The sequence below is a fragment of the Triticum urartu genome, chromosome 6A (assembly GCF_056163025.1).
Source record: "Triticum urartu cultivar PI428250 chromosome 6A, HENAU_Tu73, whole genome shotgun sequence".
Lineage (NCBI taxonomy): Eukaryota > Viridiplantae > Streptophyta > Magnoliopsida > Poales > Poaceae > Triticum > Triticum urartu.
In genome coordinates, this window is record NC_141878.1 from 428,009,253 (window position 1) to 428,081,341 (window position 72,089).

The following is a 72,089-nucleotide window of genomic DNA, read 5'->3' on the forward strand; positions in this document are numbered from 1 at the left end:
AGTGTCACAAACAGCCCTAGAGTTCGTACTAAAATATCACCATATGAAAACACATCAATCAACCCTAATGTCACCTAGATACTCCAATGTCACCACAAGTATCCGTGGGTCAATTAAACGATATTCATCAAGCAACTTCAGATTCGTAATATTCAATCCAACACAAAGAACCTCAAAGAGTGCCCCAATATTTCTACCAGAGAAACAAGGACGAAACCGTGCATCAACCACTATGCATAGATTACCCCAATGTCACCTCGGGAATCCGCGGGTTGAGTGCCAAAACATACATCAGGTGAATCGATAGAACACCCCATTGTCACCAAGGGTATCCACATGCAAGACATACATCAAGTGTTCTAAAATCCATAATAGTAATCAATCCGATAATAGTGAAACCTCAAAGGTAAAAACTCAATTCATCACAAGAAGGTAAAGAGGGAAGAACACCATAAGATCCAAATATATTAACAAAGCTCGCGTTACATCAGGGTCGTGCCAAATCAAGAACACGAGAGAGAGATCAAACACGTAGCTACTGCTACATACCCTCAGCCCCGAGGGTGAACTACTCCCTCCTCATCATGGTGACCGCCGGGAAGATGAATATGGCCTCCGGGGATGATTTCCCCATCCATCAGGGTGCCGGAACGGGGTCCCAGTTGAGTTTTCATGGATATAGAGGCTTGTGGCAGCGGAACTTCTCATCTAGGGTTCTTTTTTATGTTTGGGGCATTTATAGGAATTTTTGGCATCGATCTCATGCCAGGAGGGTGCCCGAGGGCCCACAAGCTCGGGGGGGCGCACCCTAGGGGGGTGGGCGCGCCCCCCAGGCTTGTGGCTCCCTTGGCCACTTCCTGGCCCAGCTCCGGTGCTTTGGGTGTCTCTTTTGATCCATAATAAATCACCATAAATTTTCAGCCCATTGCGAGAACTTTTATTTCTGCACAGAAAACGACACCACGGTAGTTCTGCTAAAAATAACGTCAGTCCGGGTTAGTTCTAATCAAATCATACCAAAACCATATAAAATTGTTGTAAACATGGAATGAATACTTCATAAATTATAGATACGTTGGAGACGTATCACCTCTCCATCCATAACATAACCCTCAGGTATGTCAGGCAATTCATATCTAGGGTAGCTAGGTCTAACAGGTGTTTCATATAGGTCTAACAGGTGTTTCATAATTTTTAGTTTCAATAATTTCATCAGTTTCAGGACTCTCAAATTCTTTAGCTTTAGCAAGTTGTTCATCAAAAAATTCACGCAGTGGCACATAATCATCAAGAAAAGTACTAGCATCATTCATAGCAGAAGTAGCATGATCAATTACTTGCGACATATCAAGATTAATAACAGATGGTGGTGTTGCAAGCTTACTCAAAACGGAAGGTGAATCAAGTGCAGAACTATGCTACTTCTGGAGCTTGCGTTGGTTTTTCCCTTGAAGAGGAAAGGGTGATGCAACAAAGTAGAGATAAGTATTTCTCTCAATTAAGAACCAAGGTATCAATCCACTAGGAGAAACACGCAAGTCCCCAATATATGCACCTACTCAAACTATCAAACACTTGCACCCAACACGAAAAAGGGGTTGTCAGTCCCTTCACGGTCACTTGCAAAGGTGAGATCTGATATAGATAGATATAAAAGATTACTAAAACATAAAAGTAAATAAATTGCAGAAAGGTATTTTTGGTATATAGATCTGAAAATGTGTAGTGGAAAATAGACCCGGGGGCCATAGGTTTCACTAGAGGCTTCTCTCTTGAAGGAAAATAATATGGTGGGTGAACAAATTACTGTCGAGCAATTGATAGAAAAGCACAAAGTTATGACGATATCCAAGGCAATGATTATGCATATAGGCATCACGTCTGTGTCAAGTAGACTGACTCCTGCCGGCATCTACTACTATTACTCCACACATCGACCGCTATCCAGCATGCATCTAGAGTATTAAGTTCATAAAGTACAGAGTAATGCCTTAAGTAAGATGACATGATGTAGAGGGATAAACTCAAGAAATATGATGAAAACCCCATCTTTTTACCCTTGATGGCAACAATACAATACGTGTCTCGCTACCCCTACTTTGTCACTAGGTGAAATCACGCAAGATTGAACCCAAAACTAAGCACCTCTCCCGTTGCAAGAAAAACCAATGTAGTTGGCCAAACCAAACCGATAATTCAAAGAGAAATACAAAGATATCAAATCATGTATATAATAATTCAGACAAGATTCAAATAATATTCATAGATAAGCTGATCATTGATGTCTACTACACAACCTTCTTCTTGTAGACATTGTTGGGCCTCCAAGTGCAGAGGTTTGTAGGACAGTAGCAAATTTCCCTCAAGTGGATGACCTAAGGTTTATCAATCCGTGGGAGGCATAGGTTGAAGATGGTCTCTCTCAAACAACCTTGCAACCAAATAACAAAGAGTCTCTTGTGTCCCCAACACACCCAATACAATGGTAAATTGTATAGGTGCACTAGTTCGGCAAAGAGATGGTGATACAAGTGCAATATGGATGGTAGATATAGGTTTTTGTAATCTGAAATTATAAAAACAGAAAGGTAACAAGTAATAAAAGTGAGCGTAAACGGTATTGCAATGCTAGGAAACAAGGCCTAGGGTTCATACTTTCACTAGTGCAAGTCCTCTCAACAATAATAACATAATTGGATCATGTAACTATCCCTCAACATGCAACAAAGAGTCACTCCAAAGTCACTAATAGCGGAGAACAAACGAAGTGATTATGGTAGGGTACGAAACCACCTCAAAGTTATCCTTTCTGATTGATCTATTCAAGAGTCTGTAGTAAAATAACATGAAGCTATTCTTTCCGTTCAATCGATCCTAGAGTTCGTACTAGAATAACACCTTAAGACACAAATCAACCAAAACCCCAATGTCACCTAGATACTCCAATGTCACCTCAAGTATCCGTGGGTACGATTATACGATATGCATCACACAATCTCAGATTCATCTATTCAACAAACACAAAGAACTTCAAAGAGTGCCCCAAAGTTTCTACCGAAGAGTCAAGACGAGAACGTGTGCCAACCCCTATGCATAAGTTCACGAGGTCACGAAACTCGCAAGTTGATCACCAAAACATACCTCAAGTGGATCACGTGATATCCCATTGTCACCACAGATAATCACATGCAAGAGATACATCAAGTGTTCTCAAATCCTTAAAGACTCAATCCGATAAGATAACTTCAAAGGGAAAACTCAATTCATCACAAGAGAGTAGAGGTGGATAAACATCATAAGATCCAAATATAATAGCAAAGCTCGCGATACATCAAGATTGTGTCGACTTAAGAACACGAGAGAGAGAGAGAGAGACCAAACAAATAGCTACTGGTACATACCCTCAGCCCCGAGGGTGAACTACTCCCTCCTCGTCATGCAGAGCGCCGGGATGATGAAGATGGCCACCGGTGAGGGATCCCCCCCCTCCGGCAGGGTGCTGGAACAGGGTCCCGATTGGTTTTTGGTGGCTACAGAGGCTTGCGGCGGCGGAACTCTCGATCTATTCTATTCTCCGATGTTTTTAGGGTATATTGATATATATATATAGGCGAAAGAAGTCGGTCAGGGGAGCCACGAGGGGCCCATGAGGGTGGGGGCGCGCCTCCCTAGCTCGTGGCTTCCTGGAAGCTTCCCCGACGTCTACTCCAAGTCTCCTGGATTGCTTCCGTTCCAAAAATAACTCCCTCGAAGGTTTCATTCCGTTTGGACTCTGTTTTACATTCCTTTTCTTCGAAACACTGAAATAGGCAAGAAAACAACAATTTGGGTTAGGCCTCCGGTTAATAGGTTAGTGCCAAAAATAATATAAAAGTGTATAATAAAGCCCATAAACATCCAAAACAGATAATATAATAGCATGAATACTTCATAAATTATAGATACGTTGGAGACGTATCAGCATCCCCAAGCTTAATTCCTACTCGTCCTCGAGTAGGTAAATGATAAAAGAAATAATTTATGAAGTGTGAATGCTAGCAGGTGCACAAGTTTGATTAATGATAATTTCAATCACCTTTTCTAGCATCATTATATGTCACAACAATGGCTCATATCATAAAGCTTCTCATGATCAAGTAACAAACTATTCACATGTTAAAGTATAGATCATAAACTTGCTTGAAAACTAACAAACCGTGTTATTAGTCATCAAACAATTACAATTCATCTTATTTTCAGGAAGGGTCTATGTCAGAGCTTTGATTCAGCAAACTTTACATACTCAACTATCATTTAGTATTTCACAATTGCTAACACTCACATGATATTTGTAGGTTCAAAGTTTTAATCAGACACAGAGAAAGATAGGGGCTTATAGATTCGCCTCCCAACCTTTTACCTCAAGGGTAACGTCAACAATAATAGTTCATGATGCCTTACATCCAATTGGACATATATATCAGGATCTTTTCCAACACAATGTGCTTGCCAAAGGATAAAATGTAAAAAGGAAAGGTGAAGATCACCACGACTCTTGCATAAGGTATAAGACAAGAATAAAAGATAGGCCCTTCGCAGAGGGAAGCAGAGGTTGTCATGCGCTTTTATAGTTGGATGCACAAAATCTTAATGTGAAAGAACGTCACTTTATATTGCCACTTGTGATAGGGACCTTTATTATGCAGTCCGTCGCTTTTATTACTTCCACATCACAAGATCGTATAAAGCTTATTTTCTCCACACTAATAGATCATACATATTTAGAGTGCAATTTTTATTGCATGCACCGATGACAACTTACTTGAAGGATCTTACTCAATCCATAGGTAGGTATGGTGGAATCTCATGGCAATACTGGTTTAAGGGATGTTTGGAGGCACAAGTAGTATTTCTACTTGGTGCAAAGAATTTGGCTAGCATGAGGGGGAAAGGCAAGCTCAACATGTTGAATGATAGATGACAATATACTTTATTTCAGATATAAGAAAACATAACCCATTACGTTGTCTTCCTTGTCCAACATCAACTTTTTAACATGTCATATTTTAGTGAGTGCTCACAATCACAAAAGATGTCCAAGATAGTATATTTATATGTGAAATCTCTCTTCCCTCAATATTCCTTCATGAATTGTTCAAGTGACCAATACAATGTTTGCTAACCTTCAATAAATTTACCACCTCTACTTCTTATATGTGAAGTCATTACTCCCCATGGGATAAGAATATGAAACATATATAATTTAAGATTTATTATATTCAATTCATTCAACCATTTACTCATAGGATATATGTGAAGCACGTGAATGAATAACAAACTACTCCGAAAGATATAAGTGAAGATCAATCAGTAGTTAAATAATTATTTAGCTATGTGAAGACTCTCCCATTTTAGGATTTCATATCTTGAGATATTATTCAAACAACAAGCAAAACAAAATAAAATGACATTCTAAGAATAGCAAACATCACGTGAAGAAGCAAAAACTTAGGATCAACCGATACTAACCGATAGTTGTCGAAGAAGAAATGTGGGATGCCAACCAGGGCATCCCCAAGCTTAGACGCTTGAGACTTCTTGAAATATTATCTTGGGATGCCTTGGGCATCCCCAATCTTGAGCTTTTGTGTCTCCTTAATTCCTCTCATATCACGGTCTCCCTAAATCTCAAAAGCTTCATCCACACAAAACTCAACAAGGACTCGTGATATAAGTTAGTATAAAACCAATGCAAAAACCTTATCATAATCTACTGTAGCAAATCACTAAAATTATTATTCAACATTGCATACTAAATGCCTCTGCATATTTAATAGTTCTATCCTCAAATAGAATCATTAAAGAAGCAAACATAACAGCAATCTGCCTAAACAAGACAGTCTGTAAATAATGCAACAAGATCCATACTTCCCTAGCGCCAAAAATTATGAAAGAAAATTCCCACTGTATTAAATTTATCAGAGCTTAATATGCAAAAGGTTTCAACATTTTATCACATTCTGAATTTTCTAGGGAATTTTTGCAACAACAGTAAACTTTTTGTTTTCAAACAGCAACATGAAGACTTGTAAAATAGGCATAGTAAAGACTATCAATGCCACTTTTATTGAAATAAAAGATGCAAAACATTGTTCTAAATAACATCAATAAAATCCTAACAAAATAAATTGACGCTCCAAGCAAAACACATATCATGTGGTGAATAAAAATATAGCTCCAAGTAAAGTTACCGATGAACGAAGACGAAAGAGGGGATGCCTTCCGGGGCATCCCCAAGCTTAGGCTCTTGGTTGCACTTGAATATTAACTTCGGGTGCCTTGGGCATACCCAAGCTTAGTCTCTTGCCACTCCTTATTCCATAGTCCATCGAATCTTTACCCTAAACTTGAAAACTTCACAACACAAAACTTAACAGAAAACTCGTGAGCTCTTTTAGTAAAAGAAAACAAACCACCACTTCAAGGTACTTTAATGAACTCATTCTTTATTTATATTTGTGTTAAACCTACTTTATTACAACTTTTCTATGGCTCATAAACTCTATTACTAGCCATAGATTCATCAAAATAAGCAAACAACACACGAAAAACAGAATCTGTCAAAAACAGAACAATCTGTAGTAATCTGTAGGTTTCGAATACTTCTGGAACCCCAAAAATTCTAAAATAAATTCCTGGACGTGAGGAATTTATCTATTAATCATCTGCAAAAATAATTAACTAAATATCACTCTCCATTAAAAAATGGCAGCAAATCTCGTGAGCGCTAAAGTTTCTGTTTTTCACAGCAAGATCGCAAAGACTTTCCCCAAGTCTTCCCAAAGGTTCTACTTGGAAAAAACACTAATTAAAACATAAAAACTCAATCATAACAGAGTCCAGATAAATTATTTATTACTAAACAGGAACAAAAATCAAGGAACAAAAATAAAAATTGGGTTGCCTCCCAACAAGCGCTATCGTTTAACGCCCCTAGCTTGGCATGATGATTTCAATGATGCTCACATAAAAGATAAGAATTGAAACATAAAGAGAGCATCATGAAGAATATGACTAGCACATTTAAGTCTAACCCACTTCCTATGCATAGGTATTTTGTGAGAAAACAATTTATGGGAACAATAATCAACTAGCATAGGAAGGCAAAACAAGCATAACTTTAAAACTTTAATCACATAGAGAGGAAACTTGATATTATTGCAATTCCTACAAGCATATGTTCCTCCCTCATAATAATTTTCAGTAGCATCATGAATGAATTCAACAATATAACTATCACATAAAGCATTCTTTTCATGATCTACAAGCATAGAAATTTTATTACTCTCCACATAAGCAAAATTCTTCTCGTTCGGAATAGTGGGAGTATCATAAGAGACTCGAATACTATAAATTGTTTCCACATTAAAAGAGTAATGTTCAGAAAAAGGGTAGTCATAATCATGACATGTTTTATAATTATAATCATCACTGCTTTCTATAGCATACGTATCATCACAATAATTATCATAAGTAGCAACTTTGTTCTCATCATAATCGATTGAAACCTCTTCCAAAATAGTGGAATCATTACTAAATAAAGTCATGACCTCTCAAAATCCACTTTTATAATTGTCACAATAATATTCAACACCCTCCAAAATAGTGGGATCATTACTTCCTAAAGGTAACACTCTTCCAAACCCACTTTCATCAATATAAGCATCATAAATAGGAGGCATGCTATCATCATAGTAAATTTGCATATCCAAACTTGGGAGGTTAAACATATCATCTTCATAAAACATAGCATCCCCAAGCTTGGGACAAACATTAACTGCAGCAAATACATTCTCAAACAAGTCATTCTCATCAAACATAGCATCCCCAAGCTTGGGCCTTTTCGTATCATAAGCATAATCACTCTCATCATTAATAGTATGGATAGCACCAATAGTAGTATAGCAATTATCATCATCACAATGAGTAATAGAAGCAACATCATTTGGGAGGGATGCCTTTTTACCTTTTCTTCTCCTTCTTTTCTTTTTCTTCTTCACATCATGTGTGGGTTTATTCCTCTTTTTGGAGCTCTTTATTAGTGAGATTGGTTGAATAGAAAGCTCCTCCTCGTTATCTGATTCATCATAAGAAAGAATAGGAGGATATGGGGAAATCTCTTCCCTTTCATTAGTATTCTCTACATCTTCTATTTGTTTTCTTGACTTTATGTAATTGGCAATATAAGGATTTTCAATGCAATTCACCGCACAATACATATAAATTTCCTCTAGATCAAAATCAAGAAATCTATCAAGATTAAATTTTGGAATACCCTCAGTTATACGTTTCATTTCTTCATACCCCAAAAGAATACTAAGCTCCTTATGATGCTCAAGGTTAATCAAGTTATCACAATTTTTGGACACGATTTGATCATGAAACAAATAGCACTGGAGTTTTAAATGACCATGTTCACTGCAGAGTTCACAAGGATGGCAATAAATATTGAATATTTCAGCACAATCATCGAGCCTTTCTTGCAACCATTTAGTTTCCAGATACTTATGCCTCTTGCAAAATCTATCTTCCCTATTTGGTGTGTGCTTGCAAGCTCTATGTATTCCACAAAAGTTGACATGCTTATGAGAGACATTTTCATCATGACTAGTGCAATCATCATTAGTACTATGGATATTCAAAGAGTTCATACTAATAACATTGCAATAATGCTCATCATTCAAAGATTTAGTGCCAAACATTCTAATGCATTCTTCTTCTAACACTTTGGCACAATTATCGGAATCCTTATTTTCATGAAAGATATTAAAAAGATGAAGCATATGAGGTACCCTCAATTCCATTTTTTTGTAATTTTCTTTTATAGACTAAACTAGTGATAAAACAAGAAACAAAAAGATTCGATTGCAAGATCTAAAGATATACCTTCAAGCGCTAACCTCCCCGGCAACGGCGCCAGAAAAGAGCTTGATGTCTACTACGCAACCTTCTTCTTGTAGACATTGTTGGGCCTCCAAGTGTAGAGGTTTGTAGGACAGTAGCAAATTTCCCTCAAGTGGATGACCTAAGGTTTATCAATCCGTGGGAGGCATAGGTTGAAGATGGTCTCTCTCGAACAACCCTGCAACCAAATAACAAAGAGTCTCTTGTGTCCCCAACACACCCAATACAATGGTAAATTGTATAAGTGCACTAGTTCGGCGAAGAGATGGTGATACAAGTGCAATATGGATGGTAGATATAGGTTTTTGTAATCTGAAATTATAAAAACAGCAAGGTAACAAGTAATAAAAGTGAGCGTAAACGGTATTGCAATGCTAGGAAACAAGGCCTAGGGTTCATACTTTCACTAGTGCAAGTCCTCTCAACAATAATAACATAATTGGATCATATAACTATCCCTCAACATGCAACAAAGAGTCACCCCAAAGTCACTAATAGCGGAGAAAAAACGAAGAGATTATGGTAGGGTACGAAACCACCTCAAAGTTATCCTTTCTGATTGATCTATTCAAGAGTCCGTAGTAAAATAACACGAAGCTATTCTTTCTGTTCAATCTATCCTAGAGTTCGTACTAGAATAACACCTTAAGACACAAATCAACCAAAACTCTAATGTCACCCAGATATTCCAATGTCACCTCAAGTATCCGTGGGTATGATTATACGATATGCATCACACAATCTCAGATTCATCTATTCAACCAACACAAAGAACTTCAAAGAGTGCCCCAAAGTTTCTACTGGAGAGTCAAGACGAAAACATGTGCCAACCCCTATGCATAAGTTCACGAGGTCACGGAACTCGCAAGTTGACCAGCAAAACCTACATCAAGTGGATCACGTGATATCCCATGGTCACCACAGATAAGCACATGCAAGACATACATCAAGTGTTCTCAAATACTTAAAGACTCAATCCGATAAGATAACTTCAAAGGGAAAACTCAATTCATCACAAGAGAGTAGAGGGGGAGAAACATCATAAGATCCAAATATAATAGCAAAGCTCGCGATACATCAAGATCGCGTCGACTCAAGAACACGAGAGAGAGAGAGAGGGGGAGATCAAACACATAGCTACTGGTACATACCCTCAGCCCCGAGGGTGAACTACTCCCTCCTCGTCATGGAGAGCACCGGGATGGTGAAGATGGCCACCGGTGAGGGATCCCCCCCTCCGGCAGGGTGCCGGAACTGGGTCCCGATTGGTTTTTGGTGGCTACAGAGGCTTGCGGCGGCAGAACTCCCGATCTATTATGTTCTCCGATGTTTTAGGGTATATTGATATATATATATATAGGATGGCACTATTCTAATCCTGGGATCAAAATAACTATTTGGATCAGGGCTGGCCCTATAAGGAGCCGCGGAGATGCTCCCGAACTCATAAAATTCCACCCGAACAGAAAAAGGAAAAAATTACCACCACCCCCGCTTACCTTATCCACACTCCCGCATCCCCATTCTCGCGCGGATTCTTCCCGCCGCCGACGCACTTCCATCTCCCCCAGTCGCCGCCACCGTGGTTCCTCTCCGGTCGCCGCTGCCGTGGTTCCTTTGCCACCCCTTCCCTTCGCCCACCTTCCCCGCAACCTCTCTCAACCCTCCCAACAACCCGCCAGCCCACCTCCGGCTGCCTCCCACCTGCCGGCTTGCCACCGCCCTTGCCTCCTCCCGGCGCGAGGCCGCCCCGCTTCCTCCTGGCGTGCCGCCGCCCCAACTACTTCTGGTTCGAGGCCACCGCACCACCTTCTTCCGTCACGTGGCACCCGGTCCATACACGCTCCACCCGCCCACCCGGTCCCTGCGCTCCTCCCGCCAGCTCCCTCTGGTCCAGACGCGCTTCCCACTGCCGCCCGAGGCCACCGTGCCCCACCCCATAGCCATCCTCGACCCTCGTCCCTGCCGTGCCCGTCAGCGAGGTTAACTGTGAGATCCCTCCATGTCCTCTATACTCCACCTCCTTAATTTTCCTTGGATTTGATCTTAAAGAATGGGGCAGTAGCTCCGATGGCTTCTCTTCAGTCCATGAACGAGGTTGCTCAGTGGCACGCACGAGCTGGGGAGGCTGCAGTTCGGCGGCGCGTACACACAGTTCGTTGTTGGCCTGTGGCATCATCCTGCTGGTCAGTGACCAACGGAGCTGGCCTGAGGCGTGGTCTTGCTCGCCGGTGCTAGGCGCAGCTCGGCTGGAAGTAAGGAGCCTATGAAGTTCGGCCGGTGAGCCTATGCAGTCCGACGACGCATGTGTTCTTGTGTCCTGTTCACGAGCGTAGCATGTGTGATGGTTGTGTGCACACGACAGCCACATGCGGTGTTAAGAGAAACCAAGCTAGAAGCAGAAGGCAATACCTTCATACGTGTGTGCACGCAAGAAAGACACAGAGAAGTTCAAGCAATGTGATGATGCAGGAGCGGCAGCATCCATGGCAACTCGAGTAAATTTCTTATGGTCATTCGAATAAAAAATGGTAGCGACTTCGTGGTGGCCAGCGTCTAGAATGCATGGTCAAAACTAGTCTAAGTGTTGCTAGGTACATTCAGAGTAATACATTTACACTTTTCTTCAGGAAGATATTTGTAAGTCTGAACATGGTGTTCCTTTCTCTTCAGGAAGGTATTTTCTTTAAAAAGAACTACATCTCGCCAGTCCAATTGTATTCTTCTTCAGTTAACAACTTCAACATGGCAATATCTTCTTGCAACTTTTATTGAGCTTAATACCAAGATAGTAGCCATTCTTTCGACTTTCGTACTTCATTTGTAAGAACCATTCTGGATTCCTAACAACATCTCTGCAATATTTTAGGAATTCTCGCTTCTTCCACAGCTCGCGAGATCAAAGGCCATTGTCGACAAAGCTAAGCTCAAGAGTGCAACTTTAGTCGAAGATATGCATTAGAGATTGCGAGAAGCTCTCACTAGTCTGGCTCTTCTGTTTAACTTGTGTCAACACATATGGCCTCTTCAGTTTGGGACTACAGCTTCTTTTGAAAAGTCACGACTACGATGACAAATAATGCGGCCATAGTATCTGTTCTATGTGTAGTTTGTAATTTTCTTAGATGCCCCTTGGTTGTTAACACATAAATGTTGGTACTTGTGGCATATTATTTGTTATAACTGAGTCTGATCTGCTTCTTTCTTCCTAGCATCTCCTTGGTTGCTGTAATGTTGCTTCATTTTGGTTGTAAAATATATGCGATCTAATGTTTGTTATGTGTTTGAAAGATAGTGCAAATCTGGGTGGGGGTGTTCCTCACATATGTATGTTCTCGACATAGTTGAAGCTTCATAGAAATTTTTCCTTTTCAAAATGTCAGAAGTTCACTTGTGCAAAAAAGGTTCCTTAACCTCATTTACAGGAGAAAGTACACATAAATCCTGAGGTTCAAAATTTTAAACTACAATTGTTTGTGTCTGAAAGAACAAGTGCACGCAAGTTCAGAATTGGTAAAATTAGAGCAAACATCAACACTAAGGAAACCTTCAAAAGAAGTTTGTTGAAAAAACTCCCTCCCCCCCTTATTTTGAAAGTTAGCGCTAAAAAAATCCATGAAGTTCAAATAAGTTTAAATTAAAATAATAGACAACAACTCATATTTACAAAAAGAAGGATGTTCCATTTTAAAAAAATAAAAAGGAGCCTCAAATTAAAAAAGGAGAGCAGTTCAATGTTAATATAACAATAAGATTTTTCTCGTGTCTAAAAACTGAAACCAAGAATAATTTTTATGGATTTAAAGCCTAGAGGTTCAAATTTAAAAATACGAAGAAGTTCAATGTTTATTAGAAACCGTAAGAAGATCAAATTAAAAAAAGCATCTCAACCAATTTCATATAAAAAGGGATTATCTCTGTTAAAAAAACTTAGAAGTTTATTTTTAAAATACAGAGTAGGTCGATGTTTATTAAGAAACTAGGATTTTTCTGTTACTAAAAGAAATAACACCAAGTATAAATTGAAAAAACCAAAAAGTTCAATTTTTAAAAATAGAATAGTTTAATGTATATGAAAAACCCAAATTTTCCTCACTAGTAAATAAAAAACCAATAAGTTCATTTTCAAAAAGTGGAGCGGTTTGATATTTATTACAAAAACTTGAATTTTTGCCGTTACTAACAAAAATATTCTCCTCCCCGTAGTTGTTATGCATCTACTACAAAAAAATACATCGACCATATAAGTTCACATATAGCTGGGAAGGAATAACTATAGCTCTGTTTGTGCACATGTTGTGTTTGGAGAGGCACGTTTTTTATTTTGATTTTGGGCTTGGATGTACAAGGTATATGATGAAGGTGAGACAACTAAGTGAAGTCCATTTGGACATGTTAAATTCAGTGAGCCGTATGAAAGGGAATAAGATCGTTTGTTTGTTTGGCCCCCATTTGTACATCGGGTTATCTAATTTCTTGTTTTGTATTGTTTCATGAAATTCAATAGTATGCATTGATGCAAAAAATGTGCTTTTAGTATGTTGGTTTAATGTCAAAAACTAAAAAAATGTGAAGCCCCGAACAAGTTCAAAAACTACAACACAGAGACGTCCAAAACAGCGAGAAGTTCAACTACTACACGAAATGCGTTTCAAATGAGAATAAAAAAGTTAGAGCGGTTCGATGTCTATAAAATCTCAGTTTTTTTACGTTACTAAAGAGAAGCAGAGAGAAGTTCAATTGATAAGAGCTAGAAGTTCACGTACTACACGGTGTGAATTTTTTATTAAAAAGAATGAAAAAAGAAAATGCTAAAAAATTTGTTGCTAGAAGTTCAAGTGCTCTACCCAAGAAATTTCAAAAATTCTTGTGAGAGAGGTTGAACAAAAATACGTGACAGAAGTTCAAGGTGAAAACAGCGGGAAGTTCAACTACTTCGTTTCAGAAGAGAATAAAAGAATAGAAAACTAAAAGCCTAAAAGGTTTGTTGCAAGAAGTTCACGTGCTCCACCCTGCACGGTTCAAAAATTATATTTACGAGATGTCCGTCGTTCATTTACATGTTGTTTTAAAAAGTAAAAAACAACGTTGGTTTTCCATTTTAAAAACTGCTCTCTAACGGCAACGAATTTGTAACATATGTCTACATGAAAAACTTGATGCGATTCATAAGCTTTCCACCAGGTATATTATGTGCCACATTTTGATGAACGATTTAAAATTTTTATGTATACCATTTAAAACACATTTTGATGTATTCAAAAAAATCTTACCTGTTGAAAGAAGTTCATAGTGAAAACAATGAGAAGTTCAAGTACTGCAAGTAATGCATTTCAGGTGAGAAAAAAAGTATACAAAAATAAAAACTTAAAAGGTTTGTTGAAAGAAGTTCAAGTGCTTTGTCTGGAGAAGTTCAAAAATTCTTGCGAGGGAGATTCACCTTGTATTTCCATGTTCGATTTTTTCCGTATAAAAATTGAATACAATTCTTTACTCAAGATATAAAAAGTTGAAGTTCAAATTGAAATAACAGAGAAGTTCAGAGTTTATTAAAACCTAGGGTTTACCTATTCAAAAAATAAAAAACACAACGCCATTTTTTGCACTTTTAAAAACAACTTATAAACGGAAAAATGGTTGCTAGAAGTTCAAGTGCTCAGCGAGGAAAAGTTCAAAAAATTCTTGTGAGAGAGGTTCATCATGTATTTAGATGTCCAAAATATATAAAAAAATATAGTTTTTTGTGTTTTAAAATAATTCTCTCAAACCAGAGAGAAGTTCAAAGTGATAACAACAGGAAGTTCACGTGCTACATGGTGTGTATTTCATATAAGAAAAATACAATAAAGTGAAACATAGTGAAGTTCAAACAGATATGCCCCAGAAGTTCAACTACTTCACACAGTGCATTTTCGTTCGCGATGAACGCATAAATCATGATCTCGTCATTTTCTAATTTACCTCAAAACGACAGGAATATCATTTGTGTAAGTTCAAGTCCTCGGTCGGAGAAAGTTAAAAAATTATTGTGAGAGACGTTTGTACAAAAGGAATATTATTTGTGTAACACTAACGAATGGATGAGAAAATTATAAACAAAAATACGCCACAGAAGTTCAACGTGAAAACAACAGGAAGTTCAACTACTACGCTGAATGAATTTTAGATGAAAACTTTTAAAATCATCGCGAGTATGAAAAGATGATCAACATGGGAAACTTGCGTGTTTACAACAACTTTCCATCGATATATCACCTGCTCAATTCCGGTGAATGGATGGAGCGCTACTTCCAGTGGATAGAGATCTACGAGAAAAAAACATGTGAAAAACAGAGTGAAGTTCAAGCACACATGCTGAGAAGTTCAATTTCTTCACGTGGTGCATTTTTGAAGAATCTGTTTTGCGATAAAGGCAGAATGCAAGATCTCGTCGTTTTCGAAATTACTTGAAAACGGCCAGGATTCACAGAAAACCATCAACATGAAAATGTTTCGAATTTTCCGTAGCTTTTCAGCGGTATATTATTTGCCCCATTCCGATAAAGTTTGTAGAAATTACGGCAAAAATATGTTTTTGCCATTTTCAAAACTGACATAAAACCGTAATGAATTAGGAGAAACAATATGTACAAAAAAGTTTCGCATTTCTTCAAGCTTTCCAACACCATATTATTTGCTGCATTTGGACGTACGGTTAAAACATTAGCTCAAAAATACGAACTCGGTGGAACTTGTATCATTTTCTAAATTACTATTAAACCGTTCAAAATTAGAAAAAACTTTTAACATGAAAAACTAGCGCATTTTCATAAGCTTTCCAACGCCATCTTATTTGCCTCAATTGGATTAGCCGTTTAGAAATGGCATCGAAAATACGAACTCGGGTGTTCCGTTTGCGAAATTCTACGATTTTCTGAAATACTCTTTAACCGTAGGGAATTAGAGAAAACTTTCAACATGTGGAAGGAGTGGTTTTGCAGCAGCTTTCCAACGCCATATTATTTGCCTCATTCTGATAAACGGTTTAAAAATGCGATCGAAAATACGATTCATGTTTTTTGTATGAAGAAAAAACGGTTTTCAAAACTGCTCTTAAACCGCTTATATTTTGCCAAAAATTTAACTTGGGTCATGATACTTATGTCCATAGCTTTCCAACGGTATATCGCAAGCCCCATTTGAACACCTTTTAGCTGAAGTTCAACCTAGTACTCGGGGAAGGTCAGGCGCGTTACTCGGGAAGTTCATGTTGTGATCAGAATATTATTCTGATCCCGTGATCAGAATAGTGTCTATACACACACACACACACACACACACACACACATCTGGGCTATTCTGTTACGCGTAACAGAATATTATCTTGTTACCCTTCTTGAACTGACGAATTCGAGGGGTTGAACTGATGCTCTCATTTCTGTCGAACTGATCGTCTTCTTTATGAATTGATGCTCTCAGTTTGGACCTGTGTTATTGGGCTAATGGCGTTTTCATCCCCGCAGCGTAGTCGCCACAGCCCCTGCCGCCGTCGAGGAGCTCGAGCTGCTCGCCCTGAGGGCTTTCGTGGGCGCCGAAATGAACCGCCACAACCTGGGCTCGTCCGGCGAGATCGACAAGACGTCGTGCGAGGCCGCCACGTTGGACATGGAGTCAGAGCCGGCGGCGGCGGAGCCGCCGTGGCGCGAGTAGGTGATGGTCCGCGGGATGGTGGCGGCGCTGCTCATCAGCGTGGTGTACACAGCGATCGCCATGAAGCTTAGCCTCACCACGGGCTCATCCCCATGCTCAACGTCTCCGCCGCGCTGCTCGCGCCTCGGCTCAAATCAACATGGTCGCATCAGTAGCAGGCACGGGCAAGGTAACATGCTGAATTGCGAGGCATCAAGGGCGCCATGGTCAAATTAAATCCCCGCGGATCCAGCGCGTAGCAGGAAGGAGAAGAGCTCGGAGAAACGCAAGACCAACAGCCGTCTCCAACATGATGGCACCGTCGACTTGCAAGGAAGGAGGGATGCGGGTAGGAAACCTGCCATGGAGGAGGAACTGATGGAGTGCAGTGATTGTGGCGTCTATCTCCTCATCCACCGCCATCGACTGCCCCTCCGTGACTCAGTGGCCATCCCACCAGGGATGTCGATCTTGTGGGAAGAAGGAGAGAGACTTGGAAAGGGGAGGGGCAACAGAGAGTTAGGAATAGGATAGAGATGCAGCAGACGGCGGCTTCTCGCGGCTGTCGGTCGAACCCCTTGCAAGAAAGCGGCAGCACACCGCAGTGCTGTGCGGACGAATGCGACCAAGAGACAGTGCGTGGGGATGAAATCAGAGCCGAGAGTGCATCGGCGACAGCCAGAGGCTGGTTACGACGATGACTGGTGGCTGCGGGTAGCGACTAGCGAGGGATGGATCGACGGTGGCCTGCTGCCCTTTCTCTCATTCGCTCTCTCTGTTTCTCTGGAAGAACGAAGAAAATGAAAGAGGAGAAATTGTCGGTGGACAGCGGCCCCCTGCTCAGCCAAGGCGTCTGCCAGCAGCATGACAGGCCTGTGTGGCTACAAGGTGTGTATGTGCTATTGAATTTAGCTATTCTTGTCAAGGACTAGTTCAGGCACAACAGCTTAGATTGTCCTCTCCGTTTATGTCCAGGCCTTCCTCTGCATTGCGCTGCTCATTGCTTTCACAAACAGGACTTTACTTTGTATTCCTCACTGCTATTTTGTCGATTTTGAAGTTCCAGTTTTTTCTGTCCTTGAACTTACCCAAGTTTTTTCCTAGTAAAATGTGCACTCTCTTTTGGAAACAGAGTGTATGAACGTTCACACGGAGAGTAATTGAACTTTTGAGCACTTTTTTATATAAACATCCTTTTTTTTCTAACCCTTGTTTATTAACTTCATGTGGAAGTGCCACATTTTCTTTCGCAGGTGAAACTTTTTTGCTGTGCGGGTTTTGGACTTATCTATCTTTCTAGTTTGAACTCACCCGACATTTTTTAACTGATTATAAAGCACGTAGTGAACGTCTACACTTAGTGTATGTTTACTTGTACAATCATGGGAGTATACTATGTGAACATTTATTATATAAACATTTATTCACAAAATACAAAGGAGTCAATAAAGAGTGAGTAGGGCATTTCAGTGCCCAGACTCATCTGCACCCAGTTAGAAAAAAATTCTCAAGTAATGCAATCTGTAGCAAATTTTCACGTTGAACTTTCCTAGTTTAGATCATTGAACTCTCCCAGCCAGCGATGCTTCTCTCAGGACGGAACCTAGTAGACCCTGCAAACGGGAAGCCCGGCACGGCAATGTTAGTAGTACTTCCCAAGGTGTTGCATCTGTACTCACTATGGCGATGTGTTTGTACTGCCAAAAAACATACGCAAGAGCAGAATGTAAACATTTCTTTAAACTTGTGCTCACGGGAATAGTGACAACACCTAAAGAGCATGTTATTTTCCTCGGGTCTATTGACGGACTTCCTCAAATTTCATAGACAAACTGACTCTATTTTATTTTTTTGAACTTAGATGCTAGTAATAATTAAACATTCCCGTACAATTTTTTCACTATTCGTGGCATCAACCAAAATAGGTAGGAGAGAGCACTATCGAACTTATCAATGTTTTTGATTCGTACTGGTCAATGATTTTAATTCAAACAAGTTTTCCTTTCTAGCACAAACATCTAACTATTATGTACACTTTCTTTAAGAAGTAGCAATCAAATCATCATAGACAGAAAGTTCGAATTTGCAGTTGGTGCTATGTGTACGGATTCCATGTTTTGGTCGTCCTCATTGTCTGCCTCATGTACTTCATTCTCAACCTGCTGGTGTCCTTCGTTCTAGTGATCGGCGGCGTCATAAAGAGCTAGTGATCAGCGTCCGTCCAAACCTCTCTCGTGCTGGAGTACAGAGAGAAACAAAATAGTGAGAGAAAAGAGCAGTAGAGAGAAACGAATTAGAGGTGAGCTACAAAATAGGGTGAGGGTGGTTCTTTTTCAAACTGGTCATGGTTTGTTTTTCAAACTTATCTAGTTTTAAGATATGAACTTCCTGGCGCAATTATTTTTCGTCGATACAAGTTTACTAACCAAAATGACTGCAATACAGGGAGGAATGAAATTGTATACCAGGAGAAGTACACGCTCACAGAGGTCCTTCAAATCAGTGGCACTGACGGGGTGTTGGAGGATGGTCGGGAGCCTGCAAATCCAGTGAGGGAACTGAAACCAGCAGCAGTAGAGTACTTTGTCAAACTAGGATTGCGTATACAAGTTTATTGAAATGGGGCAGTGAAGTCTCACTAGCAGTACTTCTCATGTAGTAATACATGGACTTGCTGTTAAATACACATGGACCTACTGTCTTTGCCACTTCTCTCGTGCTTCCTAACCGTCTTTCGCTTCGCCTCTCCATCGACCATCAGACTCTGAAGGGAACATGTGATCATGCTTGTCAGATATATGTGCTTCAGGTGTAGAGCCATCCATGTCTCAATACAACTGATGTCCGGAGCTACAAAAAATCAGAATGCGCAATGGACTTGACTGCCCCATCTAAGATTTTTGTTGCATTATCTCTTCTCCATCTTACTATTAGTTCTACACCAAAAGATAAGTCAGGCAACTCCAAGCTTGCTTTCGCAACATTGGATTAGACACGTATGTTTTAGTGTTGATTAATTACCTGATGATTGAGGAGCTGATGGTTGGGGCTTTGCTTTCTTTTTCTTGCACGACAGTGGGTTTGGGCCCTGCAGAAGGACTACCCAAATGTTAATGTTGCCCACTAGATCATAACAAGCAAATATAGTCATGCTCGTGCATATGACAAATATCTGAAAAAATAGTAGATGAAGATAAAACCTTTGCTTTTGTTCGTCAAGCAATTTCAGCTAGTGGTCCGCAAGCAATTTCAGAACACCATGCATTTTTTAGCTAGTGAAACATGTGACAAAGAACTGAACTCAAAAAACAAGATTTTTGGAGATGGAAGAAGGCGTCGGACGTTGGGTGAACCTGCTACCCCTACTCCTGCGGACTGGCGGCTCTGGTGAAGTGGAGCTGATGGAGGCGAGGTTCACAAGCAGCGGCTGGGCGCACCGGGATTTGGCCGCTATAGGGGATCCACTACCCCTATTCCTGTGGACTGACGACTCCAGTGAAGTGGAGCTGATGGAGGCGGGGTTCACGAGCAGCGGCTGGGCGCGCCAGGATTTGGCTCTGTAAAGATGAAGTGCAAATCACACTAAAGGTGAACTAAAAATCTTCCTAGCAACCTCGTCCAATTGCATTACTCATAACATGATCTATAGAGAGACTTACATCCGAAATAAAATACATGCAGAGATGGGCGGCCACCAGCTTGTTTATATTAGAAATTTTAAGAAGCCAATGAACTTCAGCATGACAAGTAGATCAATACAGCATGCAACTTATGTAGTTGCTTAACTCTAAACACATGGTTAAAATTTCAGTCACTTAAGAACTATAACAGTAAAGCATTTACCACACTGATTTACTTGTTTCACTATTAAAAATGGGTTTCAAACACAACTTCTAAGAAGATAGTGCTTACTTTTGCTCTCCCACTTGGACTAAACAGGCAAAAACAGAACGCATCACTTGCGCTAAAAATCCGGAAATCCAGTGAACACAAAAAACATAGAATTATTCCGATACCTCAGGAGAATGGCTCTGCATATGTCGCTTCAGATGCATCGGTTGGATTGATCTCCTTCTCCCATCTGGACAGATAAATTGTAGAACTTGCACGTCGACGTCGCAAAACTCACACTTTGGACGGATCTCCTTCTTCCATCTGGACTGACAGTTGCAGAACTTCCATCAGGCAACTCACGTAACAAACATGAATACAGCGATATCAACGAGAAATCGTGAGGGGGAGGGGTGGTCGCAGCGGTGGCGGCGTGGGGAGGGTGGAGACGTGGTCAACATTCAATTCAATTGGTAGTGTTTCGTCAGTGCTGCAAAAACATACACATTTGCATTTTCTGAAGCTAACAAAGGGCAGATGAACTGAATTTGATTTTGCTAGCGAACTGATGCAATTTTATAGAACGAACCTTCACAGTTCCGCTAGTGCTCAGTTTAATTGGCAGTGTTTCGTCAGTCTTGTGGAAACATGACCATTTGCATTTTTTGAAGCTACTACAGAATATTGCTTTAATGTTTGACATGCACTGAGCTGAACCGCTTTTTAAGTTGAGAGAGACAAAGCCGCACTGGGTTGTTGGGGCAGCATTGAACGGGCGCTGGTGGTGGTGGTGAACGGCCTGGGGTGGTGAAGGTGAACGGCCTGCGTGCTGAGGCAGCGGAGGGCGACGCCGGATCATGGGGCAGGCCCAATTCCAATAAGAGGTCTGTAAATTAATTGACTAATATCATTTTTTTGCTACTTTAGTTGCAGCCCCAATTCCAATAAGAGGTCTGTAAAATTAATTGACCAATATCATGTTAACAAAAACAACCTGTCCAGCGGGCACCCATGATAACTACATGTAGCAAGTGGCATAATGAAAATAAGCCTAGTATCAGCTCTAGCAAATAGCAAGTGAGCATTTAGATTTCTGTATGCCATTTCAGTGTGTATCATCATTCCATTGTTCAAGATCCCAGAAAGCAGAGGCGGACATGGCCTCGTCAATCCAAACATTGCATGTATATCTTTTATGTTATGAAAAGCAAGTGGTATCATCCGTCACACACACAACAATAATTTATGTAGTATATCATCCATCGTACTGCCATTAGCACTGCACACAAACCGCCATTAGTACTGACATTAGTACAACAATAATTTCTTTGGTTAGACATCCATTACCCCAACCCAAAATGTACTGCCATTAGCACTGCACACAAACGGCCATTTGTATTTCAATTGTTGTAATATATGTAGTTGAACTTATAGATTTCCATTTGTAATTTTTGCTCTTATAAATATCATGCGTGTTTGTTTACGTACTGAAAACGGAATACATACTGAACTTAACAATACGGAAACAACAATACTTCCTACTTGTTCTCTCTTTGTTGCCATATAGCTAGAGCTTACAGCCACATGAGCAAAATCTTTTGTTATATTTTGTAATAATCTGACATATAGTATAAAACCAAACTGGGTTTTAACACATACAATTGAACTTTTCTGTATGTTTCTTTTAACTGATGACATATATACATGGTGAACTACAGAGCATCAATTTTGGCAGTAAACACAATTCATATTTTCAAAATCAGGAGATGGACCGAACTGATTGTTCTAGGTACGGTGAACTGATTTTGCAAATAAAAATCTAGTTTCTAGGTACGGTGGACTACAGGAGCGAAGGAAAACGGGACACTTTGATTGAAAGTGTCTGCTTTCCTCAATTGAGCAGGTGGCCGAGCAGCGTGGTGCTAGGGGGCGGCGCGCGGCGGCGGACTGCTGCTCGTGACTAACTCGTCCATCTCGACACCATGGGGTCGAACTGAGGACGGCTATGAGAGTAGGGAGCATCGAGCGCGGAGGGTGGTGGCACATACCTAGGTTAAGTAGGATGGAGACGCGCATGCGAACAAAGGCTGGCTACTCTAGGCCCGGCGGTTGGAGTTCGTCTTCAGCCATGGCGAGCACCGGGGTGCGCCTTCCTTAGTCATGGAGCAACTTGCGCCTCCACACTTCCCCGCAGCGCCGGGCCCCTGCAACCATGGGCAAGATCCAGGAGGTTGGCCGCGGGCGCCATGTCCGGGGGGGCGGGCAGGAGGTCGGGCACATGCGGCTTCCTGAGGCCCGAAGATGGTGGAGGCGGGGGCGGCGGGAGGATTCGGGGAAGAAGGTGGGGGTGGGGTGGAGGCCGGAGATGGTGGATAAGGTGGGGGTTGGGCGGTGGCCTGAGACGGGGGAGAAGGTGGGGGTGGGGTGGCGGCCGAAGATGGTGGAGAAGGTGGGGGTTGGGCGGCGGCCGGAGACGGGTTAGAAGGTGGCATTGGGCGTCAGCTGAGACGGTGGAGAAGGTGGGAGTTGGGCACCGACGGGAGCCGGAGAGATGAGGTGGAGGTGGGGCGTCTGAACCTGGAGAGGGTCGTGGTTTTTTCTTTTCACAGACAGGGTTGGTAGGCCTTCATTTTCAGATAGTGGAAACTAGACATCGGGCCCTTATAGGGCTGAGGGGTAACGGAATAATATTCTGTTACTAGTAACAGAATAGTGCATGGGGCTGGACTAGGGTAACGCTGCATATCCTGGAGAGGTGGAAAGGGAGCTCATGTCATTACCAAATCTATTAGGGTACTAGAAATTCATGGAACATAAGTAAAACCAAACTAATTGATTACAAGCACTCCTATGAACATAACTTAAATTAGAAATTGAGGTGAACTTAAACAGTGAAAACAAGAGTGTGCTGCTGCTAGCTTTCCAATCCTAGAACAACTTCTAGGAACGCGTGGGAAACAGGCAACATACCTGAACTTGGTGTGGATTGGTAGTTGAACTTGCTACCCATTCACACTAGTACCAGCTGCACAAGACCGAAGTATTTAAGGAAATACTTGATGGCATCAAGAAAACAAGTGACTAAAACATTTAGCAATAGAAGCGATGGTACAGAAAAATTGAACTGATGTTTTTCTGCCATTCCGACAAACCTCCAGCATATTTTTTGAACTGATTTTTTTCTATCATTGTACTGTTGCTTTTTAGGCTTTTTCGAATGAGGTGAAAGCCTCTACTCTATTTGAACTTTTACTGAACATTCAAAAATGTTTGAACTGATGTGAATCCTTTCACCGAAGTACTACTACAATATTTCGTGAACCTACCCATGTATACGAACAAGTTCTTTTTCTGCTAGGCATTTGCGCAATTTTGTGCTAAGCAAAGAGAGAAAGAAAACAACCTGAAAATGTTTCCTGCCGCCGCACGTCGACGGGGGTTTGGATATGGATGAACTAACTGGCCCATTTTTCTTGTACTGAAGCTTGTTTCCAGAAATTTAAGACAACGCAAATATTATCTATAATATGGACATTTAGTATAGTCTGAACTAAACTCTTTGGCACGTTTGCACTGAGGTAATAGCGGTGAACCTGTGACGAAGGATAGAACTCAAAAAGAATTTTTTTTGGAGGTGGAATAAGAAGTTGATCGAGCGGATTGGGAGGATGCTCAGCAACATACATTGGAGATGCAAGACCATAGTACCTCAATTACAGATGTCACTAAACTCTGGGACATTTGTACTGCAAGAATTGAATCTGCAGCAATCTTGAACTTTCAGATTTCATACGCAAGATAGCTACAAATTGCTAAAATCAATCACCAGTAGAAAAACACCAAAAGGTTCTCCAAATGGTTGCTTGAGGAAGAGCCAAAGCTATTTGGGGTGGCGGACGACAGCAACATGTGGGCTGGGTTGTCGCGCACCGAGAAGGATGAGGAAAACGGCAACCCAACCACTATAGTGGAAATAGGAGCTGATGGGCGTGGACTGCTGCTCGGCATGAACTCGACCGTCCAAATGCCATGGGGCTGGACTGGGGACGATGCTAGACATACTGGAGTAGTGGCCAAGGAGCTTAGAGCAGCAGTGTACATCAACAACAGACTGCTCGCGCACAAGATGTACTGCTCTCCTGGGATGGAGGGGTGAAGTGTGTGCCTCCCGAGCTGCGACGTCGAACTACTTCGGGTTGTGTCGTTGAACGACCCGGTGTGGCGGCGGTGAACGGTATGGTGCTCATTCTCAAGCATAACCACAAGTACTTGTTTGTGCTATATGAAGAAAATGGAAACACGAAGGAAATCAGACTCACCATCGGGAAGTAGATGAACTGAAAAGCATACAAATGATGAACTTATGCATCTTGTTTTAACTGGAACCTACAAAAATAGGAACAAATATGAGAGATGAGTTTTTGTCAAGGAGAACTTACCAGGGTTTGGTGTTCGAACTTTTAAATGTTTGTGCAACTGAAAACAGAGAATAGGAGCATGCCTCGACCAGATCGGCGACTTCCTCGTGGGGTGATCTCTCGTATACCACGATGGCAACATATACACACACAAACTAACCAAATACACAAAACGGCCAGCTAGAAAAATAAACTGACAAGAATACATGTCTTCTCGACTATGAACTGATAAGAATACACACCACAGACGGCTAGACACGGACTTCTTGAACTCCCCTAAGATAAGGTTCAGGTTTTTATGGTTTTTTTATGTTCACGTTCTTTTTCCGAAGTTCCTGACTTCTCGACTATGAACTTACTACATAGAAGGATGCTCACATACATGTATTGCTTGACAGGAGCTGACAGAAAATTTTGCAGCAACATGGTATTTTTATTCAACACAATGATACAACCATATCTTGGAATACATCCATCGTGATGGAAACAAATGCACAATAAAATGGCATCATTACACATACTCGAGAACTAACAGATTATTCTTCAGTTACTCTGATCAACTTTTGTTTTCTTCAGAAATTGGATGAAAAATAGCATCGGCTATGCCATCAATTTTTTGCATCTCTAGCACACTTGTTGGGACTATTGTTCATCACATGATGAACCTCTTTTATTTCTGTTTTTCTTGAGTGTCATAGAATAAAATATTAAACTATTTTGTATAAGTATAGTTGAACTTTTGTGTTTTTCTGGTTACTGAAGTAGTATCAGAACAGCCGCTGCATACATATATGAATTGACAATTTTTTTGTCAATGAATTGTTGTAATATATTGTATTAGAACTAAGACAACAGTATCTATCTAGTACCAAGCATGCTCATCAAGAGCGGAATTCAGGAGACAGAAGGAACAAGAGCAAAAGTACAGGGGGTGTGTTCTTCACTGTTTGGTTTATAGGGTGCCAATGACGAACTGAATCATTTTAGTTCCGTCTTCTTCCCTCAGGTCTGAATCTAAGAGCAGCACCAGTTCAATTCAAAATAAATTGACAGTTCATGAATTTTGTGCTAAGCAAGCATACCCATCAGCACATGGAATGCCTTGGTAAAATGCACTCACTCAGTCCCCAAAATCAAAAAAGAAAACTACAGAGGCGGAAGGAAACGAGAGGAAAGCTTTTGAGTTCTGACCATTGCTTTTGTTGACCGACCCATCGTTGAACGGCCTTGGTTGGCAGTGGTGAACGGACTGGGGTAGCGGCCGTGAACGGCCTGGCGCAGCGTCGCATTGCGAGGCGGGCTGGGGAAGCACAGCGCGGTGGAAGGCCGGCTGGAGCAGCGTGGCACGGTGGGACGCCGGCTGGAGTAGCGCGGCGGTGACGTAGGGCCTGACAGCGCAGCCAAGGAAGGTTGGCGGCGCGGCGGAGGTGGCCTGGTAGTGCGGCGGCTGGGGCCTGGCAGCACGGCGGAGGTGGCCTGGCGGCGCGGCGGCCGTGCCCTAGGGTCGCAGCAGAGGTGGCATCGCGGCGCGGCGGCGAGGCCCTGGGGGCGCGGCGACCGGGGCCTGGGGTTGCATCACGGCGCGGCGGCGGGGGGCTGGAGGATCGGTTCGGGGGAGGTTGGGGACGGCTGGGGTCGAGTCGGGGTCTTTTTTTCATGAGTAAAATGCAAGCGTGGTCCTAATTCTTTTTTAAAAGTGTTGATTGGGTCATAATTTTTTCAAAATGCATATCTAAATTCTAATTCTTTCTAAGTTGTTCACCCGAGGTCCTAATTTCGTCTGACCGCCGCTGACCAGCTCGCGTGGCGCTTTGACCGCCGCCACGTCGACTCGAGGGCCCACGCGGGAGATTTCCCGCGGTTGGAGGTTGGGAATTTAAGCAGTTTGGCCCCTGGAGTTTATGCTTTCATCATTCCCCAGTCCCTAGGTCTTCTGCAACGAACTGGCTTTCTGGTAGAGGAGCTGGCACCGCTGTTTGAGATTGTTGAGTAGCTATAGCCTACAAACCAACCAAACATTTAGTTAGTAATGTAGGTGAATTTCTGGAAGAACATATGGCATTGCATTTGAATAAAAAGCTCTCACTTGGTCCTGTAAAATCTCAATCACAGTAGATGAAGCAAGATCATAAGTCATAGAAGAAGATATCATATTGGATGCACTTTTGCCCACTTGTGGACATGCCTTTTTCTGCAAAAAAATCAGAAATGTTGTTGAGCATTGCAATTTCAGAAATCTGTCAACATTTGAGGGAAACATTTAAGGGAAATGCACCTTGCAACTGGGCCTTCTCTTGACTGGTAGTTTAGTTCTTTGTTGTGTTTCTGGAAGCACAACCTGAATTGGCACATGTTCTTGTATTGATGGCTCATCTTCAGTTGTTGGCACATGTTCTGTTGCTGCATGTTCAGTTGCTGCATGTTCTGTTGCTGCATGTTCTGCTGATGCATGTTCTGTTGCTGGATCATGTTCTGCTGCTGCCTCTTCTGTTGTTGGCTCCTGTTCTGCTTCTGCCTTATGTGCTGCTCCAGGATCTTGTGTTGTTGTTGGTTGTCCTCTACCTAGTTCAGGGCACTTTCTTTTGTTGTGTCCTGGTTGATTGCACACACTGCAGTGCCCAATAATGCCATGTCTGCTCATCCTAGTTCCATTGTTCTCCTCTAGTGGGTTCTGCTTTCTCTTCTTTCTAGGCCTACCAACTTTCTTCTCATAGTTTGGTGGCAGCATTTGAGGCCCATTAGTTTTAGGCCACACTCTAGGATCACTACATGGCATTATGATCTTGCCATAAGCAGCTTTGAAAGCATCAATACTGTAGCACTTGTTGACAACATCCTCTGGTTTAATTCTTTCATGTATTAAACATGCAACTCCATGTCTACATGGAATTCCCGAGAGCTGCCATGCCCTACAAGAGCACTCCTCCTTCTGTATGTTCACATCATACTCCCCAACCATGCCCATAACATGAAATATGTGTTGTCCAGCTGGTAATGCAGTGCAGTTGTTGGACATGTTAATATTTTTATCCAGTTTCTTTCTAATTTTGGGACAAATTTGACCACACATCTCCTCAGATTCTAGATTCTTGCTATAAAACCTAGTCATTAATTGGTCCTTGATCTTCTTAAGACAAGTAACTATAGGCATTTCTCTGGCATCAAGTATATACCTATGAAATCACTACAGTTAGAACAAATGAAATGCTACAATTCCAACAGTATGAAAGGATGCAGTATGACAATTTAAATGATACAATACTACCACTTACTTGTTGAACACTTCACAACTGTTGTTCAGAAGCAAATCACACTTTGGGAGTTCATGGAAATAAGCCTTGCACCACTGCCTTGGGTCAATTGCATCCAAGTACTCATAGGCCCCCTGGTCCAGCTCTTTCATCTCTTGCATGTACTTCTTCCAGTCTGCCTCATGTGTAGCTCTTGCAATTTGCCACAATTTATTCTTCATTACATCACCTTTCCAGTTCTTTGCAAAGTTTTGATGCAAATGCCTCACACAAAATCTATGTTGTGCATGAGGAAATATTGCATTGACAGCATTAATCAACCCCTACATACATTGCAGAATAAACAAATGAAATGCTATAGTATGATAAAATGAAATGCTACAGTATGATAATATGAAATGCTACAGTATGATAATATGAAATGCTATAGTATGATAATATGAAATGCTACAGTATGATAATATGAAATGCTACAGTGTGATAATATGAAATGTTATTACTACCTTCTGCCTATCACTCATCAATGTCCATGGTGCTGTGTTTTGTATGTTCAGATCCTCCTTCAGTGTGTTCAAGAACCACTTCCATGTGACAGTATCTTCCACTTCTACTATGGAAATTGCAATGGGAAAGATACAATCGTTAGGATCAACTCCAACAGCAGTCAGCATCACCACCATACTTGTTCTTAATGTGACACCCATCAATGCATATAATGGGCCTACAAGCTAGCAGAAAACCCCTTTTGCATGCATCTAAGGCCATGTAGCAGTTCTCAAACTTTCCATTGTTTGCATTCACAAACATGGTACTGCCAGGGTTTGATCTTCTGATTTCAGCTGCAAAGTCCCACAATAAATTATACTGCTCAAGTTCATCTCCATGAATTTTCTTTAGTGCAATCCTCCTTGCTCTAGCTAGCTTACTTCTACTAAGTTGCATGTTGTAGTCCAACTGAACAAGTCTGCCAAAGTTCTGCAGTGTCATCTTCTCATCTGCTCTAAATGTTTCCACATACTTGCCAGCCAAATATCTTGCTGTAAATTGCTTGAGTGCCCACTCTCTTTCACATGTATGCTCACCCACATACTTCTTCACAACCCATGCTTTGGTCCTGCTGTCAGGTGCAGCAAATAAGAACCAGGGAGAATCTCCAACACAACCTGCCCTTATCCTCTGCTTATCATTCTTTATGTAATGAATTTGCACTCTCTGCTTCACAATGTACTCTTGAATTGCTGCTCTTAGTTCAATGACAGACAAGAACACCATGCCTATGTGAAAACTGACTTCTTTCATGTTCTCAGGCCTCCACCTTTTCAGCTTCACTTTCTTTTTCATTTTTTTCCTTCCTTGTGCATCTACTACTTCCACTTCCTCTGCTGAATCACTATCTTCAAGCTCTGAATCTTGTAGCTCCTGCAGTTCATCTGTATCATAATCACTGTCCTGCTCCCATTCAGATTTCTTCTTTTTCTTCTTCTCAAATTTTTCATCAACCCATTCTTCATACAGATCATCATCATCTTTGTCTACTTCATTGTCAGAGTCAACCCAGTCTGAATCCCATTCACTGTCATCACTATCACTGTCATTTTCATTGGGGATTTCTTCTTCTACCACAATTTTCCTCCTGCTTCTTCTAAGCTCATGTCCAACATTTTGTCCCACTGGCGGAACATTGCTACTCCCTTCATTGCTGTTGCATGCATTAAATTGGTTCAATCTGCCTTTATGAGCTTTCACCTTAAACCTGGGACTTCCTCTTATTCCACTGCTAAACCCAGGAGATTTAGGGCTTAGTACAGGAGGTAGCTCAGGTGTACCACTAACATGAATATCATCAATTACATTGTCAAAGGCCATGTCTTTGTGATCAACAAACAACTGAAAGTACTGGAATTTTGGAACAACTGCTGTCATATGCAAAGTGTCAGTGTCACAGTCCACAATCCGCAGTCCATCGCCTAAATTCTTTCCAGGCAGTAACCAGTAAATAACATGCTTAGATTGGTCACTATATCCCAGTTGCTGCATAAAATCAGTGAGCCAGAGAGGAGACCATGTATCTACTTCGCAACCATCGAACAGAGCAACTTTCCCATCGACATATGTCTTCGATCGGCCAAATCCGCAGAAAAATCCAGCATAGTTGATTTCTACGGTAAAAACCTCCTCTTGTGGTCCTAGGTATCGAGGGATTCAGTCAAATACTACCATCGATTCGAGCTAAATAGGTATCCGCAGAAAAACAGGATCAAGGGTTAGGGTTACGGGCACCACACTGACCGTATCGTGGAGGAGGATCTCCGGGTCCCCGATGCACAGGCGCCATCCTAGCGGCGCCGCCGTCGGACAAGCGCCTGCCTCTTCTCACCGGACCACCGCCGTCGATCTCCCCTGTTTCGCCAGAGCAGAGAGAGGTGGGGAAGAGGAGAGGAAAAGGACTACGGCTGCGGAGAGATTAGGGTTGGGGGGCTCTTTTGAAAAAACGCACGGCTGGTCGTTATCCCGCGTGGGCCCTCGAGTCGACGTGGCGGCGGTCAAAGCGCCACGCGAGCTGGTCAGCGGTGGTCAGATGAAATTAGGACCTCGGGTGAACAACTTAGAAAGAATTAGGATCCAAATGTGCATTTTGAAAGAATTAGGACCCAATCGACACTTCTGGAAAAGAATTAGGACCGCGCTTGCATTTTACTCTTTTTTCATTTGGGCGGCTTCTAGGCTGCGGCAGCACTTCGGAAAATGGATCGAGCCTATATAGGGCGCCATGGTAACAGAATATTATTCTGTTACGGGTAACATAATAGCCCTATATATATAAAAGAAGTCGGTAAGGGGAGCCACGAGGGTGGGGGCGCGCTCAGGGGGGTAGGGCGCGCCTCCCTGCCTCGTGGCTTCCTCGAAGCTTCCCTGACGTCTACTCCAAGTCTCCTGATTGATTCTGATCCAAAAATAACTCTCCCGAAGGTTTCATTTCGTTTGGACTCCGTTTGATATTCCTTTTCTTCGAAACACTGAAATAGGCAAGAAAACAACAATTTGGGCTGGGCCTCCGGTTAATATTTTAATCCCAAAAATAATATAAAAGTGTATAATAAAGCCCATAAACATCCAAAACAGATAATATAATAGCATGAATACTTCATAAATTATAGATACGTTGAAGACATATCAATCATAAATCCACAATTCAACGGATCTCGACAAACACACCGCAAAAGAAGATTACATCGGATAGATCTCTAAGAACATCGAGGAGAATATGGTATTGAGAATCAAAGAGAGATAAGAATCCATCTAGCTACTAGCTATGGACCCATAGGTCTGTGGTAAATTACTCACGCTTCATCGGAAGGGCAATTGGGTGGATGTAGATGCCCTCCGTGATCGAATCCCCCTCTGGCAGGGTGCTGGAAAAGGCCCCAAGATGGGATCTCACGGGTACAGAAGGTTACGACGGTGGAAAAGTATTTTGGTGGACGCTCCTGTTGATAATGGAATATTTGAGGTTTTATAGAACTTAGAGGGAGGTCGGTGGACTCCCGAGGGGCCCACAAGCCAGGGGGCGCCCCCTAGGGCGTGCCTTGGCGGCTTGTGGAGTCCTTGGGACTCTTCTGACTTGGCCTCCAAGCTCCGTGGATGTCTTCTGGTCCAAGAAAAATCATCATAAAGTTTTATTCTGTTTGGACTCCGTTTGATATTCCTTTTTTGTAAAACTCAAAAATAAGGAAAAAAACAGAAACTGGCACTTGTCTCTAGGTTAATAAGTTAGTCCCAAAAATAATATAAAACAGCATATTAATGCATATAAAACATCCAAAACAGATAATATAATAGCATGGAACAATCAAAAATTATAGATACGTTGGAGATGTATCAAGCTAGATAACAGTTCCTTACCTCCCCTCGTCTTAGAGAGAACGATCTTGGTTCTATCATCCTTAAGATTCCTCATAGTGATCAAAAGATATAAATCCCAAGTGACTCAGCAAATAGAGCTATGCTCCCCGGCAACGGCGCCAGAAAAAGGTATTGATAACCCACAAGTATACAGGATCGCAACAGTTCTCGAGGGTAGAGTATTCAACCCAAATTTATTGATTCGACACAAGGGGAGCCAAAGAATATCACAAGTATTAGCAATTGAGTTGTCAATTCAACCACACCTGGAAGACTTAAGATCTGTAGCAAGGTGATTAGTAGCAAAGTAGTATGGTAGTTTGATAGTAGCGGTAACAATAGCACTAGTAATAGTAGCAAAAACAGTAGCAGATTTCTAGTGGTTGTAACAACTGCAAACGGTGAAAGTAATTAGCAAAGATCAATATATGAAAAGCGTAGGCATTGGATCAGTGATGGATAATTGCATTGGATAATATTCATAATGTAGCAGTTATAACCTAGAGCGACACAGAACTAGCTCCAATTCATCAATGTAATGTAGGCATGTATTCCGTATATAGTCATATGTGCTTATAGAAAAGAACTTGCATGACATCTTTCTCCTACCACTACTATAAGATGCTTTTAACGAGACACTACGATCGTAGACCCTTCGACGAAACTATGTGCGATGCAATAATCGCAAACGGTGGTGTAAAAACCGTCAAAAAGGTGCAAAATGTTTGCGATGACGGATGCATCAAACACGGTTCAGATTTTAGTTGCGCGTGTGAAGTAGGGCATACGGTTGATCCAGACGAACTATTTGCGATTAGATAGAACAACAGAAACGGATAGCCATATCAATATGTGTGCGATATACGGCATACAGTTCGCTCCGATGAACTGTTTGCTATTAGGGGAAGCAACAGAAACGGTCAGCCAGATCAAGGTGTGTGTGATATACGGTATACGGTTCAGTCGAATGAACTGTTTTTGATTAGGGAAGAGAACATAAATGGTTCAACTTAACAAGATGCGTGTGATACGCGGCAAAAAGGCCCGGAGGTTCATTAGAGAACAAGTAAACAGAGGTTAATTTGACATACATGACTTATAAGTTTCATAGAAATCATATCACTTTTTTTGGAAAACATTTAATTGCGTTGAATGTATATAGTGCTCCGTCCTATTAGTTGAATTAACCTCGAGGTCCATGTTTTGGAAACATGTCGTAAAGTAACGGGATAGACCTTCATTCAAGCCAATCAACATGTGTTCAAAAAACAAAAATTATCAAAAAGTAACGAGATAGACCTTCTTCAAGCCAATCAATCATGTGTACAAAAAACAAAAAAATTACAAATTACAAAACAAGGACCTCAAGGTTAATTCAACTAATATGATGGAGCACTATATACATTCAACGCAATTAAATGTTCACAGTGACCCATCACATCAGTTAATTTAACATCGAGGCAACTTCTCATCCGGTCACCGATCTGATGACTACTCAAGCCTCAACACAGTTAACTTGGGAGTTATGTTAGATGAGCTATCGGTAGGGAAGCCGGTCCTTGCTACTGTAGGATCCCTCTTTGCATCCTTTATTGGGCACCCGGGTGACCGACTGTTGCTGCCCAATGGTCAATGCCACGTCCCCCGCATAGCAGCTTTTGCAGCGGGTAACTGCATCATCGCATCGCGCCCGGCGTAACCGCATGCACACGAACGTGTGTGATCGTGCGCCGGCCCCAAACACTGGCAGCACAACTTATAAATTGACAAATGGAGTACTAGTTACAATGACACATATAATTAAGCAAAGGGATCGCACATGACTGTATTGACTGGAACGAGAATGCAATAGCACAATAAGAATTAAGGCCACGATGATGTGATCGCAGTGGTGGTTACAGGAGGCAAGAAGAAAGATGCATCCATCAACGTACGACCTCCTCCTCCTCCTCAACTCAATGCGCCGGACCACCGGCCGGCGGCTTTTGTGGCGAGGTCAAGGTGCTTCTCAGCAAAGGCATCCAAGGCTTCCAGCCGGTTGAAGAAGGTTCACGTCGTAGCGTCCTCACTGGCCTTGTAGATACCTATATACACGATTTGCTCGTACACATGGATGTGTAGGTCGACGAATTCTTGCAGGGCGAGGCGCCTCACGGAGAGCGCGACCTCCAGGTGGACATTCTTCGTGGCATTGGCGGGTAGTCATAGGGCCACCAGTGCTTGAAAGAGGTTCCGGCCATGGAGCCGATTAGGGTGGTAGGCAATGAGGAGCCCAGGTGCGCGGGCTGGAGGAGTACAGCGATGTCGTCCGCGAGCTTCTTGATAACGGTGAACTTGTTGGTGGTGGCAACAATCATCTGGTCCAGTCGTAGCTGGCGTAGACGGCGGCCATCCACCAGCCGATCCCCAACACCATCGGGAGACGATCCTTGGTGCCATGCCACAGGCCGGCGTCGTGGACCATCTGTCACAGTCGCTGGCCGCTCGCGCGCATCGCCGCCATGGGTCTGGAGTGAGCACTTTTGCGCTTAGTGTAGGTGCTTAGGCAAATGCTTAGGTGCGTACAATGTGGTAGATGATACGTCTCCAACGTATCTATAATTTTTGATTGCTCCATGCTATATTATCTACTATTTTAGGCAATATTGGGCTTCATTATCCACTTTTATATTACTTTCGGGACTAACCTATTAACCGGAGGCCCAGCCCAAATTTGTTGTTTTATGCCTATTTTAGTGTTTCGAAGAAAAGGAATATCAGACGGAGTCGAAACATAACGAAATCAACTGGAGAAGTTATTTTTGGAACGAAAGCCACCCGATGGACTTGGACCCTACGTCAAGGAAGGAACGAGGTGCTCACGGGGGTGGGGGACGCCCCCCCCTAGGGCGCGCCCCTGTCTCGTGGGGCCCTCGTGGCTCCCCTGACGTAACTCCTGCACCCATATATACCTACATGACCTAAAACTTCCAGAACGAATAATAGATCGGGAGTTCCGCCGCCAGAAGCCTCCGTAGCCACCAAAAGTCAATCGGGGCCCTGTTTCGGCACCCTGCCGGAGGGGGGAACCCTCACCGGTGGCCATCTTCATCATCCGGGTGCTCTCCATGACGAGGAGGGAGTAGTTCTCCCTCGGGGTTGAGGGTATGTACCAGTAGCTATGTGTTTGATCTCTCTCTCTCTCTCTCTCGTGTTCTTGAGATGATACGATCTTGATGTATCGCGAGCTTTGCTATTATATTTGGATCCTATGATGTTTCTTCCCCCCTCTTCTCTCTTGTAATGAATCGAGTTTCCCCTTTGAAGTAATCTTATCGGATTGAGTCTTTAAAGACTTGAGAACACTTGATGTATGTCTTGCCATGGATATCTGTGGTGACAATGGGATACCACGTGCCACTTGATGTATGTTAAGGTGACCAACTTGCGGGTTTCATGACATTGGGAACCTATGCATAGGGGTTGGCACACGTTTTCGTCGTGATTCTCCGGTAGAACTTTGGGGCACTCTTTGAGGTCCTTTGTGTTGGTTGAATAGATGAATCTGAGATTGTGTGATGCATATTGTATAATCATACCCACAGATACTTGAGGTGACATTGCAGTATCTAGGTGACATTAGGGTTTTGGTTGATTTGTATCTTAAGGTGTTATTCTAGTACGAACTCTAGGGATGTTTGTGACAATTATAGGAATAGCCCAATGGATTGATTGGAAAGAATAACTTTGAGGTGGTTTCATACCCTACCATAATCTTTTCGTTCGTTCTCCACTATTAGTGACTTTGGAGTGACTCTTTGTTTCATGTTGAGGGATAGTTTTATGATCCAAGTATGTTAGTATTGTTGATAGGACTTGCACTAGTGAAATTATGAACCCTAGGCCTTATTTACACACATTGCAATACCATTTACGCTCACTTTTATCACTTGCTACCTTGCTGTTTTTATTATTTCAGATTACAAAAACTATTATCTACCATCCATATACCACTTGTTTCACCATCTCTTCGCCGAACTAGTGCACCTATACAATTTACCATTGTATTGGGTGTGTTGGGGACACAAGAGACTCTTTGTTATTTGGTTGCAGGGTTGCTCGAGAGAGACCATCTTCATCCCACGCCTCCTACGGATTGATAAACCTTAGGTCATCCACTTGAGGGAAATTTGTTACTGTCCTACAAACCTCTGCACTTGGAGGCCCAACAACGTCTACAAGAAGAAGGTTGTGTAGTAGACATCAGTAGATGAATTGGAACGGAGGGCGCCTTTATATGAGTGCAAACTGGGTTGCATTCACATCGTGCTGCCTCTTTTCCCGGTCCTCCTCCCATTACTTCCCTCATGCATTCACGATGCTAACTGAAGGAGGATGCATCATTGGCCGTTCAATATTTCGGGAACCGCTACCCTCTCCCTCGTCTGCATTAAAGCCATACCGGGAACTACGTCGCCCGCTGTCAAATCGAATAGTACCGCGCCACCCGCTGCATGCCCGGCTGAACACGCTTCCTCGCCTCCATCTATGCTTAATTACTGAATTTTAGTTGCGAAAATTAGATACTGCTAGTGATTTTTAGTTTCATATTTTGACAAATCACAGTGTTACAAGGTTGACAAATGGCAATGTTACTAGATCAACAAATGTCAATCTTTCAAGTTTGACAAATGGCAACATACCCAATATGACAGATGCAAATATTACCAAATTGTTTGTAAGTGGTTGCACACGGGTCATCCAAAAGAACCATTTGTGTTGAAGAGATGCACAAATCCTGCTCTCACTTTGCATACGGGTGTTCTATCTAAAACGTTTGCGATCAAGAGCCATTAAAACATATAGCCATTAAAACCAAGACACGTGGCGTCACGTGAATGGTTAACAGAATGCACATGGTTTGAATTATACAAAGTGGCAGCTATTTTTTCAAAATGCCTTTGTTTGTTGTTATTCGAGTGCGCATTCTCTCAAAATGGACACAAAAATACCACAACATGTCAGGTGCCATTCCATGATAACATGCAAAGTTTCATGAATTTCAGACGAGTTTTGGATTTACTAGAATTTAAAAACAAAGTATCTCAACGTTTTGCTGGCAATCAACGATGCCCTTGTGTTTGAAATTCATTCTCATTTCTTGCATGGGACCTAAGCATGCACCCAAGGACAAAGATTTGATTTTTCAACCAATTTATATGCACTGGAGCATGTGCATGTAGTTCAAATTTGAATTATGCACATAAATGCATTGAAAACTTAGTTAATGCATAAAAATGTCCAAACGAACCCTGAAAAATCACAAAAATTGACACAACACTCCTGTTTTTCTATGTTGACATGAGAAAAAATTTGAAAGAAATAAGAGGCATTGGATATAGTTTCGTCCCCAAAGGTGGGACGTTCCCTACCGAAACCATCATGCTTGTTGTGAGAAGCTCTGGTTTGGGAGAAGCATATACCCAAACCTGCCCCAAATGGGACAAAAAATTTACCACGGCATGTTGTTGCTGCTCCATGATAGCATGACAAGTTTCATGAATTTTAGATGAGTTTTGGATTTACTAGAATTTAAAAACCAGGTATCTCAATGTTTGCAGCCGAGTGACGGTGGCAGGGTGTTTGACATTCATTCCCATTTCTTGCATGGGACCTAAGCATGCAACCAAGGACACAGATTTGAATTTTCAATCAATTTATATGCATTAGAGCATGTGCATGTAGTTCAAATTTGAATTATGCACATGAATGCATTGAAAATTCAGTTAATGCATAAAAATGTTCAAACGAACCCCGAAAAATCCCAAAAATTGACACAACACTCCTGTTGTACTATGTTGACACTAGGAAAAAATTGAAATCGAGAAGAGGCAATGGATATCATTTCGTCCCCAAAGGTGGGACGTTCCCTACCGAAACCATCAGGCTTGTTGTGAGAAGCTCTGGTTTGTGAGAAGCATATCCCCAAACCTGCCCCAAATGGGACAAATTTTTTACCACGACATGTTGATGCCGCTCCATGATAGCATGCCAAGTTTCATGAATTTCAGACGAGCTTTGGATTTAGTAGAATTTAGTAACCAGGTATCTCAATATTTGCGGCCGAGGGACAGTGGCAAGGTGTTTCACATTCATTCCCATTTCTTGGATGGGACCTAAGCATGCAACCAAGGACACAAATTTGATTTTTTCCAACCAATTTATATGCATTAGAGCATATGCATGTAGTTCAAATTTGAGTTATGCACATGAATGCATAGAAAACTCAATTAATGTATAAAAATGTCCAAGCGAACCCCAAAAATCCCAAAAATTGACACAAACACTCCTGTTGTTCTATGTTGACACTAAGAAAAAAATTGAAATCGAGAAGATATAATGGATATCGTTTCATCCAGAAAGGTGAAATGTTCCCTATCGAAACCATCAGGCTTGTTGTGAGAAGCTCTGGTTTGTGAGAAGCATATCCCCAAATGGGACAAAAAAATTACCAGGCATGTTGATGCCGCTCCATGACAGCATACCAAGTTTCATGAATTTCACACGAGCTTTAGATTTACTAGAATTTAAAAACCAGATATCTCAATGTTTGCGGCCGAGTGACTGTGGCAGGGTGTTTGACATTCATTCACATTTCTTGCATGGGACCTAAGCATGCAACCAAGGGCACAGATTTGAATTTTCAACTAATTTCTATGCATTAGAGCATGTGCATGTAGTTCAAATTTGAATTGTGCACATGAATGCATAGAAAACTCAGTTAATGTATAAAAATGTCCAAGCGAACCCCGAAAAATCCCAAAAATTGACACAACACTCCCGTTGTTCTATGTTGCACTATGAAAAAAAATTGAAATCAAGAAGAGGCAATGGATATCATTTCGTCCAGAAAGGTGAAATGTTCCCTACCAAAACCATCACACTTGTTGTGAGAAGCTCTAGTTTATGAGAAGCTTATACCCAAGCCTGCCCCAAATGGGACAAAATTTTTACCACGACATGTTGATGCCGCTCCATGATAGCATGCCAAGTTTCATGAATTTCGGACAACTTTTGGATTTACTAGAATTATAAAAGCAAGTACATCGACGTTTGCTGGAGAGCCATGGTGCCGTGATGTTCGAAATTCATTCACATTTCTTGCATGGGACCTAAGCATGCAACCAAGGACACAAATTTGAATTTTAAACTAATTCATATGCATTAGAGCATGTGCATGTAGTTCAAATTTGAATTATGCACATGAATGCATAGAAAACTCAGTTAATGTATAAAAATGTCCAAGCGAACCCCGAAGAATCCCAAAAATTGACACAACACTCCCGTTGTTCTATGTTGACACTAGGAAAAAAATTTGAAATCAAGAAGAGGCAATGGATATCGTTTCGTCCAGAAAGGTGAAACATTCCCTATAGAAAGCATCACACTTGTTGTGAGAAGCTCTAGTTTATGAGAAGCTTATACCCAAGCCTGCCCCAAATGGGACAAAATTTTTACCACGACATGTTGATGCCGCTCCATGATAGCATGCCAAATTTCATGAATTTCAGACGACTTTTGGATTTACTAGAATTATAAAAGCAAGTACATCGATGTTTGCCGGAGAGCCACGGTGTCGTGATGTTCGAAATTCATCCCCGTTTCTTGCATGGGACATAAGCATAAACCCATGGACACATATATGACCCATGTTGGTGCACCGGAGCATGTGCATGTAGTTTAATTTTTGAATTGTGCACCTGAAATGGCTAGAAAATCAATTTAATGTATAAAATGTCCAAACGAACCCTGAATAATACCAATTCTTTTACGATACACATATAGTTGCATGTTCACTGCAGATAAAAGGTCTAGCAATTCAAACACCATCCATTGCCACTGTGACCCCATTATGTAATTCAAATCAATACGAAAAGTCAAGTAGATCCCACACAGTTTATTATAACCAACCGTATGAGATGCAGCACAAAATATCTTGGAGCACCGTCAGAGTATAGTACGCATACGGCTTACGCGAGAAGGTGCGACGACTACAGTCCACAGCCCGCTCTGAATAAGGGACCGTGTCTGATTACACTTTGCGCGCCAATTTTTTCGCTGAAGCGATTCCAAATTTTTGGCTACCGTGGAAATATCTACCTCCCCGCCCCTCCCCCTTACCAAAAGCCACATTTCCCCTGTTTTCGCCTTCTTTCCAAGTTGAAACCTTCACTCCTTGCTTGCAGTGCCGCCTCCTCGCCGGCGACGCTCCTTCACGCTGCTCGGCCTCGTCTATCCAGGCAGGTAATTAATCCACACCCGCCCCCCATCCTCCTCCTCCTTCCACATCCCACATGCCCCGACCGTCGGCGCGACACCTTCCACCCAAATCACCAACCGCTCCACCAAATAAGCGCCACCCTAAGCCATGGTGCATGTAGTATAGCCAGGATCTCAAGGAGCATCTGGCAGCGGAGAAGCAAATCACGGCCACACGCGCTGATGAGGTCGTGATGACTGCCATTCGTGCCGACCCCCAGATCTTGGAGGAGCACCTCACCGTCGAGGCCACCGTCGATGCCTCGTGTGCCCCCGACACGGTTGGCTGCTTTAAACGACAGTTCATGGCATTTTCTCGAGGCCACTGTCGTGCCTTCGACGAAGACTATGAGGTGTTTTCTCAGTGTGCATGTGCTTACCTCATCTCGAGAGCCAGCGGGTTGGTGCTCGGAGTGGCTCAGGAAACTCACCACTACGACGAGGGCACCCACGATGCGGAGGTCTCACCCTCTTCCATGTACAAGGAGCCAATCTTCATCGATATCTCCGACAATGAGGAGTAGCTTGTCTTATTAGCTCACAATAAGGACCCATGTTCAGTTTGCTAGCTACTGCCTTTCCTTAACAAATTCTAGTGAATTGTGCTATCTACTTTTACCACGCAATCTTCTAATCTAGTGTATATGTTCTATATGTCGTGCAATGTGGTGTTCATATAACTATTTGGTTCAATTCTGCAAATGTGATGTTCAATTCTTCAGGGTGTAATTTTCCAAGTTGTCAAGCATGCTTGGTTTGGTTAACTGTCTAATCTTCTATTAAGAGTATGTCATATTGTGTAATGTGGTGCTCAGTTAACATTTGGTTCATTTGTTGTGGTGTTTAGTTAACTGTTTGGTTCAATTCTGCAATGCGATGTTCAATTGTTGTGGGTGCATTCTGTTATTGTATACCATGTGAGAAATAAATCGAATTTGTCTGTACTAAATACATGAGAAACAAATACAATTGCTATATTTCCAAGTTGTTAAGCATCCTTGGTTTGGTTAACTGTCTGATCTTCTATTACGAGTATGTTATATTGTGCAATGTGGTGCTCAGTTAACGTTTGGTTCATTTGTTGTGGTGTTTAGTTAACTGCTTGGTTCAATTCTGCAATGCGATGATCAATTGTTGTGGCTGCATTCTGTTATTGTATACTATGTGAGAAATAAATCAAATTTGGCTATATTAAATACATGAGAAACAAATACACAATTACTATATTTCCAAGTTGTTAAGCATGCTTGGTTTGGTTAACTACCTGATCTTCTATTAGGAGTATGTTATATTGTGCAATGTGGTGCTCAGTTAACGTTTGGTTCATTTGTTGTGGTGTTTAGTTAACTGCTTAGTTCAATTCTACAACGCGATGTTCAATTGTTGTGGTTGCATTCTGTTATTGTATACCATGTGAGGAATAAATTGAATTTGGTTGCACTTAATACATGATAAACATATACAAGTGCTATATTTCCTAGTTCTTAATCATGCTTGGTTTGGATAAATGGGTTTTCCATGTGGCTTGAATTAATCTGATGAATCTGCAATGTGCTTATTTTTCATCAACATATTTTACTGATAGCATGTGAACCCTTACTTAACCTGATGACTAACTACTTTATATGTGTTGCAGGGAAACAATGGGAAGCGCTGAGGTTTACAAGATGATACTAACTATTATACCTTGCCATTTTTTATTCCTTTGCCCCATTTCCAATATAGAGAAGATATGTATGCACATCCTTGTTTTCAGGCCTTTCCAAAGCAGTTCACTAATGATTACCTCTCAAACCACCTCTATGGTCAAGAGGCGAGGAAAGTTTTCATACAACACCCACGGTTCAATACTGAAGTGTTCCTGAAGAGGACGAAGGATGGACGGTCAATCATCCACAGGCACTGGCCTAAAGTTGCAAAGACCTTCAACATGAATGAAGGCTCAATATTCTCCTTCCGTTCAGCAGTTTTCCAGATGAGATGCATCTGTCTATGTGCCGTCTATGATGCTAATTTCGAAAGGTTCTAGATGTTGCATGTGAAACTTAGTGCTGGTGCAGTTGTGTAATGGGGTAGCTGAGTGCTGAAGCTATATCATGTTGTACTCAGATGTATTTCAATTATGAAATCCTACTTCCTTAATATGGAAATGAAATATATCATGTGCTTAATATGAATGTCAATTAGATTAATAAATGGATTATTAATAATAGGCCAATTAGCCTGCTAATTGGGTTTTCCTATTGCAAACGGTTATTGAGAAAACACCATGGGCGATGACCTCAGGCAAAGCACACAGTTTCTAGGAATAAACCGTGCTGGATCAATGAACAATCACAAACGACATTCTCTTGAAAACTGTTTGCGTTACGCCACCTTGTGCAAACATTTTCCTTGGAGTGACTGTGTGGGATGTATATACGAACGAAAACGTTTAGCGGGGACTGACTGTGTGGCATGTACTTATGACCGGAAACGATTTCGCCTGTATAATTGTATTTTTAGCACTACTGTACATATAACCATATTTGGTCGCTCGCCGGTCGCACACGACCTCATTTTGCCGAGCGTGTGTGCCAGGAGGGCATATCCCCGATGGTTTCTGGATCGTGTGGGAAGGACTGATACGTCTCCAACGTATCTACAATTTTTGATTGCTCTATGCTATATTATCTACTGTTTTGGACATTATTGGGCTTTATTATCCACTTTTATATTATTTTTGGGACTAACCTATTAACCAGAGGCCCAGCCCAGAATTGCTGTTTTTTGCCTGTTTTAGGGTTTTGAAGAAAAGGAATATCAAACGGAGTCCAAACGGAATGAAACCTTCGGGAACGTGATTTTCTCAACGAATAAGACCAGGGAGACTTGGACCCTATGTCAAGAAATAAAACAAGAGGCCACGAGGTAGGGGGCGCGCCCACCCCCACCAGGCGCGCCCTCCACCCTCATGGGCCCCCTGTTGCTCCACCGACGTACTCCTTCCTCCTATATATATCCACGTACCCCAAACGATCAGAACAGGAGCCAAAACCCTAATTCCACCGCCATAACTTTCTGTATCCACGAGATCCCATCTTGTGGCTTGTTCCGGAGCTCCGCCGGAGGGGGCATCGATCACGAAGGGCTTCTACATCAACACCATAGCCTCTCCAATGAAGTGTGAATAGTTTACCTTAGACCTACGGGTCCATAGTTAGTAGCTAGATGGCTTCTTCTCTCTTTTTGGATCTCAATACAATGTTCTCCCCCTCTCTTGTGGAGAACTATTTGATGTAATCTTCTTTTTGCGGGGTGTTTGTTGAGACCGATGAATTGTGGGTTTATGATCAAGTCTATCTATGAATAATATTTGAATCTTCTCTAAATTATTTTGTGTATGATTGGTTATATTTGCAAGTCTCTTCGAATTATCAGTTTGGTTTGGCCTACTAGATTGATCTTTCTTGCAATGGGAGAAGTGCTTAGCTTTGGGTTCAATCTTGCAGTGTCCTTTCCCGGTGACAGTAAGGGCAGCAAGGCACGTATTGTATTGTTGCCATCGAGGATAACAAGATGGGTTTTTATTCATATTGCATGAGTCTATCCCTCTACATCATGTCATCTTGCTTAAGGCGTTACTCTGTTTTTAACTTAATACTCTAGATGCATGCTGGATAACGGTCGATGAGTGGAGTAATAGTAGTAGATGCAGGCATGAGTCGGTATACTTGTCTCGGACGTGATGCCTATATACATGATCATACCTAGATATTCTCATAACTATGCTCAATTCTGCCAATTGCTCAACAATAATTTGTTCACCCACCGTAGAATACTTATGCTCTCGAGAGAAGCCACTAGTGAAACCTATGGCCCTCGGGTCTATCTTCATCATATTGATCTCCTACTACTTAGTTATTTCCTTTGCCTTTATTTTACTTTGCATCTTTATCATAAAAGTACCAAAAATATTATCTTATCATATCTATCAAATCTCACTCTCGTAAGTGGCCCTATAGGGATTGACAACCCCTATTTGCGTTGGTTGCGAGGATTTATTTGTTTTGTGCAGGTGCGAGGGACTCACGCGTAGCCTCCTACTGGATTGATACCTTGGTTCTCAAAAACTGAGGGAAATACTTATGCTACTTTGCTGCATCATCCCTTCCTCTTCGGGGAAAACCAACACAGTGCTCAAGAGGTAGCAAGAAGGATTTCTGGCGCCGTTGCCAGGGAGGTCTCCGCAAAAGTCAACATACCAAGTTCCCATCACATACCCTTATCTCCCGCATTACATTATTTCCCATTTGCCTCTTGTTTTCCTCTCCCCCACTTCACCCTTGCCGTTTTATTCGCCCTCTCTCTCTCTATCCTCCCTCTCTATTTGCCTCTTTTTGCCCGCTTGCCTTCCTTCCGCTATGTCTGAATCAAAAAGGGTTGGGGGTTCTCTCCAGAGTTTTAGTACTTTGGACAACCCCTCTATCCTCGCTAAACTTATAAATAAGGATACTATGGAAAAACCTACCGAAGTTATCAATGAGAGTCTTAATAATTTCGATGAAGATGATTCTGGAATTTTTCGTTATTTACTTGATGAATCTTTGAAAGATGCTTGGTATAGACTATTAAGGATCAGGGCTAGCTATGTTCCTCAATATCAAATTGAAATTTACCTAAAAAGCTTTTATATTGCCCTTCCTTCTTCTTTCAAGCATGTCTTAGATTCTATATTTGAAGAAGGTTTCCTTGAAGGGGATGTCGTAGACACTTATGAAAAAATGAAAACTATATTTGGGCACCCCATGAATGAGAAAGTTGAATCTACATCTCTTTTGCTCCCTTACCAAAATGAATCTATTAAAGAGATAAAGGCTAGCCTAGATACAAACTTCCGTCACATACTTAATATTTATTCTACCATTAATAGCCATGTGCTTTATCAAAATAGAAGGATTAATTCTATAGATAGCAAGTTTGCTCTTTTCTTTCCTAATACCAAAGATGGCAATACCTAGATTTATTCTTGCTTGTTATACCTAGCTAGCGCTTGTTGGGAGGCAACCCAATTTTATTTTTATTCCTTGATTTTTGCTCCTGTTTAGTAATAAATAATTTATCTAGCCTCTGTTTTGGTTGTGTTTTTTGTGTTTAATTAGTGTTTGTGCCAAGTAGAACCGTTGGGAAGACTTGGGGAAAGTCTTGTTGAACTTGCTGTAAAAAACAGAAACTTTAGCGCTCACGAGAACTGCTGCCATTTTTATTTGGAGAGTGATATTTAGTTAATTCTTTTTGGAGATGATTAATAGATAAATTACTAACATCTAGCAATTTATTTTAGAATTTTTGGGGTTCCAGATCTTGCGCTAGCTACAGATTACTACAGACTATTCTGTTTTTGACAGATTCTGTTTTTCGTGTGTTGTTTGCTTATTTTGATGAATCTATGGCTAGTAAAATAGTTTATAAACCATAGAGAAGTTGGAATACAGTAGGTATAACACCAATATAAATAAATAATGAGTTCGTTACAGTACCTTGAAGTGGTATTTTGTTTTCTTTCGCTAACGGAGCTCACGAGATTTTCTACTTTAAGTTTTGTGTTGTGAAGTTTTCAAGTTTTGGGTAAAGATTTGATGGATTATGGAACAAGGAGTGGCAAGAGCCTAAGCTTGGGGATTCCCATGGCACCCCCAAGATAATCTAAGGACACCTAAAATCCAAAGCTTGGGGATGCCCCGGAAGGCATCCCCTCTTTCGTCTACTTCTATCGGTAACTTTACTTGGAGCTATATTTTTATTTACCACATAATATGTGTTTTGCTTGGAGCGTATTGTATGATTTGAGTCTTTATTTCTTAGTTTACCACAATCATCCTTGCTGTACACACCTTTTGAGAGAGCCATACATGATTTGGAATTTGTTAGAATACTCTATGTGCTTCGCTTATATCTTTTGAGTTATATAATTTTGCTCTAGTACTTCACTTATATCCTTTTAGAGCACGGTGGTGGATTTGCTTTATAGAAACTATTGATATCTCATGCTTCACTTAGATTATTTTTAGAGTCTTAAATAGCATGATAATTTGCTTAAAATCCTAATATGCTTGGTATAAAAATTAATAATAAAACTTTCTTATGAGTGTGTTGAATACTATGATAAGTTTGATACTTGATAATTGTTTCGAGATATAGAGATGGTGATATTAAAGTCATGCTAGTTGAGTAGTTGTGAATTTGATAAATACTTGTGTTGAAGCTTGTGATTCCCGTAGCATGCACATATGGTGAACCGTTATGTGATGAAGTCGGAGCATGATTTATTTTTTTATTGCCTTCCTTATGAGTGGCGGTCAGGGACGAGCGATGGTCTTTTCCTACCAATCTATCCCCCTAGGAGCATGCGTGTAATACTTTTCTTTGATAACTTGTAGATTTTTGCAATAAGTATATGAGTTCCTTATGACTAATGTTGAGTCCATGGATTATACGCACTCTCACCCTTCCACCTTTGCTAGCCTCTCTAATACCGCGCACCTTTCGTCGGTATCATACACCCACCATATACCTTCCTCAAAACAGCCACCATACCTACCTATTATGGCATTTCCATAGACATTCCAATATATATTGCCATGCAACTTTCCACCGTCCCGTTTATGATGACACACTCCATCATTGTCATATTGCTTAGCATGATCATGTAGTTGACATCGTATTTGTGGCAAAGCCACCATTCATAATTCTTTCATACATGTCACTCATGTATCATTGCATATCCTGGTACACCGCCGGAGGCATTCATATAGAGTCATATTTTGTTCTAAGTATCGAGTTGTAATTGTTGAGTTGTAAGAAAAATAAAAGTGTGATGGTCATCATTATTAGAGCATTGTCCCAGTGAGGAAAGGATGATGGAGACTATGATTCCCCCACAAGTCAGGATGAGACTCCGGACGAAAAATAAAAAAATAAAAAGAAAAGAGGCCATAAAAAAAGAGAAAAGGCCCAAAAAAGAAAAAAAGAAAAAAATGAGAGAAAAAGAGAGAAGGGACAATGTTACTATCCTTTTACCACACTTGTGCTTCAAAGTAGCACTATGATCTTCATAGTAGAGAGTCTATCATGTTACCACTTTCATATACTAGTGGGAATCTTTCATTATAGAACTTGCCTTGTATATTCCAATGATGGGATTCCTCAAAATTGCCCTAGGTCTTCATGAGCAAGCAAGTTGGATGCACACTCACTTAGTTTCTTTTTGAGCTTTCATATACTTACAGCTCTAGTGCATCCGTTGCATGGCAATCCCTACTCACTCACATCGATATCTATTGATGGGCATCTCCATAGCCCGTTGATACGCCTGGTCGATGTGAGACTATCTTCTCCCTTTTTGTCTTCTCCACAACCACCGCTCTATTCCACCTATAGTGCTATGTCCATGGCTCACGTTCATGTATTGCGTGAAGATTGAAAAAGTTTTGAGAATGTCAAAAGTATGAAACAATTGCTTGGCTTGTCATCGAGGTTGTGCATGATTTAAATATTTTGTGTGGTGAAGATAGAGCATAGCCAGACTATATGATTTTGTAGGGATAACTTTCTTTAGCCATGTTATTTTGAGAAGACATAATTGCTTAGTTAGTATGCTTGAAGTATTATTATTTTATGTCAATATGAACTTTTGTCTTGAATCTTTCGGATCTGAATATTCATACCAAAATTAAGAAGAATTACATTAAAATTATGCCAAGTAGCACTCCGCATCAAAAATTCTGTTTTTATCATTTACCTACTCGAGGACGAGCGGGAATTAAGCTTGGGGATGCTTGATACGTCTCCAACGTATCTATAATTTTTGATTGCTCCATGCTATATTATCTAATGTTTTGGACATTATTAGGCTTTATTATCCACTTCTATATTATTTTTGGGACTAACCTATTAACCGGAGGCCCAGCCCAGAATTGCTGTTTTTTTGCCTGTTTTAGGGTTTCGAAGAAAAGGAATATCAAACGGAGTCCAAACGGAATGAAACCTTCTGGAACGTGATTTTCTCAATGAATAAGACCAGAGAGACTTGGACCCTACGTCAAGAAATAAAATAGGAGGCCACGAGGTAGGGGGCGCGCCCACCCCCACCAGGCGCGCCCTCCACCCTCGTGGCCCCCCTGTTGCTCCACTGACGTACTCCTTCCTCCTATATATATCCACATACCCCCAAACGATCAGAACAGGAGCCAAAACCCTAATTCCACCGCCGTAACTTTCTGTATCCACGAGATCCGATCTTGGGGCCTGTTTCGGAGCTCCGCTGGAGGGGGCATCGATCACGAAGGGCTTCTACATCAACACCATAGCCTCTCCGATGAAGTGTGAGTAGTTTACCTCAGACCTATGGGTCCATAGTTAGTAGCTAGATGGATTCTTCTCTCCTTTTGGATCTCAATACAATGTTCTCCCCCTCTCTTGTGGAGAACTATTCGATGTAATTTTCTTTTTGCAGTGTGTTTGTTGAGACCGATGAATTGTGGGTTTATGATCAAGTCTATCTATGAATAATATTTGAATCTTCTCTGAATTATTTTATGTATGATTGGTTATCTTTGCAAGTCTCTTCGAATTATCAGTTTGGTTTGGCCTACTAGATTGATCTTTCTTGCAATGGGAGAAATGCTTAGCTTTGGGTTCAATCTTGCGGTGTCCTTTCCCGGTGACAGTAAGGGTAGCAAGGCACATATTGTATTGTTGCCATCGAGGATAACAAGATGGGGTTTTATTCATATTGCATGAGTCTATCCCTCTACATCATGTCATCTTGCTTAAGGCGTTACTCTGTTTTTAACTTAATACTCTAGATGCATGCTGGATAGCGGTCGATGAGTGGAGTAATAGTAGTAGATGCAGGCAGGAGTTGGTCTACTTGTCTCGGACGTGATGCCTATATACATGATCATACCTAGATATTCTCATAACTATGCTCAATTCTGTCAATTGCTCAACAGTAATTTGTTCACCCACCATTGAATACTTATGCTCTCGAGAGAAGCCACTAGTGAAACCTATGGCCCCCGGGTCTATCTTCATCATATTGATCTCCTACTACTTAGTTATTTCCTTTGCTATTTATTTTGCCTTTATTTTACTTTGCATCTTCATCATAAAAATACCAAAAATATTATCTTATCATATCTATCAGATCTCACTCTCATAAGTGGCCCTATAGGGATTGACAACCCCTATTTGAGTTCGTTGCGAGGATTTATTTGTTTTGTGCAGGTGTGAGGGACTCGCGCGTAGCCTCCTACTGGATTGATACCTTGGTTCTCAAAAACTGAGGGAAATACTTACACTACTTTGTTGCATCATCCCTTCCTCTTTGGGGAAAACCAACGCAGTGCTCAAGAGGTAGCAAGGACCCCCCTATCACAGTCACTCACTAGGTGACGGTTCTGAACGCCACCGTGGAAAGGGGTTAAAAGCCGTTTGTATAGCACCTCGCTCCACCGGTGTACCCTCCCGTGGCAGCGGAGTCTTATTGGAAACTAAGGGATACTAAGGCCACCTTTTAATAGAGACACCACCTTTTAATAGAGACCGGAACAAAGCACTAGAACTTAGTGAATACATGAACTCCTCAAACTATGGTAATCACTGAAAAGAATCCCAATTATTATCATCTTGGGGTATGTGGATCGTAACACGTAATAGGTCCATATAACTGGCAAGCTAGGATCAAGAACACATATATTCATGAAAACATAATAGGTTCAGATTGGAAATCATGGACACTCGGGCCCTAGTGACAAGCATTAAGCATAGCAAAGTCATAGAAACATCAACAAAGTGGATACTAGGGATCAAGCCCTAACAAAACTAACTCCATTACATGATAAACCTCATCCAACCCATCACCGTCGAGCAAGCCTACGAAGGAATTACTCACTCCTGGCGGTGAGTGCTACTTCTTGAGCTTGCGTTGGTTTTTCCCTTGAAGAGGAAAGGGTGATGCAACAAAGTAGAGATAAGTATTTCCCTCAGTTACAGAACCAAGGTATCAATCCAATAGGGGACAACACACAAATCACCAACACCTGCACAAACAATCAAACACTTGCACCCAACGCGATAAAGGGGTTGTCAATCCCTTCACGGTCACATGCCAAAGTGAGATCTGAAAGAGATAGATAAAACCAAACAAAAGATAAAGTAAATATTTTTGGATTTTTTTTGGTTTATAGATTAGAAAGTAAAAGATTGCAAAATAGTAGATCAGAAACTTATATGATGGAAAATAGGCCTGGGGGGCATAGGTTTTACTAGAGGCTTCTCTCAAGATAGCAAATAATACGGTGGGTGAACAAATTACTGTCGAGCAATTGATAGAAAAGCACAAAGTTATGACGATATCCAAGGCAATGATTATGAAATATAGGCATCATGTCTGTGTTAAGTAGACTGACTCCTGCCTGCATCTACTACTATTACTCCACACATTGACCGACTCCTGCCTGCATCTAGAGTATTAAGTTCATGAAGAATAGAGTAATGCTTTAAGTAAGATGACATGATGTAGAGGAATAAACTCAAGCAATATGATGTAAACCCCATCCTTTTATCCTCGATGGCAACAATACAATACGTGCCTCGCTGCCCCTACTATCACTGGGAAAGGACACCACAAGATTGAACCCAAACCTAAGCACTTCTCTCATTGCAAGAAAAACCAATCTAGTAGGCCAAACTAAACCGATAGTTCAAAGAGAATTACAAAGATATCAAATCATGCATATAAGAATGCAGAGAATATTCGAATAATATTCATAGATAATCCGATCATAACTCCACAATTCATCGGATTTTGACAAACACATCACAAAAGAAGATTACATCAGATAGCTCTCCAAGAACATCGAGGAGAACATGGTATTGAGAATCAAAGAGAGAGAAGAAGCCATCTAGCTACTAGCTATGGACCCGTAGGTCTGAGGTAAACTACTCACGCTCTATCGGAAGGGCAATAGAGTTGATGTAGAAGCCCTCCGTGATCGAATCTCCCTCCGGCAGGATGCCGGAAAAGACCCCAAGATGGGATCTCACGGGAACAGAAGGTTACGACGGTGGAGAAGTGTTTTCGTGGATGTTTATGGTGGTTTGGGAATATATGTGAATATATAGGAGGAAGATCTAGGTCAGGGGGTCACCGAGGGGCCCACAAGCTGGGGGTGCTCCCTACCCCCATGGGCGCGCCCTCCACCCTTGTGGCCGCCTCGTGGCTCTTCTGACTTGCACTCCAAGTCTCCTGGGTGTCTTCTAGTCCAAGAAAAATCATCGCAAATATTTTATTCTGTTTGGTATTCCTTTTCTGCGAAGCTCAAAAACAAGGAAAAAACAGAAACTGGCACTGGGATCTAGGTTAATAAGTTAGTCCCAAAAATAATATAAAATAGCATATTAATGCATATAAAACATCCAAAACAGATAATATAATAGCATGGAACATTCAAAAATTATAGATACGTCGGAGACGTATCAGTGAGCATCATGAAATTGGTGATGGAGGAAGGTTGATGATGACGACGGCGTCGAATTCCACCCTCCGGAACCCTGAACGGACTCCAGATCAGCCCTCCCGATGAAGAACAGGAGGTGGCGGCGGCTCCGTATCATAAAATGCGATGAATCCTTCTCCCTGGTTATTTCTTGGCAAATAGGTATATATGGAGTTGGAGGTAGGGTTGTCGGAGGTCCAGGGGGCCCACAAGCTCGGACGACGCGCCCTGGGGGTGGGCACACCCCCTGAGCTTGTGGCTCTTGGGTGGCCCCTCTTGTATATTTTTCTGCCAGTATTTTTTATATATTCCATAAAAATTCTCCGCAAATTTTCAAGTCAATCCGAGATCTTTGATTTCTACACAAAAACAAAACCATGGCAATTCTACTGAAAATAGTGTCAGTCCGGGTTAGTTTCATTCAAATCATGCAAATTAGAGTCCAAAACAAGAGCAAAAGTGTTTGGAAAAGTAGATACGACGGAGACGTATCAAAGGTGCCCCTGTATCGTATCACCACCACTTTTATCATCATTATCTATCTTAGTTTGATCCTTAGTTATTTTGTGATTTAGAGGAATAAAGTTTTAGTTTTATCTATTTTTGAGTGCTTGTTTAGTGATCTATCTATCTATGTAATCGTGTGCGGGTTATATAATAAAGAGTAGTTTGAGTTTTCCTTTGCTTTCCTGTTTCAGTCTTAGCAATGAAAAAATAGTAATAAAAGAATGAAAAGATCATATGCTAATCCCATGGGGAGTAATGACTTCACATAAAAGAAGTATGGTTGATAAAATTTGTTGGAAGTTGGCAAACATAGCATTGGTCATTGGTGCAATCCATGAAAAGATTAATGAAGGAGGAGAGGTCTCACATATAAATATACTATCTTGGACATCTTTTATGATTGTGTGCCCCCATCAAATATTCTATATCAATTAGTTAACGTTGGGAAAGGAAGACAAGGTAATGAGTTAGGTTGTTTATATTCACATAGAAGTTATACTGTCATGGATCTTCTAACATGTGGTGCTTGTCTAGGATCTTTTTCTAGCCAAAAATTTGCACTAAGTAGAGATACTACTTGTGCATCCAAAACCCTTAAACCCAGTTTCATGCCATGAGAGTCCACTATATCCACCTATGGATTGAATAAGACCCTTCAAGTAAGTTGTCATCGGTGCATAAAGCAAAAAAGATTGCTCCTAAATATGTATGATCTTTTATTGTAAAGGAAAATAAGCTTTGTACAATCTTGTGATGGTGAAGAAATAAAAGCAACAAACTGCATAATAAAGGTTGCTATCACAAGGGTCAATATAAAGTGATGTTCCTTTACATTAAGAGCTTGCACATCCAAAAACAAAATGCACATGACAACCTCTGCTTCACTCTGCGAAGGGCCTACCTTTTACTTTCATGTATTTATTTTTATGCAAGGGTCAATAATGTTCATCCCTGTTCCGCTCTATGTACTCACTAGTGGAAAGCATCATGTGGTGGATGAATCCATATATATGCCTAGGTGATCATGAGTTATTATTGTTGGCATTACCCTTGAGGTAAATAAGTTGGGATGTGAAACTGTAAGCCCATATCTTTCTATGTGTCTAACTGAATATTTTGCTCTATAAATATGCCTTGAATGTCAGCAATCATAGAAGATTAAATGATAGTTGAGTATGTGAACTTGCTAAACAAAGCTCTTACATAGACTCTTTCTAAAAATATGATGGATTGTGATTGTTTCAATGACTGAAACCATAGTTTGTTAGTTTCTAATAGAGTTATGTTTCATACTTTACCTTTTGAATGAATTGTTACGTTACCATGAGAAGTCTTATGATGATATATTGTTGCTATAATAATGATCACGATGCTTTCATGTCCATATTTTGTTTTTATCCACATCTCTCTCTCTCTAAACATGTGGTCATGATTATGGATATTGGTTTTCGCTTGAGGACAAGCGAGGTCTAAGCTTGGGGGAGTTGATACGTCCATTTGCATCATGTTTTCCTATTGATATTTATTGCAATTTGGACTATTATTTTACTTTATTATACTATTCTTATGCATTTTATCTCTTATTTTGCAAGTTTCACATGAAGAGGGAGATAGCCGGCAGCTGGTATTCTGGACCAGAAAGGGCTATATGAGAGACACCTATTCTGCACAACTCCAAATGTCCTGAAAGCTGACGAAGAATTATTTTGGAATATACAAATTTATTGGTGAAAGAAACAACAACAGGGGACCCACCAGGCAGCCACAAGCCCGGGGGCGTGCCATACCCCCCAAGGCGCCCCCTAGACTTGTGGGGCCCCTGGTAGGCCTCCGAAGCCCATCTTTTGCTATATGATGCCATTTGACCTATAAAAAATCATAAGGAAGGCTTCAGGACAAAGCGCTGCCATCTTGAGGCGGAACCTGGGCAAGAGCACTTTTGCTCTCCGGAGGAGCAATTCCGTCGGGGAAACTTCCCTTCAGGAGGGGGAGAATCGAAGCCATCGACATCACGAATGATCCTCTCATCATGGGAGGACCAATCTTCATCAACAACTTCAACAACACCATCTCATCTCAACCCTTAGTTCATCTCTTGTATTCAATCTTTGCCTCAAAACCTCAGATTGGTACCTATGGGTTGCTAGTAGTGTTGATTACATCTTGTAGTTGATGCTATGTTGGTTTATTTGGTGGAAGATTATATGTCCAGATCCTTAATCATATTCAATGCCCCTCTGATCTTGAACATGAACTAGCAAAAGGACCCGTGCGTTGGAACGGGAGAAAAATGTTCAATTTGATGTAAAATTGTTAAATTTATGTAAAAAAATGTTCAATGTATATTCTTCTAAAAATACAACGTATATCAAAAATAAATAAATGTTTGGAATTGCAAAATTTGTTCAGGTTTTACATTTTTTTTCGAATTTTCGATATTTATTCACGATTTTAAAAACGTATTCATATTCAAATATTTTAAGGAAAATCATCCACACTTGTTTCAAGAATTGTTGAAAATATTTAAGAAAAATAAATAGACCTGTCGCTAAACTACTTTAACTGGGGCGCTGCAATTTGAGCATAATCAACAGCTAGCTTATGTGGTTGGCGTCCCGATTACGTACGCGAGGTTTCAGCCAAAGCTCGACTGTTAGAGCTCTTGGGGAATAGTACCATCTTGGATTTTGATTTTGTCTACATGAATTGTAAAAGCGTATTATGACATAATAAGAAAGCGTATTGTGACGGTGAACCCGACAAAGTCAATCCGTACTTTATTATTAGGGAGAGATATGACTTGTGAGTAGTTACTTTTGTTCTTGAGGACATGGGAGAAGTATGGTTATAAGTAATCGTGTGAATTTGGTATTCGTTCAATATTTTGATGATGTGTATATTGTTGCTTCCTTTAGTGGTTTCATGTGAACATCGACTACATGAGACTTAACCATACTTGGGAATAAGGTAAAGCATTGTGGAGTAGTATTAGATGATGGGTTGCTAGAGTGAAAGAAGCTTAAACCCTAGTTTATGCGTTATTCTGTAAGGGGCTAATTTGGATCCATATGTTTCATGCTATGGTTAGATTTATCTTAATTCTTCTTTCGTAATTGCGGATGCTTGTGAGAGGGGTTAATCATAAGTGGGAGGCTTGTTCAAGTAAGAACAACACCCAAGCACCGATCCACCCACATATCAAATTATCAGAGTAGCAAACGTGAATCAAACAGACCTGATGAAAGTGACTAGATGAATTCCTATGTGTCCTCAAGAATGCTTTGCTTGCTGCAAGTGAAAGTTACGGCATGTCCTTTGCTATAGAAAGGATTGAGATACCTTGCTGCACCTTTGTTACTATTGCTACTTGTCACTTGTGACGAATTATCTTGCTATCAAAGTATCTGTTACCGGTAATTTCAATGCTTGCAGAAAATACCTTGCTAAAAACCGCTTGTCATTTCCTTCTGCTCCTCATTGGGTTCGACACTCTTACTTATCGAGAGTACTATGATTGATCCCCTATACTTGTGAGTCATCGACACTGCAAGAAAGTAAATACGTCCACGTACATACATACGGTTAGGGTCTCCGAACACGTACAACAACAGTGTCGTATTCATCTGCAGCCAACCGGCTGGGTCGGAATGGAGGAAATAGCATCGTGTTCATCGGGAGGCAACCGACTGGGTCGGAATGCATCCTCTTCATCGGGAGCCAACCGGCTTGGACGGAATAGCCGAACGGGATCCTGTTCATCGACTTGGGGTCTTGCATAAACGGAGGAAACGGAGTTCTCTTCGACCACCTATGGTCAAAATGGGGTCCTATTCATCAGGAGGGGTTTGGCGTACCGCAAATCGGAGGAAACAGACTTATGTTCAACCGCCTACGGTCGAAACGGAGTCCTTTTGATCGAAAGGGGTCTAGCGTACCACAAAACGGAGGAAACGGACTTTTCTTCGAGCGCCTACGGTCAAAATGGGGTCCTATTAATCGGCAAGGGTGTGGCGTACCGCAAAACAGGACTCCACGGGCTACTGTTCATCCACTGCCAACTTCCTCCAGCCTCCACCAACTACTGTTCATCCACCCCCAACACTAGCTGGGTCCTGTTCATCCAGCGGCAACCGCCTACACATGGCTGGGGCCTGTTCATCCTACCCCCACCAGGAACTGTTCATCCACATCCAACCAACCGGTTGGACTCACCACGTCTCGACTCATTCTACATAATGTGCGTGCAGCAGCAACATGCACTGTTCATCCAAGGGCAACCCAACCGGCTAGCTACGTCTCACACGGGTGTTCGACCGGCTTCAATAAGCAGCAACAACGATCGATCGGGTTCAGTTAGCAGCGAAGGAGTCGGTCGGGTTCAGTTAGCAGGGAAGGAATCGCTTGGGTTCAATTAGCAGCGAAGGGATCGATCGATCAACTTCAATACGTAGCAGTGTGACCGCTCAGGTTTAGTAAGCGAACGCCTCGCTTGGGTTCAGTTATAGCGAACATGGCTCGTACATCGCTTGGGTTCAGTTATAGCGAACATGGCTTGTACCACACGTCGTACGAGAGAGAAACATGCAAACCACACTACATTGCTCGGCCCCGACCACCCACGGTAACCGGGAACTCCCCAAAAATTTTCTCGCCCTCACTTCTATAATGATTTTTTATGTCATGGACGACCCAAAGAATGTCATGCACGTGCGTCCTTGGCCCGCCCAGGATGAAAAGCCCATTTGCTGTCATGATTTTTTGTCATAGAAGTAGGAGCCCACCACATGTATGATGATACGTATTTTTGTCACAATTATCGTCATAGAAGTGTCATAACCATGATAGAAAAAGCTTTCTTTCGGGCCATAATGTCACAAATGTGTCTTTTTTTTGTAGTGTCATGAGCCTCCTGAAGGATCAACTTCCTGCTCTCTGGATCATTGGGTACACAAATACGCTGCTCGAACCATATGGTTCCATGTTCATCCTCACAGAATCCTTCCGCTTTCCCTTTGCTCATCATTTCCTTTATCTCATCAATACCTTTTTCCAACCCGTGGGCTACTCTGATTCTTCCCAACAAGGTGGAATGAACCTCGAGTGTGGAAACATAACCTCTTGGAACTATTTCCATCTAAAGGTCTCTAAGCTCATCACATAACTCTTGAGGTAAACCTCCTGTTGTAAGGGTGTTAACATAACTCTTATGGCTCAAAGCATTCGCCACAACATTGGCTTCTCCTAGATGATAATTCACACTCATGTCATAATCTTTTATAAGTTCCAACCATCTCCTTCGCCCGAGGTTCAACTCCTTTTGCATGAAGGTATACTTCAAACTCTTTTGATCCATGTAAACATCACAACAGTTTCCAATAAGATAGTGCCTCCAAGTCTTGAGTGCATGCACAATGGCTTCTTACTCCAAACCATGTGTGGAATAGTTCAACTCATGAGGTCGAAGCTATTGTGAAGCATAAGCTACAACTATTCCCTCTTGCATAAGAACACCTTCAAGTCCCTAACGTGAAGCATCACAATACACCTGAAACACTTGTGTATGTCAAGCAGAATTAGCACTGGGGATGTAACCAAATGCTTCTTGAACTCTTGAAAGCTGGCTTCACACTCTTCAGTCCAAACAAACTTGGTGTCCTTCTTCAACAACTCTGTCATGGGCTTTGCAATCTTGGAGAAATTCTCAATAAACCTCTGGTAATATCCTGCAAGTCCAAGGAAACTATGAATCTCACCGACTGAGGTGGGTGCGTTCCATTCTGTGACTGCTTCTACCTTGGAAGGTTCCACTGCAATCCCTTCACCTGACACAACATGTCCAAGAAATCCAACTTCCTTCAACCAAAACTCACACTTGCTGAACTTGGCATAAGTTGGTGTTCTCTGAGCTTCTCCAGAACTAAGCGTAGATGTTTCACGTGTTCCCCCTCATTCTTGGAGTAAAGCAATATATCATTAATGAATACCACAACAAAATTATCCAAGAACTCCATGAATACCTGGCTCATCATACTCATAAAATAATCAGGGGCATTAGTCAAACTGAAACATGACTGTATACTCATAAAGCCCATACCTCATGGTAAAAGTTGTCTTGGGTATATCCTTCTCACGGATCTTCAACTGGTGATAACCCGATCGAAGATCGACCTTGGAGAAAACATTAGCTCCTTCTAGCTGGTCAAACAAGTCATTGATCATCGACATGGGATACTTGTTCTTGATGGTCATCTTGTTCAGTGAACGGTAATCCAAACACATATCCTCAGGGTTCCATCCTTCCTCTCCATTAAGAGTACTGGGGCTCTCCAAGGTGATGAACTCGGCCGAATATACCCTTTCTCCAGCAACCCCTTAATCTACTTCTTGACTACCTCCAAATCATTAGCAGGCATCTGGTATGGCCTCTTGGAGATAGGTCCTGTGCCTGGCTGTAGCTCAATAAAAAACTCAATCTCCCGATATGGCGGCCTACCCGGTAACTCTTCTGGGAATACATCAGGATAATCACTCACCACTACTACTTCTTCCTGGACAACTCCCGTAAGAGACTTCACCTAAGTCCTCTTAGGCTTAAGCCTGGATACATACTTGATCATTTTCCCTTTTGAAGTGGTGAGAAAAATTGACCGACTAGAGTAGTCAATGCTTCCCTCATACTTGGACATCCAATCCATACCTAGGATTACATCCAGTCCTTGTGACTCTAGTATGATCATATTAGTGGGGAAAACATGTCCCCGTATGTTCAAAGGTAATTGAAAACATCCCTGACTAACCATAGACTTTGCTCCCGGGGAACTCACTAGGATGGGTGACTTAAGAGATATAGTTGGCAACTTATGTTCATCCACAAATCTCCTTGATATGAATGAATGCAATGCACCAGTGTCAAAAAGAATGAGTGCTGGAAATGAACTAACCAAGAACTTACCAATCACTGTGTCAGGCTGCTCATAGACATCTTCCACATTGACATGGTTCACATGCCCTTTAGTGAAAGGGTTGGGTTCATGCCTCTAGAACTCCCATTGCCATTTCCAATTCCATTCTGTAGCTCTGGACAATCGTTGGAGTAGTGCCATGTTTTCTTGCACTTGAAGCAGGTGATGTGACTCAGATCCTTCAATGGTGTAGAAGAGCTGAAATGCTGGTGATTGTCATTCCTCCATTGCCATTGCCATTCTTGTGGCCATGGTGGCTGTGTTAATTTCCTCCATGCTGAAGGTGATCTCCATGGTTATGATGATTGTGTCCTCCAAACATGCTGGTGCCTGATCCAGAACTTCCTGAGTATGGGGTGTAGCGGGATTTCTGCTGAACTCTAGAATTGTATTTTCCATGTCCATACTTCCTCTTATGGTTCTCCATCTGCTGGTGGTTGCCTTCAAGGATAATAGATTGTCAACCAACTCTTGATAGTTATCAGAAGTCCCTACCATCAACTCAACTCCCATATCGTCATTCAGTCCCTCCAGAAATTTATGTTTGGCTGCATCTGTGACCACGTCTCCTAGTGCATAACGGGACAACCTGCTGAACTCATCAACATATTCAGAAACTGAACGGCCTTCCTGGCGTAAGTTCCAAAATCCCCTCTTCGAGAATCATGGCTCCAGCTGAAACATGAGCAGTGTAGAACACCTGCTGGAACTGAGCCCAAGTCACATTCTCCATTGGGTATGTGGCGATGTAGTTCTCCCACCATGAAGCTGCCGGTCCATCCAGCTGGTGAGCGGAAAACCCCACCTTCTGTGCACAATTACATCCTATGGTGGCCAGCTCCCTTCCTATCTTGCAAAGCCATTCATCTGTGACCATTGGCTCTGTGTTGCTTGAAAACACTGGTGGGCTCAACCTCAGGAAATGGGTAAGGCTATAAACTTGGGGTGGCAGCGGTGGGTTGTTGTTGTTGTTGGTATGGTTCTGGTTCATGTTTTGTATCAATGGCTGCAACATCTGGTTCTGGGTGAGGAGCTGCTCTACGGCGGGTGGGATATTGTTCCCCAAGTCATGCCTTGGTGGCGTCTGCTGGGTTAGCATAGATCAGAGAGAATCAGGCCTAACAGATAAACACTCCCCATATGCATGTGAGAGAAATAAAACTACAAATCACACCAATTCAATTTTAATCAAAGAGGTACACACCAATCATCAAGCCTAAGGCAAGCCATGTCACAAGATTTGACATGGTCTCACAACTGAATAAAACTAATCAAATAACAAAATCAAATTCCTAAACTCTCATGGTGGTCTGAAATCTAACTCTCATCGGATGACGACCAATCAACCATGTTGATGTCAGGCCCTCTTGCATCACTCCTTGTGTCATCATCTCCAAGTTTGTCATCCTGGTCCTTCTCCTGGCTGACATAAGACCCATAGGAGTGGTCCTCCTAGATGTTCTCCCCTTGGTCGAGCTTCTCCTCGGCTTCTTCGAGCTTAAGCTTCAGGTTGTCATACTTCTCTTGCAGGACCTCAATCTCTTCCTCGTGCTCGGCGCGAGCGTCCGGGAGCTCCTGCTCAAGCTCCTCCTTGCGGGTCATAAGGTTCTTGGTGACGATCAGACTATGATCCAGCTCCACCTCCCTCCTACGAATGTGCTCCTCCATGTCCTGGATATGGGATGCTATCGTCTCGTGCTCCAGGGTACGTACCACTTCTCCATTCAAGTCGCAGCGCCCATACATGACAAAGGAGATTTTCTTGAGGTCCTGGTCGTACTCCTCCCAAATGCGTCCAAAGGCAATATGAGTAGTGATACCCTTGCCCAAGCCCCATGATGCAACATCCAGATAGAATTCAATGGGCTCGTTGGGGACTCCGATGGTGCGTCCGGGGATATGGACATCCATCCTCCAATGTGTCTCCTCGGGCAAGGTGGCCATGAAGGTTCCAGTGAATGTGGGCAGCGCGATCTTCCAGTGCTTCATGATCTTCATTAGCCGTCGTCCAAAGGGAATGGTCTCATCGGGCTGCTCAACCTCAACAATGGCGGTCGACATCTACATTTTGAAAGAGAGGGGAAATTAATAATGAAGCAGAGAAAAGTACGAGACCAAGGTAGGGGGTATAAAGGGGTTGTAAAATAAGGTTTCATCCTATGGCTTTTCTTTTTCTAGGGTCTCGTCCTACAGTCAACGTGTGCTCTGGTACCAACTTGTAATCACCTGGCCTGGTAAGAATCGGATTCTCTGTGCTCACCGTGCTAGTCCATGGATCGACTTGCTAGCACACATAGTACTCGATGAAATAACAGTAGTAACAGACATCTTTATTACATTGATAGTCCAGGAGTAATACAATTTGTTACAAAGATATGGCATAAGGCCAAATAGGATTTGAATTTGAATGTGAAACAAATTCAAATTGAAATTAACAAAAAATTGCAAAGGTAGGTTCTCTGGGTAAAGATATTCGAGACGAAAATCTTTGTCGCTCATACGTCTCCAACGTATCTATAATAAAGTATTCATGCCATGTTTACAACAATTTTATATGATTTTGGTATGATTTGATTAGAACTAACCCGGACTGATGTTGTTTTCAGCAGAATTATCATGGTGTCATTTTTGTGCAGAAATATAAGTTCTCGGAATTAGCTGAAAATTTACGATGATTTTTATTGACCAAAAGAGACCCCCGAAGCACAAGAGTTGGGCCAGAAGAGTCCTGAGACAATGACAAGGGTGGAGGACGCTCCCACCCCCCTAGGGCGCGCCCCCTTGTCTTTTCACTGCCTCGTGGACCCCTTGACGTAAGACCGAAGCCAAAAATTCCTATAAATACCAAAACCCCCAGAAAGAAACCTAGATCGGTAGTTCTGCCACCGCAAGCCTCTGTAGCCATGAAAAACCAATCGGGAGCCCGTTCTGGCACCCTGCCGGAGGGGCAAACCATCACTGGAGGCCATCTTCATCATCTCGGCGCTCTCCATGACGAGGAGGGAGTATTTCACCCTCGGGGCTGAGGGTATGTACCAGTAGCTATGTGTTTGATCTCTCTCCCTCTCATGTTCTTGATTTTGCACGATCTTGATGTATCGTGAGCTTTGTTATTATAGTTGGATCATATGGTGTTTTCCCCCTCTACCTTCTTGTGATGAATTGAGTTTTACCTTCGAGGTTTCACTATTATCGGGTTGAATACTATTATGGATTTGAGAACACTTGATGTATGTCTTGCGTGGGATACCCGTGGTGACAATGGGGTGTTCTATTGATTCACTTGATGTATGTTTTGGCACTCAACTCGCGGATTCCTGAGGTGACATTGGGGTAACTATGAATAGGGGTTGATGCATGTTTTTGTCCTTGTTTCTTCGGTAGGAATCTTGGGGCACTCTTTGAAGTTCTTTGTGTTGGATTGAATATTATGAATCTGAAGTTGTTTGATGCATATCGTATAATTGACCCACAGATACTTGTGGTGACATTGGAGTATCTAGGTGACATTAGGGTTGATTGATGTGTGCCATGTGGTGTTATTTTACTACGAACTCTAGGGTTGTTTGTGACACTTATTAGAATACCTCAATGGATTGATCGGAAAGAATAACTTTGAGGTGGTTTCGTATCCTATAAGCAATTTCATCTTATGTTCTCCACGATAGGAACTTTGGACTGACTTTTGTCGCACATTGAGGGATTGCCATATGATTTAGTTATGTTATCATTGTTGAGAGAACTTGCACTACTAAAAGTATGAACCCTAGGCCTTGTTTCCAAGCATTGCAATACTGTTTTCTCTCACTTTTGTTACTAGTTACCTTGCTGTTTTTATATTTTCAGATTACAAAAACCTATATGTACCATCCATATTACACTTGTATCAACATCTCTTCGCCGAAGTAGTGCACATATACAATTTACCATTGTATTGGGTGTGTTGGGGACACAAGAGTCTCTTTGTTATTTGGTTGCAGGGTTGTTTGAGAGAGACCATCTTCATCCTACGCCTCCCATGGATTGTAAACCTTAGGTCATCCACTTGAGGGAAAATTGCTACTATCCTACAAAACTCTGCGCTTGGAGGCCCGACACGAGTCTACAAGAAGAAGGTTGCCTAGTAGACATCAAGCTCTTTTCTGGCGCCATTGCCGGGGAGGTGAGTGCTTGAAGGTATATCTTTAGATCTTGCAATTGAATATTTTAGTTTCTTGTTTTATCACTAGTTTAGTCTATAAAATAAAACTACAAAAAATGGAATTTGAGGTTGCCTCATATGCTTCATCTTTTTAATGTCTTTCGTGAAAATGATGGAAAGGAAAATTGTGCTCAAGTGTTAGAAGAAGAAGTTCATAAAATGTTTGGCATAAAATCTTTGAATGATGAGCATGATTGCAATGTTGTTAGTATGAATTTCTTGAATATCCATGATGCTAATGATATGCAAAGCTACAAGCTGGGGGATGTAATGTTTGACGAAGATGATATTTTTTGTCCCCCAAGTTTTGATGAGCAAAATTATTATGATGATAGTATGCCTCCTAATTTATGATGAGTATATTGATGAAAGTGGGTTTGGAAGATTGTCAACTCTATGTAGTATTGATCCCACTATTTTGGAGGGTGTTGATTCTTATTCTAATAATTATAAAAGTGGATTTGGAGAGGTCATGACTTTATTTAGTGATGAATCCACTATTTTGGAAGAGGTTCCAATTGATTATGAGAACAAAGTTGCTATCTATGATGATTATTATGATGACATGTATGCTATAAAGAATAATGATAACCATGAAACTTTTCATCATGATTTTAATTTTCAATTTGATTATGCCTCACATGATAGTTATTTTGTTGAGTTTGCTCCCACTACTATGAATGAGAAGAATTTTGCTTGTGTGGAGAGTAGTAAAATTTCTATGCTTATGAATGATGAAGAGAATGCTTTATGTGATGGTTATATTGTTCAATTCATTCATGATGCTATTGAAAATTATTATGACAGAGGAACTTATGTTTCTACGTATCTCAATAATATCAAGTTTCCTCTCTATGTGTTGAAAATCTTGAAGTTTTGTTTGTTTTGCTTTCCTATGCTAGTTGATTCTTGCTCCCATAAATTGTTTGCTCACAAAATCCCTATGCATAGGAAGTGGGTTAGACTTAAATGTGCTATTCATATGCTTCATAATGCTCCCATCGTGTTTCAATTCTTATATTTTATGAGTGCATCATTGAAATCATCATGCCTAGCTAGAAAGGCATTAAAGAAAAGCGCTTGTTGGGAGACAACCCAACATTTACCTTGATAACCCAGAAGTATAGGGGATCGTTTGTAGCCTTCTTCGATAAATAAGAGTGTCGAACCCAATGAGGAGCTAAAGGCAGAACAAATATTCCCTCAAGTTCTATTGACCATCGATACAACTCTACGCACACTTGACGTTTGCTTTACCCAAAACAAGTATGAAAATATTTTGCAAGAATAAAACTACAGTACTTTGCGGGAATAAAACTACGAATAAATTTCAAGGTAATAAAAGTGGATAGCTTTTGTCAACAAGAAAGTCATTTGTCCCTAGGCAATCGATAACAAGTACCGGTAATCATTCTTGTAATTTTACATGAGGGAGAGGCATGAGCTAACATACTTTCTCTACTTGGATCATATGCACTTATGATTGGACCCCTAGCAAGCATACGCAACTACTAAAGATCATTAAGGTCGTGAAACCCAATCGTAGCATTAAGTATCAAGTCCTCTTTACTCCCATACGCCATAACCCACTTACTCAGGTTTAAGCTTCTGTCATTCTCGCAACCCACCATAAGTGAACCATGGATATATTGCAACACCCTATAGCGAGGATCCCCCACGTTTGCGCGAGATGGAGGGCACCGTAGGACAGCACCATAAATAAAATAAAAATCATACCAACCAAGATCAAGATTAACCCACATGACAAAATGGATCTACTCAAACATCATAGGATAGCCAAATATCATTGGGAAATAATATATGGAGTTGAGCACCATGTTTAAGTAGAGATTACAGCGTGGAGAAGAGAGGTTACACCACTGCATAGAGGGGGAGAGAGTTGGTGTTGACGGTAGCAAGATTGTTGATGTAGATCGCCGTCACGATCCTTGCCCCGGTGGCACTCTGGCACCACCGGGAGAGAGGGAGAGAGAGCCCCCTCCTTCTTCTATACTTCCTTGGCCTCCCCCTAGATGGGAGGAGAGTTCCCCTCTGATCAATGGCCTCCATGGCGGCAGAGGGGTGGGAGCCCCTCCGAGATTGGATCTCCCTCTCTGCTCTCTTTTGTTTCGCGTTCCCCAGATCTGGCCGAAAACCATTTCTTATATATCCCCGGACATCCGTAACTCTGATTGCGCTGAGATTTTAACACGATTTTTTTCCGGATATAAGCTTCCTTGCGCCTGAAGTAGAGCTCCAACCGACGTTCGAGGAGGGCACAACCCACCAGCACGCGCCAGGGCCTAGGGCGTGCCCTGATGTCTTGTGGTCACTATGGGCCTCCGTCTGCGTTGATTCCAAGTCCCAAAAACCACATATATTCCAAAATAATTCTTTGTAAATTTTTATCGCGTTTGGACTTCGTTTGATATGGATTTTCTGTGAAACAAAAAACATGCAAGAAACAGGAACTGGCACTGGGCACTGGATCAATAGGTTAGTCCAATAAATCATATAAAATGTTGCCAAAAGTATGTCAAAGTTGTATAACATTGGCATAAAACAATCAAAAATTATAGATACGACAAAGACGTATCAGCATCCCCTAGCTTAATTTTTGCTCGTCCTCGAGTAGGTAAATGATAAAAAAGATAATTTTAGATGTGGAATGCTACCTAGCATAAACTTGATCATATGTCTAATCATGGCATGAATATTAAGACATAAGTGATTCAAAGCAATAGTCTATAATTTGACATAAAGACATCAATACTCGGGCATCCCAACAAACAATCATGTCTTTCAAAATATCAACACTAAAGAAACCTATCCCTACAAAATCATATAGTCTTGTCATGCTCTGTCTTCTTGACACAAAATATTTATCATGCACAACCCCGATGACTAGCCGAGCAATTGGTTCATACTTTTTAATGCGCTTCAGCTTTTTCAACCCTCGTGCAATACATGAGCGCAAGCCATGGATATAGCACTATAGGTGGAATAGAGAATGATGATAGGGGTAAATATAGAGAAGACAAAAAGGTAAGAAAGTCTCACATCAACGCGGCTAACCAATGGGCTATGGAGATTCCCATCAATTGATATCAACATGAGGAGTAGGGATTGCCATGCAACAGATGCACTCAGAGCTATAAGTGTATGAAAGCTCAATATGAAAACTAAGTGGGTGTGCATCTAATCCTATAATGAAAAATTCCCACTAGTATATGAAAGTGACAACATAGGAGACTCTCCATATGAAAAACATGGTGCTACTTTGAAGCACAAGTGTGGAACTAGCATGCCCCTTCTGTCTTTAATTCTTTTTTTCTTTTTTTATTTTCTGTTTTTCTTTTTCTATTTTTTTCTTTTTTCTCTCTCATTGTCCGGAGTCTCATCCCGATTTGTGGGGAAATCATAGTTTCCATCATACTTTCCTCACTGGGGCAATGCTCTAATAATGAAAATTGATGATCATCACACTTCTATTTACTTATAACTCAATATTATAACTCGATACCTATAACAAAATATGACTATTTGAATGCCTCTGGCAGTGTACCACGATGTGGAATGATCTAGCATAACATGTAAGAAAAATGATGAACAGTGGCTGAGCCACAGATACTATGTCAACTATATGATCATGCAAAGCAATATGACAATGAATGCTCAAGTCATCAAAACGGAAGTGGTGGAAATTGCATGGCAATATATCTCGGAATGGCTATGGAAAGGCCATAATAGGTAGGTATGGTGGCTGTTTTGAGGAAGATATAATAAGGCTTATGTGTGATAGAGCGTATCATATCATGGGGTTTGGATGTACCTATGAAGTTTGCACCGACTCTCGAGGTGAGAAAGGGCAATGCACGGTACCGTAGAGGCTAGCAAATTGCGGAAAGGTAAGAGTGTGTATAATCCTTGGACTCACATTAGTCATAAAGAACTCATATACTTATTGCGAAAGTTTATTAGTCCTTGAAGCAAAGTACTACTACGCATGCCCCTATGGGGATAGCATGGTAGGAAAAGACCATCGCTCATCCCCGATCGCCACTCATAAGGAAAACAATCAATAATAATCATGCTCCAACTTCATAGCATAACGAGAGACTATACATGCATGCTTCGGGAATCGCAAACATTAACACCAATATTGGTACTAACCACAACTATTTACTAGTACCTCCCACATATTATCATCTCCATATTGAAAAAACTATTGCAAGGAATCAAACATATCATATTCAGTGATCCATAAGTTTTATGTAGGATTTCATGACTAACCATGCAATTGACCAATTCCTGTTAACTCTCTAAATAGATATAAGTGAAGCATGAGAGTTTAATTATTTCTACAAAAGATCATGCTCTAACAAATATAAGTGAAGCAAAAGAGCATTCTTCAAATAAATGGTTTCTCTGTGAAGAGAAACAGGCAATCCAAACTTCAAATGATATAAGTGAAGCACATGAAGCATTCTATAAAGCCATACTCAAAAGATATAAGTGAACTGAAATGAGCATTCTATAAATCAACCATGGACTATCTCATACCAGCATGGTGCATAAAATAAAAAATGAAAAATAAACACAAAATACGCTCCAAGATTCACAAATATCCTATGAACGAAACAAGAACGAAAACATACCGATACTTGTTGAAGAAAGATGGGATTCCTTCCGGAGCATCCCCAAGATTATATGCTTGAGTCTCCTTGGATATTTACTTGGGATGCCTTGGGCATCCCCAAGCTTGAGCTCTTGCCTCTCCTCCTTCTCCTCATATCGAGACCTCCTCGATCTTTGATCACTTCATCCACACAAAACTCAACAAAAAGCTCAGTAAGCTCCATTAGTATAATAAAGCAAATCACTACTCCAAGTACTGTTGCAAACCAATTCATATTTTGTTTTTGCATTTTAGCTAATGTATTATAACTATTCCATGGCTTATACCACCGATTGAATCGATAGTTTCATCAAAACAAGCAAAACAATGCATCAAAAACAGAATATGTCTTAAACAGGACAGTTTGTAGCGATCTGAACATCTACCATACTTCCGATACTCCAAAAATTCTTAAAAATTAGGGAAAATAAAAAAAATTATAGAAAGACTTCCAAAAAAGTTTCAGAAACTTTTGACGTTCAAGTAAAAAAATGTAAAATCACGCACTACAGCCAAAGTTTCTGTGTTTGCACCGCACATACCAACAAGCAATCTACTCATCCTAAAGGCAAATCTTGGCATAAAATTTTACAATACAAAGGATTTGTACAAGGGGATAATTATTTTTGTTGAAAATCTTATGTAATTAAGATTCACAAAGTTTCCATGGGCATGAACAAAGTTCAAGGCTAGCTCCCACTTTCACAATGCTCGTCCCTCTCACTTTCACTTTCTTTTTGTGAAGTTTTAAGTTCCCCTCTATATTTTTTTGTTTTTAAACTTTATAAAAGCACTCAACAGAAATAAATGACTCTCTAAAGCTTTCAAGTTGTCTCGCTGGCAGCACTTTCTTTAAAGCCATTAAGCTAGGCATAAAGTGCTCAAGTAATGGATCACCCGGATCCCAAGGTATATCAAAGCCAATTTTAATTAGCAATGATTTGGCATTTAGTAGTGAGCACAAAGCAACATATATCATGCAATGTCGAAGTCTAACTCTCTTCCTATGCATCGGCATGTCATAAAATAACAATTCATGCACATCAAGTAAAGGCCAATACATAGCATAAGCAGTTTCTTGCAATTTTATCATGTTGGAAACATAGAGAGGCCGAGATGTAGTTCCTCTCTCATAATAATTGCAAGTAGGAGCAGCAAGCACATGCATATTACATTCATCAAAATCATCATGTGCAATGGTAAGGCAACCCATCAATGTAATCCTTAATAAGTGCAAACTTCTCCGATATAGTGTAGTTTGGAGAATTCAAAAAGATAATAGGACTATCATGTATGGGTGCAATAGCAAAAATTTCATTCTTAACATAAGGAACTATAGCAAGTTCATCTCCATAAGCATTATTAAAATTGGCATCTTGGCCACAAGCATAGCAAGCATCAAGTTCATGAAAAAGGGATATGTCAAACGAATCAATGGGACCATAGCAATTATCATAGCATTCATCCTTTGGTAAGCATGAAGGGAAATTAAATAATGTATGAGTTGGCGGGTTACTCTCATTAGAAGGTGGGCACGGGTAGCTAATCCGCTCTTCCTCCTTTTGTTCTTTGCTCTCCTTATCATCTTTTTCATCCAATGAGCTCACAGTTTCATCAATTTCTTCTTCCATAGACTCCTGCAAAATAGTAGTCTCTTCTTGGACAGCGGAGACATTCTCAATAAATACATCAATATCGTAATTGCATTTATAATTATCATAGCAATATTTAAGGATAGCAAAACTTTCAGGTCTATAAACTGAATCATCAAAATCTTCAAACTTTTCAAACAAATATTAAATTTTGTAAGCACCCTTAAAAGCAACAAATTCTTCTATTCGTTCCACATCATAGTAATCACATATACCATTAGCATAAGAAGCCAAGGTTTCATTATCATTAAATTTGCATGAAAAGGGAAGGTGTGGAGCGTTCATCCTAGAGCGACAAGTATAATCATATCTCTGACATAAATTCCAAGCATACCAATGCAACATATCAATTTGATCCCATAATAATTTCCCTTTTTGTGTCAAGCAATAATCCCTAAAGTATTCACGTTGATCCAACGTTACTCCCATTATCAAGTTGAATGGGATTTTCTCAGGATTATCAAAGTAGTGCATAATATTTTTCACATAACGAGCATCGAGGGTTTTAAGAGGTTCCCCATCTCCATGAGTAGCAAGTACCACTAATTTTTTTGGTGTTTCGTGTTCCATATCCATAACTAAAGATAGAGAACAACTTAGAACAGAAAATACAAACTACTTAGTCATAAAGCAAACAAGCACACACGAGAATATTCACCCCACGCTATTGCTCCCCGGCAATGGCGCCACAAAAAGGTATTGATAACCCACAAGTATAGGGGGTCGTTTGTAGCCTTCTTCAATAAATAAGAGTGTCGAACCCCCCTCAAGTTCTATCGACCACCGATACAACTCTACAGACACTTGACGTTTGCTTTACCGAAAACAAGTATGAAACTATTTTGCAAGAATAAAACTACGAGTACTTTGCGAGAATAAAACTATGAATAAATTGCAAGGTAATAAAAGTGGATAGCTTTTGTCAACAAGAAAGTCATTTGTCCCTAGGAAATCTATAACAAGTACTGGTAATCATTCTTGTAATTTTACCTGAGGGAGAGGCATGAGCTAACATACTTTCTCTACTTGGATCATATGCACCTATGATTGGACCCCTAGCAAGCATCCGCAACTTCTAAAGATCATTAAGGTCGTGAAACTCAACCATAACATTAAGTATCAAGTCCTCTTTACTCCCATAAGCCATAACCCACTTACTCGGGTTTAAGCTTCTGTCACTCTCGCAACCCACCATAAGCGAACAATGGACATATTGCAACACCCTACAGCGAGGATCCCCCACGTTTGCACGAGACAGAGGGCACCGTATGAGAGCACCTTAAATAAAATATACAAGCATACCAACCAAGATCACGATTAACCCACAGGACAAAACAGATCTACTCAAACATCATAGGATTGCCGAATATCATTGGGAAATAATATATGGATTTGAGCACCATGTTTAAGTAGAGATTACAGCGGGGAGAAGAGAGGTTACACCGCTGCATAGAGGGGGAGAGAGTTGGTGTTGAGGGTAGCAAGATTGTTGATGTAGATCGTCGTCACGATCCTTGCCCCGGCGGCACTCTAGCACCACCGGGAGAGAGGGGGAGAGAGACCCCTCCTTCCTATTCTTCCTTGGCCTCCCCCTAGATGGGAGGAGAGTTCCCCCTCTGGTCCATGGCCTCCATGTCGGCGGAGGGGCAGCAGCCCCTCCAAGATTGGATCTCCCTCTCTGTTCTCTTCTGTTTCGCATTCCCCAGATCTAGCTGAAAATCATTTCTTAAATATCCCCGGAGATCCGTAACTTCGATTGTGCTAAGACTTTAACATGATTTTTTTCCAAATGGAAGCTTCCTTGCACCTGAAGTATAGCTCCAACCAACGATCGAGGAGGGCACAACCCACCACCACGCGCCAGGGGTCAGGGGCGCTGTTGTGGTTCTAGATCTGACAGTAGAATAGGGGGGTAGGTATGTAGAGGCAAGATCCTAGCTATGGAGGAGTTGTACACGCGAGTTTTACGAGTTCAGGCCCTTCTCGGAGGAAGTAACAGCCCTACGTCTCGGAGCTCGGAGGCGGTCGACTGGATATATGCGTGTGAACTACAGAGGGTGCGAAGCCCTGTCCCAAAGGAGGGGGTGGCTTATATAGAGTGCGTCAGGACCCCCGCTCCCCTCCGTTACACAGGGTTCAATGTTCATAAAGGAGGAGTGTTACTGGTAACGTCCAAAGTAAAGTGCTATAAATGATTATTAAAGCTATGACTTAAATCCCGACCATTGCAGAGTGAG

The 72,089-nt window shown here is 41.4% G+C and overlaps 3 protein-coding genes across 42 annotated transcripts; all 3 read right to left on the reverse strand.

Moving 5' to 3' along the window:
* Positions 1-18,550: 18,550 nt before the first annotated feature.
* On the reverse strand, positions 18,551-26,508 carry LOC125531721 (uncharacterized). 40 transcript variants are annotated; one of them, XR_015608404.1, is made up of 11 exons: positions 26,052-26,508; positions 24,762-24,828; positions 23,413-23,467; positions 21,032-21,328; positions 20,628-20,932; positions 19,965-20,168; positions 19,812-19,883; positions 19,633-19,699; positions 19,251-19,547; positions 19,077-19,169; positions 18,551-18,848 (listed from the first exon to the last, which is right to left on the reverse strand). XR_015608404.1 is itself a non-coding variant. In XM_087528210.1 (10 exons), exons 6-9 carry the CDS (start codon positions 20,664-20,666, stop codon positions 19,111-19,113), a joined length of 318 nt encoding a protein of 105 aa, XP_087384336.1. In that variant the 5' UTR covers positions 20,667-20,932; positions 21,032-21,328; positions 23,413-23,467; positions 23,846-23,926; positions 24,762-24,828; positions 26,052-26,508; the 3' UTR covers positions 18,551-18,848; positions 19,077-19,110. The 40 variants fall into 40 exon arrangements, 14 of the variants coding, with proteins under 14 accessions (XP_087384336.1, XP_087384334.1, XP_087384343.1 ...); XR_015608403.1 differs by having other exon boundaries at positions 19,633-19,710; XR_015608405.1 differs by adding an exon at positions 22,491-23,189 and having other exon boundaries at positions 19,633-19,710; positions 19,812-20,168.
* A 262-nt stretch (positions 26,509-26,770) lies between these two features.
* On the reverse strand, positions 26,771-28,272 carry LOC147965534 (uncharacterized). The gene is made up of 4 exons (XM_087530496.1): positions 28,133-28,272; positions 27,136-28,033; positions 26,947-27,051; positions 26,771-26,860 (listed from the first exon to the last, which is right to left on the reverse strand). Exons 1-4 carry the CDS (start codon positions 28,270-28,272, stop codon positions 26,771-26,773), a joined length of 1,233 nt encoding a protein of 410 aa, XP_087386622.1.
* Positions 28,273-28,759: 487 nt separating this feature from the next.
* On the reverse strand, positions 28,760-30,446 carry LOC147965535 (uncharacterized). The gene is made up of 3 exons (XM_087530497.1): positions 30,401-30,446; positions 29,833-30,297; positions 28,760-29,727 (listed from the first exon to the last, which is right to left on the reverse strand). The coding sequence occupies exons 1-3, from the start codon at positions 30,444-30,446 to the stop codon at positions 28,760-28,762; spliced, it is 1,479 nt and encodes a 492-aa protein (XP_087386623.1).
* Between the last annotated feature and the right edge of the window lie 41,643 nt (positions 30,447-72,089).

What these genes read in the sequence shown, in the direction of transcription:
- LOC125531721 (XM_087528206.1), bottom strand. An exon ending in TGCAGAGCCATTCTCCTGAG is followed by an intron (nt 19,700 to 20,627) that starts GTATCGGAATAA and finishes GTCCTTCTGCAG; the next exon opens with GGCCCAAACCCACTGTCGTG. An exon ending in CGAGAGAAGTGGCAAAGACA is followed by an intron (nt 19,170 to 19,308) that starts GTAGGTCCATGT and finishes TGCTGGTTTCAG; the next exon opens with TTCCCTCACTGGATTTGCAG.
- LOC147965534 (XM_087530496.1), bottom strand. Translation starts at nt 28,272, where the DNA reads ATGCAAGAGATGAAAGAGCTGGACCAGGGGGCCTATGAGTACTTGGAT. An exon ending in AGAGAAGGCCCAGTTGCAAG is followed by an intron (nt 27,052 to 27,135) that starts GTGCATTTCCCT and finishes ATTTTTTTGCAG; the next exon opens with AAAAAGGCATGTCCACAAGT. An exon ending in TTGAGATTTTACAGGACCAA is followed by an intron (nt 26,861 to 26,946) that starts GTGAGAGCTTTT and finishes GTTGGTTTGTAG; the next exon opens with GCTATAGCTACTCAACAATC.
- LOC147965535 (XM_087530497.1), bottom strand. Translation starts at nt 30,446, where the DNA reads ATGGCGCCTGTGCATCGGGGACCCGGAGATCCTCCTCCACGATACG. An exon ending in AGATCCTCCTCCACGATACG is followed by an intron (nt 30,298 to 30,400) that starts GTCAGTGTGGTG and finishes CTCGATACCTAG; the next exon opens with GACCACAAGAGGAGGTTTTT. An exon ending in AGCTCATAAAGGCAGATTGA is followed by an intron (nt 29,728 to 29,832) that starts ACCAATTTAATG and finishes AAATTGTGGTAG; the next exon opens with AAGAAGAAATCCCCAATGAA.